The sequence below is a fragment of the Carettochelys insculpta genome, unplaced genomic scaffold (assembly GCF_033958435.1).
Source record: "Carettochelys insculpta isolate YL-2023 unplaced genomic scaffold, ASM3395843v1 scaffold_0035, whole genome shotgun sequence".
In the NCBI taxonomy this organism is placed as follows: domain Eukaryota; kingdom Metazoa; phylum Chordata; order Testudines; family Carettochelyidae; genus Carettochelys; species Carettochelys insculpta.
Genome location: NW_027439072.1, coordinates 479,047 through 544,852, shown reverse-complemented (window position 1 = coordinate 544,852; position 65,806 = coordinate 479,047). Strand labels below are relative to the sequence as shown.

At 52.1% G+C, this 65,806-nt stretch overlaps 9 non-coding genes across 9 annotated transcripts; 3 read left to right on the top strand and 6 right to left on the bottom strand.

Moving 5' to 3' along the window:
• The first annotated feature begins 5,906 nt into the window (after positions 1–5,906).
• TRNAA-UGC (transfer RNA alanine (anticodon UGC)) lies at positions 5,907–5,979 on the top strand. The gene has a single exon. It is a non-coding gene; the product is annotated as a tRNA-Ala (tRNA).
• A 10,087-nt stretch (positions 5,980–16,066) lies between these two features.
• On the bottom strand, positions 16,067–16,139 carry TRNAF-GAA (transfer RNA phenylalanine (anticodon GAA)). The gene has a single exon. It is a non-coding gene; the product is annotated as a tRNA-Phe (tRNA).
• Positions 16,140–25,583: 9,444 nt separating this feature from the next.
• On the bottom strand, positions 25,584–25,655 carry TRNAG-UCC (transfer RNA glycine (anticodon UCC)). Its single transcript has one exon. It is a non-coding gene; the product is annotated as a tRNA-Gly (tRNA).
• A 7,109-nt stretch (positions 25,656–32,764) lies between these two features.
• TRNAL-CAA (transfer RNA leucine (anticodon CAA)) lies at positions 32,765–32,873 on the bottom strand. The gene is made up of 2 exons: positions 32,836–32,873; positions 32,765–32,810 (listed from the first exon to the last, which is right to left on the bottom strand). It is a non-coding gene; the product is annotated as a tRNA-Leu (tRNA).
• Positions 32,874–42,483: 9,610 nt separating this feature from the next.
• Positions 42,484–42,557, bottom strand: TRNAK-CUU (transfer RNA lysine (anticodon CUU)). The gene has a single exon. It is a non-coding gene; the product is annotated as a tRNA-Lys (tRNA).
• Positions 42,558–48,308: 5,751 nt separating this feature from the next.
• On the top strand, positions 48,309–48,380 carry TRNAG-UCC (transfer RNA glycine (anticodon UCC)). The gene has a single exon. It is a non-coding gene; the product is annotated as a tRNA-Gly (tRNA).
• A 5,677-nt stretch (positions 48,381–54,057) lies between these two features.
• TRNAS-UGA (transfer RNA serine (anticodon UGA)) lies at positions 54,058–54,139 on the bottom strand. Its single transcript has one exon. It is a non-coding gene; the product is annotated as a tRNA-Ser (tRNA).
• Positions 54,140–56,687: 2,548 nt separating this feature from the next.
• Positions 56,688–56,760, top strand: TRNAV-AAC (transfer RNA valine (anticodon AAC)). The gene has a single exon. It is a non-coding gene; the product is annotated as a tRNA-Val (tRNA).
• A 3,099-nt stretch (positions 56,761–59,859) lies between these two features.
• TRNAK-CUU (transfer RNA lysine (anticodon CUU)) lies at positions 59,860–59,932 on the bottom strand. The gene has a single exon. It is a non-coding gene; the product is annotated as a tRNA-Lys (tRNA).
• Positions 59,933–65,806: the final 5,874 nt, after the last annotated feature.

The following is a 65,806-nucleotide window of genomic DNA, read 5'->3' as shown; positions in this document are numbered from 1 at the left end:
AAAGGCTGTTAAGAAATAACATAAGAACATAGCTGCCCTTACCCAGTCGATAAGGTGAACATAAGAACGGCCATACTGAGTCAGAGCAAAGGTCCATGTAGCCCAGTATCCTGTCTGCTAACAGTAGCCAGTGCCAGCTGCCCCAGAGGAGGTGAACCGAAGACAACGGTCAAGCAATTTGTCCCTTGCCATCCGTCTCCCGCCTTCCACAAAAGGCTCAGCACCATCCCTTACCCCTTGCTGACAGCCATCTATGGACCTCACCTCCAAATATTTATCAAGCTCTTTTTTAAACTCTGTTCGAGTCCTGGCCTTCACAGCCTCCTCTGGAAAGGAGTTCCACAGGTTGACTGTGCCCTGTGTGAAGAAAAACTTTCTTTTATTAGTTTTGAACCTGCTACCCATTAATTTCATTTGATGTCCTCTACTTCTTTTAGTATGGGAACAAGTAAATAACTTTTCTGTGTCCACTTTCTCCACTCCATTCATGATTGTATCTACCTCTATCATATCGCCCCTCACTCTCCTCTTTTCTAGACTAAAAAGTCCCAGTCTCTGTCGCCTCTCCTCATGTGGGACCCCTTCCAAACCCTTAATCATTTTAGTTGCCCTTTTCTGAACTTTTTCTAACGCCAATATATCTTTTCTGAGGTGAGGAGACCACATCTGCACACAGTACTCAAGATGTGGGGATACCATAGCTTTATAAAGGGGAAGTATGATAGTCTTATTTCACCCACTGCCATTTTCTCCCTCCCCTGCGTACAACACCACTTCCAGCTGTGGAAGGTCACAGCTTTCGATCCGAGTTCCCATCCGGTGAGGAACTTTCTGTTGTGCCTGTCTCCCGCCAGAGAAATCCCCATGCAGTGATGGGCCGGGTGCAGCTCAGCGCCAGTCGAGCCAGTGTTAGCTCAGGGAAGGGTCACTGAGGAGCTGTTAATTCTACCCCTTTCTAAGGGTGGGCATACCCCATTTACAGACCATCCCCAGTTCAACTGAAGGGGGGCCAGATCCTCACTGCGTCTGGAAAAGTTATGGGAAAACCAAAAGGAGCATCAATGTCACATTTCCACTTTTCCCTAACCAACCAGACCCTGCATAACCGAGAGCAGCCTCAGCACGGCTCTCAGGTGTGCTCACCTGTCACAGCTCACTGGAGGCCTCAGCATCAGTGGCTTATCAAAGGGCAGCTATACCCGCATCTCTGTGGGTTGCTGTCATCATTGAGAGCATGAGAGAGTGCAGCCCACAGGAGTGTTTTGTTCTCACGAGTGCTTCCCAGAAGCTGAGTGCTGGAGTGGCCATCCAGGAGAAATTCAAATGCTGCCCAGCTGATAAGCAGAGCACCCACAGCCGGCAGCATCTGTTTTTCTCCACCCAGAGTCCTCATGTACCCAAAAGCCCAACTCTCAGCCGTGACCCTGGACCCCTTCTACACCCCACTCCCTACCCAGAGCCTAAACCCACTCCAGCACCCCAGCTCAGAGACTGGACCCCCATCCTCACACCCACCCCAGTCCTGAGCATCTTCCACACCCAGAGCTCCCTTCCGGCAGCCCAAATCCCTAATGTCCGGCACCTCCCTAAAGCCCAAACTCCCAACCAGAGCCCTTAAACTTCTGTACCCCAACCCTCTGTCCCAGCCCGGAGCCCATCCCCCACTCAGACCCCTTGGCCGCTCTCCCACCACATGAATTGTGTTATGTGCACCAGGGTGAAGGGGAGGAGTCACACGTCAGCTGCGTGTTGCACCCCCTCACCTCGACACACATGAGAAAATTCATGCCACTCGGGTGTGGGACAATTCAAGGGAATGCCAGCTGGACCCTGCCTGTGGGCCCCTGGTGTCCTGAGTCAGTCCCAGGGCAGGCTCCCCCCTAACTCTGCTTCCCCCCGCAGGCTCTACTGACGGCGGAGGCGAGTGTCCGAGGGATGCTGCACGTGCTCTCCACGCTCTGCGAGAAGGACAATGGGGCCTTTGGGAACTGGGAAGGGGAAGTTCTTCCCTGGTGAGACGTTCCCAGCCCTGCACCAGGAGCTCTGGGCCAGGCTGTTCCAGTGACCCTGCTGTCAGCTGTGCCTGTGTCCTCAATAAACCCACTGAGCTAACGCAGCAGCACTGCCTGAGCCGGGCCTGCTCTGTCCTGTCCTGGGAGACACAGGCTGCGCCTGGGTGGAGCTGCCATGTGACCATTGGTTCCTCCCCGCACAGCCAAGGCGCAGAGCTGGCCTGTGAAGGAGGAGCTTTGGGTGGGTGGCTGTCTGGGAGGGGGTGGCTGAGGGTGGCAGCCGGGGTGAGGAGGACACCCAGGACCTCACTGTTGCAGAGAAGAGGGCCCATGGAGAGCCCACGTGCAATGATACCACCTTTCCTGGACTCATGCAGTGTGTTGAATTCGCTGTGCCGAGATATCCCAGCCGACCCTACCTAACCTGGGCCGAGAAGCACCTGTCCCCAAGGCAGGCAGGGGTCACTGGGATAGGGTGGCCAGGAACCTCTCCATACACTGGATCTCTCTCTCTCTTCATGTGTCTGGAAGACAGGAGGATACTCTGGGCACAGCTGAGAGAGCCTAACCAGGGCAAATTGCTTCAAACTGGGTGTAGAGGTTGGGTCAGGCCTGTGCACCCCCTCTGGGGTGGAGCAGGCCACAAGACCTCTCCAAACCAAGGCACTGCCTGGTTCTGGGCAGACAACAGTCTCCATGGGCCCCAGTCCCATTTAACAGGGCTGCAGGTGGGCAGTCAAGGTAGAAGCCCCAGCCCTAGGGCAGTCCATTAGTCAGACTCAGCCTCTACACAACCAGTCTGTGCAGAAGCCCTGGGCCTGGGGCAGGGCTGGGCGGCGTTTAATCAGCCTCAGCAGCTTGTTCGCAGGCGGGGCAGTCCAAACAATATAAGAGCCCTGGGCCAGGGGCAGGGCGGAGCGGTTCAAACAGTTTGCCAGTGGGTTTTCCCTGAGGCAGGGTACAGCCCCAAGCACACCACCAAGGCACTCAGGGTTGGGAGAGGCAAAGGAGATGGGGAGGGGGCACAGGCACACCAGCTCTGGTCAGTGGGGATCCCCCAAAACACATCGACATGGGCTCTGATGGGCCGTTCCCCCGGCTGCTTCCGACCTCCACCTCCCTTGTCTCAAGGTCCCACTCCGTGTTATCTGGGAGGTTGGGCAGTTCTATGTCTTCTGGGTAAGTCGCCGCCATCAGGTCTGGAAAGTCGGGCATGCCTACGTCATTGGGCTAGTGCAGTGACAGCAGAGCTGTAGGCTCAGGCCGGTACTGGACCCCTGGGTAGGTCTGGGATGCACAGGTAGCTGGCAGCCAGCAGATCAGGACCTTCCCTGGAGTGACTTCATAGAGGGGCAGAGAGCTCAGGTCAGTCCAGGACCTCTGAGTAGCAGGTAAGCAGGAGGGTCATCTCCACCTCTGGGGTCATGTCAAAGCAGCAGGTGGGCCCTTCTGGCCAATCAGCCACCTGGGTGTATGGTCTTTGTCTCCTGATTCCACGACCTCAGCCAGGCTCCTCTGCTTGGCGTAGAGGCCACCCTTTTAATGAGCCCTGGGTCCTGCCATGAGCATGTCCTGTCTCCTGTGTCAGTCTCTGTGGGGCTGGGCACAGGTGTTCTGGGCTCACCCACTGAGGCCTCCAGCAGGCGTCCCCTTCTTCTGGGGATGGGGGTGCAACACCCCTTTGCTACACAGGGCTGCTTACAGCTCAGCACTGGGTGTTCTCCCCACATGGCACCAAACCAGTCACAAAGAGCACATCTGTTGCCAGCCTGGCCAGCAAGAAGTCACACAAGCAGTTTTCTTGCACACCCCAACTTCCCTTGTGCCACAGCCCGTATCCTCCTCACACAGACGTAAACCAATCTCACCAAATCCACCCAGGTTCTTCCAGTTCCAAACGACCTGCCACAGCCCCAGGTCATGGTACCCAGAAGGTCTTACCCAAAAGAGCCCACTGGGCCAATCCTTTTGTGTTTATTAATAAGAAGAAAGACGAGGATGAGGGTAAAATTGCCAAAACAATCAAATAGTTACAAAGTTTTTGACTCAGACTTGCAGCAGAAGTGGGGCAGGCTGGGATCTTCCAAGTCTCTACAGCTGGCAGAGAACCATTTTCATCCCTTGACCACTGGGTTATGGGCACAGCACACTTCTGCTACTCCACACCACTCAGCTGTGAAGGCTTTACCCAGCATGCAGTCTGGTGAGTATCCTGCACTGAGACTGGCAGAGGGCGAGTGTCCTACTGGCCAGTGGCTTTGCAGCCATGTGCTAATCCTGTAGCTATTAACCGGAAAGATGGTGATTCAAGCCCACACAGGGACGGTGCTGTTAAGAGTCTGCTACTGACTACCTTTGTGTGAGTTTCCTTATTACTGGAAGCAGCCTTCCCTCTCAGCTTCTTACCCAAAAGGGCAGACTGTGCCAATACTGTATAATCTAAATTCGAAAGCTTTCTTCAGAAATAAGAAAGGGAGAAAATGTTGACAGTCAAATGGTGAGAGCCATCAAATTACAGAGCCCAATTGCAAAGATTTGGTGCAGGCTTGAAGAGCTGTAGAGTAAACTGCCAGCTGGCTAAAACAAGACTCTAACCACCTCCTCCTCTCTGAGCGTGGCTCAGAAGGCCTTTTAGGCTCACTTCTTAGCAGAGAGGTTCCACAAGAGAGGAGTTGGAATGAAGACCAAAGTGGAGGCGCCCACCTGCACTCTGGGGGCTCTTGTTCCCACAGGGGAGTGCATCAGGCTGAATAAATCAGTTTCCCAAACTTGGCCAGAAAAATCACATGAATATCTGAGAGGTGTCAAGCAAAAGGAGTAGCATTGTCCCCTTCAGTGGCGTAACATCAAACAGTCCACACCTTCCTCCCCCCATTCAATGCCAGGGCAGGGAGGAAAAGGTTTCTGCAGAACTATCCAGAATAACAGCTTCTGTACTGCATCCGTCCAGTGGTCTGGCCACTGGGGGAGGGCAGCAGCCCACGAGCCTCAACCTCTGCAGCCCTCATCCCTTCCTTTGTCAGCCACCAGAGAACCAAGGCCACATCCGTGTTCCCTCGGACATTGCCCATCCTCGGGCTGGTGGAATTTCCTTTGGGGCGGAAAGAATTTTTTATGGGTAACACCAATGCTGGGCTCACGTGTAGATTTGCCTCATAGGTACAGATAAACATCCTTGCCATAAATACATATATGGAACAGCTCATAGGTAGGGAAGAGAATCAGATTTAAGCAGCTGATAACTGACAAGGAGCAATGCTTCTGATGATTATTTCATATGACGTCATTCTAAAAAGAATATTAACTCCCCATTTCAGAACCTCTATTTGATCACCCATTCTAACAGCTCCAGCTGTTAAACACACCCAGATGGGACACTCTGAAAATGGCTTGAGAAATAAATCACAGACATGGTTATTCAGTAAAAGCTTAAAAATATGCCCCAGTGGAAACCCCTCCTCCCACAGACCACTAACTCTCCACTGCAGCTGCTCTCAGAAATGAAGCATCTGCCAAAGCACCGCATGCTACAGACCCCTGCAGTTCACAGAGTCACCCGTTACATGTACCTCACCTGCCCAGGGAGCTTAATCAAGCTGAGCCCAGGGAGGGGACACAGCCCCCAGAACATGTGCAGAGGACACCAGGCACGACAAAGCCTCAGGAACCTCCCTGTCCAGAGCAGCCAGGCCACTAAGTCAAGATGCCCCAAGGGCTCACCTAGAGCTGGAAACCGTCATTTTGGCATTATTAGCAGCACTGTCTGAACAGCTCAGCCAGCCAGCTGGTAGGAACGGGTCTTACAAGTGTCGTCTTAGGAAAGGAGCCAGGGAGCTGCAGGGACATAGGGACTCAACAGTGAGGGGGCTGGGGCACAAACTGTGCTCACAATCAGGGGAATTAGCTCAAATGGTAGAGCGCTTGCTTTGCATGCAAGAGGTAGTGGGATCAATACCCACATTCTTCAATGACTATTTCCTTCTCCACACTTTTCTTCCAAGGCAATGTGAGAGCAGTGCCCCCTTTCTCCTCCTTCTCGGTTACCCCCCAGAAAGCTCTCAATGTACAGGGGGGATCTGTAGCTCGCTGAGCTGAGCTGTGTGCAAGGGCTCAAGGGAGCACTTTGAGCATCTCCTCTGCCACCTGGTGGGAACAGACACACGTTTGATGTGGAGGCTGGATATGAAAGAGGAGGCCGTGGCCATGGACTGCCTCGGCTGAGAGAAAGTGGTGATGCGCACGTGAGCCATTTACCTCATAGGGAGATACCCCTGCAGCAGGTAGGAACGAGTTGCAGGTGAGTCATTTGGTGGGCAGGCTTAGTGCTGCATACACAGAGGTTCTGGGGTTGGGGTGACAGCTGTGGGCTCTGCTCCTGTGGGCTCTGTGTCTGTGGGTAGGAGAGCAGCCAGGGCAGCTGCTGGTCTAGGGCCCTGTGCTCTGGGAGAGCTGGGAGCAGCTGAGCTCAGCAGCAGGCAGCAGGCTGGGGTCCCTCCAGAGGAAGCACGTTGCAGCAGGTGGTGATGCTGTGACCCCTCTGGAAGGGAACATGGGCCTTGTTAATGTTGTTCTCAGGGCAGTGGGAGTTGGGATAGGCAGGGTCTGAGGCAACACCCGGCAGGGGCCTAGGACAGGGGGTGAGGGGCAGCAGGGTTTGAGGGAATTCCTAGCCAGGGCTCAGGGCAGTGGGAAATGGGAGACACAGACTGGGCTGGGGGCGGGGGGGAGCCAGGTTGGGGCTCAGGATGGTGGGGGAGGGGGTTTGGGAATGCGCAGGTGGGATGCTGAGCTGTGGGGGAGGGACAGCGATCTCACTGCAGATGTAATACTGTCCTTGCAACCGCCAGTTGCTCCTTTCTGAAAGCACCTCGGAGAAGCCTGGTCCTCTGTGGGTTGGCTGGCTTTTTTGGTTAACACTAAGCCCTTTGCTACCTCGGAGACAGCTTCAGGGTGCTGGTCTGTTCCCCTTTGCTTGACTGCTAGAGACAGCAAGGTCCAAAGATCAAGGAAAGAGGTTGAGTGGCTTGTAGGGAGCAGGCCAGAGTCCTGCTGAGAGGAGGTGGCAGGATGCAGATGCTTTGCTGGGTGTGGGGGAGGCTCTGCCCTGTATCCCCTCACTCAGTTACCATTCCAGATCCCCTGTCCCTGGGATGCTGGTGAGTGACAACCTGACTTGAAGTGCTGGGTGTCTTCTGAGCAGCTGCTGCTCTGCCTGTCACAGCCCTGGGTTCATAAGGGGGTTCTACACAGCAAAGCTATTTCAAAATAACTATCCCAGCGTCAACACAAGGCAACCGCTGCTTTGAAATAATTCAGAAATAAATTGGGGTTGGCTTTTTTTGAAAGACGTAAACCTCCTTGTACGAGTAAGAGCAGCTCTTGGGAACAGGGGCTGCTAAGACAGGGACTGGAGCCTATTTTGAAATCAGCCGTAGTACGTCCAATGGCTGCATCTGAAATAGGCTTCCTGTGTGTAGAGACTGTATTTGGAAATCTTGATCTTGCCACTCACTGGTGCTGCAGCTGTCCCCAACACTTCCTACACCTCCCGCAATATCGACACAACAAATTAAGGCTGACAAAATTGACCTCAGCGCGGAGCCAGTGCAGTCGGTAGAACAGGTCTCTTTTTCATGTACAGCTGCACTGCACATTACAAGAGACTTTTCTGTGGCAGATGGCCTGGTAGCCCTGCACCAGAGAAAAAGGCATTAGTGGCTCCCAGACCGTTGCGCTTTCCAGCTCTGGGCCAAGGGAGCTGGAAGGAGAATCCTGATTCATTTACTGTGCGGTTCCATTGGGGATTTCAGAGCCTTAAGCTGTTGTTTTCCTCCCTTCGATTTGCCCAGCAGCAGCTGGATCAGACTCGACCTTCCCCACAGGGACGTCTGCCATCCAGCGCAGTTAGTGGTGGGGAAGGAGAACACGTCAAAGAGGCTTCTCCTCACGCTCATCTTCCTCACCCTGAATTCTCTCCCCAGACTCCAGGGCAGAGCTCTCAAGAAAAAGACTCCCTGCAGCAAAGCCCTGGGGGGACTCTGAGAAGGCCCCTGTCCTGCAGCCTGTCCCACCTGGCCATTGTTCTGTACTGTCTGTGAGGTCACCACTTCCCACCTCCTTTAACCAATCAGTGACTGCTCTGCAAAAGGCCCTTGTGATGTCACTGCCGCACCCACCCCTGCTCTGCAGGGCTCATGTCCTGACCCCGGCAGCCCCTTGGGTGAACACACCCGAAGGCTCTGGAACAAAACAGACCACATAAAAAAGAACCCAAATAATCTGTCTGTCTCTGTCCGTCTGTCTGACTGTCCGTCTGTGTCTCTCTTCTAAATGTTCTGCCCTGCAGGGATCTTTCTCATAGTTCTGGAATTGTTTCCTTGAATTCTGGGGCCCAGAGGTGTGTCACTGTGGAGTGAAGGGCACAACTCTGTCCCAGTACATAAAGGGAGAGGGACATGGATGGTTCTTAGCCAGGAGAGTCAGAGAGGGGAGCTCATACGCTGGGTGCCCCTAGTCTCTGTGTGCCAGAGGTGTGTGGTGCAATGGAAAACGTTCTGGCCTTCTAAGCTGTCATGATCACCTTGATCTGAAGCTTATCACCAAATTGATTGTCTTGTTAGTCTTTAAAGTGCTGCATTTGTGCAGCTTTGTGTTGTTTGGTTACCTTGAGTTAAGGCCAGTCATTCAAAGGGTGTGAGTTCAAATGCTGCCAGACTCACTTTGCTGTGCATTGCCCGTTGGGAGGGCTGGTGAGGATGGCAGATCAGGGACTTCAAACAGCCGGGATCTACGCTTCAGAGACCTCAGCTCTGTTCTCTCTTGTCTTACGCCACAACTGAGTGAGGCAGCTTCTGCTGCAGGGAATCTCCTCCATGGGACAGCTGCCCCTTTCCCCAGCATGGCAGCCCCACTGCCAGGAACCCCTGCTGTGGGGTGGCTGCTGCATTTCCTGACCCCCGCCCCCGGTGAGAGCTTTCACAGCCCCTTTTCTCAGCACACACCCCCACCAGGAGATTCTGGGGCTCCCTCTCCTTTGCTGCCCCTCATCGCTGCTGTTGCACCTCCACCTCTGGTGCCTCCCCACGGGGCACAGCCCCCCATCACCACGGAGCCCAGACACAGGAGAGCAGCTCCCCTATATCCGGAGACTGGTGTCCGGTATTTGCCACAGAGCATTGTGGTCACTCTCGACTTCCTTTTCTACATTGTCCCAGTTTCCCTGTGCTACAGCTCTGGGGACTCCATACCGCCCACCATTAGATGCAACGCACTTCTGCTTAACACCAACTTCCACATCCTGAGACCTTGAATCTCTCTCAAGGTCACATCCCTTAGCGCCAGGTTGCAACCCTCTCACACCAGGGTGGAAGCACCTGCTCCTGATGAGAGGCTCCATGTCACAGCACTACTACTTTGGGGTTTCCCAGAGACTTCTTCCACCCAACTCCTAAAGATCTCAGTTCAGCTCCAGTCGTGTCATTGACATGTCTTTATTTGCCAACGTTCACACAGGCCTGTGTTTCCCAGCTGGTGTTGCGCAAAGAGAAAGTAAGAGCTCCCCTCCCAGGGGTCAGCAACGAGTCGCTCCAGAGCTGAATGCGGAGTCATTTGCATCTTCGGATTCTTCCACCACTGACTCCTCTGCCGTTCCCTGCCCTGCTGCTGGTGTGTGACTCTTCTGTGGATCCCTGCTCTGCTGCCGCTGTGTGACTCTTCTGTGGGTCCCTGCCCTGCTGCTGCTGTGTGACTCTTCTGTGGATCCCTGCTCTGCTGCCGCTGTGTGACTCTTCTGTGGCTCCCTGCCCTGCTGCCGCTGTGTGACTCTTCTGTGGATCCCTGCCCTGCTGCCACTGTGTGACTCTTCTGTGGATCCCTGCCCTGCTGCTGCTGTGTGACTCCTCTGCCGTTCCCTGCCCTGCTGCTGCTGTGTGACTCTTCTGTGGATCCCTGCCCTGCTGCTGCTGGAAGGGAAGTCAGAGGGGTCCTGCATTGTTCTATATCAGCCCTTCCCCAGCTGAGTAGGAGACGCAGAGGTTTATTCATGGGTTATGCTGGGTGAGGTATTCGGGAGGGTTTCTGTTTGAGAGGGGTTGAGCCTGGGGATCAGGGTGGTGAGTGTGGGGCTGAGAGGGGTTAAAGGGTTATTACGGGTTCTGAACATTTCTTTTTAAGTTTAAAAGGTTTCCCTGGATAAATAAAATTGGGAAACACTGACAGGCAATCACACACAGCCGGCCTCCTTTGCCTGCCCTGCCAGCTCCCCTGCCCTCACCAAGGGAGTGCGGCGCATCCCTTCCAGGCTGGGGGACCCAGGGAATAATACTGGCTCCCATTATCCAAAGTTTGTTCACCTCGCGTAAACCATCAGAACAGTTCTTATGGATCACAGAAAAGGTTCATCAAGGCACGTAGCCTCATTGTGGCCCGTGGCAGGAACAGCAAAACCCAACACCCAGGTACAATGGGGAGTGGAACCTAGGATCTCCTGTTTACAAAATGTGCATTAACCAGCTAAGCCACAGAGCCCATCACCATTGCTAAAACCCAGGCACGAATGGGACCTCGGCTCCTCTGTTTCCAAGACATGCACTTTAACCTGCTATTCCAGCTTGTAGATTATCATCCCGTGCAGCTCTTCCTTCTACTTTTTCTATAATCTTGTCCATCGCTCTCTCTAGGTGCTTGATGAAGTTACTTGTTATAAACCAAGTTCCCATCCCTCCTCACATTCTCACCACTGCCTTAGCGTTGTTGTTGATACCTATCAACAACCGATCAGTCTGCTATCCACTCCCTGTCACTCCAAGAGCGCCCAAGTCACTTTCTGATCTATCCTGTCAAATGTCTTTTGAAAGTCAACAAACAGACTGTCGATGTTTTGTGCTTTCATCGAGCTATCTCTGCTGTCAGTCTCAGTGCCAATATCTGCTACATGGTATTTCTACCTTTCCTGAATCCCACCTGCTTGTCCATGAGATGTGCTTCTTTCTGTGATCTCAGTCTCTCTGTCAGTAGTATCACCAGCACCTTGCCTAGATCACTGGTTAGGGCAATCATTCTGTGGTTCTTGCACTCCAATGCGTTTCCTTTCTTGTGTACTGGCACTAGCATAGATGTTGTCCAGTCCTTAGGTGCCCTCCCTTCTTTCCATGCTGTGTTACACAGTGGGTGTATTTCCTGACTCAGACTCTCTCTGCCATTTTTGATCATCTCTCCCATGATCTTACCATTTTCAGGACTTTTGTTGTTCTTTAGTTGTCTCACTGCTCTTTCTACTTCCTCCTTTGAAATATGGGATGAAGCTCTGCTATCTGCCCACACCTGAGTCCCTGCCAGCCCCAACACCTGGGCCTGCCCAGCTTTGCTGATGTTTGGATCTTGTAAAGCACTGCAGCAAGCTCAACTTGTGCTGGGTGGAATCACACAACTCAGGCAGCCCTGGGAGGGAGTGAGCTCAGCAGCATCAGCCCTTGTTCCCAGGTTTTGAATCTCATTGCAGGCAGGAGGGAGCGTGGGGAAGTTCTTAGTCAAGGTGAAGTCATGTGTGGGGGGCTCTTTGGTTTTGCTTTTCTTTTAAATTTGGAGAAGTGATGATTGCTTTTCCCCCACAGCTGGGTTTGTTTTGCAAGGCTGAGTGCTGCTCAGGGCACAAGAAGTCCTGAGTTGAACTCTGTGATGCTCCCCTCAAACAGTGTGTTTCCTGCACTCCCTGACTTTGTGTTCCCCGTGTTTTTCTCCCACACAGTGTGGTTTGTGAACTCTTCCGAGTGTGAAGTTTCTTTCTTTGCTCAGGGCTGTGAAGAGAGCTTGGAAATGACCTTTGAAAGGTGAGCTGAGGCACAGCACTTCTCAGAGCACTGGCTGTTTAGTCAAAGCCGGTTCTGGAGCATGCTCAGTGCCTTCTTTTCTACTGTGGCTGGTTGGTCTTGGGGGATGATTCTCCCTTGGGTGGAGGGGAGAGTTCCTGGGTTCAAATCCAACACAAGCCCTTCTTCTTCCTCTGTCCTTGCCAGACTGTTGGGGGGCTCATGTGCTTGTGCACATACTTTACTCTCTTCCTTTGCTCAGTGTGATGGAGCAGCCACTTGCCACTTGATGGCTCAGCTGAGGCATTAGCTCTGTCAAGATGAGGCCCTGCCAGTGACTACTCCCCTCCTGTTCACTGTGGCAGCACCTCTTTCTGGGAGAAGCTGCAACTGTCCAGCTGCTGACTCAGCCTTTGCCTCCATAACTTGGCATTTCCTTCCTCCTGAGCAACTGTCCTGCAATTCTCTGTCACGCCCACAGTGACCCATGGAGTGAGCTTGTTCTCTGCCACAGGCCCCATCTATGCCACACCCTCAGTGGCTGTTGGTGGAACCCAGGCGCACCCTCCCTCTGGTTCCAGCCTGGCTGGGACTCTGCACCCAGCAGTTCTGAGCTTTCCCGTCCCAGGTCTCAATGCTCTTTCCCTGGACTGCTTCCTGCACCTCCCTCTTCATTTGGCTTTACTGGCCAATGGCAGCCATACAAGTGACTCCCCTTTCCCAGTAGCCTCTGTGTTACCAGCTTCCATCGCTGACTCATAGATCCGTCTGCTCCTGCTAGCAACGAATCTCTCCTCCCTGCCTCTTCCTGCAGGTACAGCCAGAGCAGTGGTGGGCGGATACCCTGGCACAGTCACCTTTCGGTTCCATTCATTCTGAGGATTCTAACTTGTTCCGGTCGCTGAATGTGTTTTGAGGCTCTGAGTGTTCAGCTCTTGATCTAGGATCTTTTTCGTGGCCAATCTGAGCAGCCGGGGACATGACAGGCCTCAGTTCGAGGTAAGAAACCCCTCATCCTCCAGACTCTGGCCTCTCTGGGAGCCCCAAGCTTAACTCGTAAATGAGCCTTTTGGGGCAGAAGTCACTCCAGGGACCTCTCATCCTTTCATTCTCAAGGCAAGTTGTTGTGATCATGAGGGTCAGCCAGCAGCCTGGGAGTAAAAGGGTTAACCTCCTGAGCCAGGTGGGGTTGGCCTTTAGGAACATAGGTAAGAATTAAATTTTGGTTCCTCCCTCTTCTCTTCTCTGTCTTTTTCCTTCTTCTTCTTTCCAGCCATGAGGGAGAGAGACACAGAATATCTCCCTCCAAGAACAGGCCCTCCAATCTTCTGGAAGTCAGGTAAAGTTTAGATAGATCCGTTAGGCTTTAATGTTTTATGGTTTGGGAAGTGGGATCTGATGTCTGTGCACTTTTTAGAAAATTTCTTTTTACTCTCCTTATAACTAAGTTCTAGGCCCATGGTGGAGACTCCCCATGTGTTTTACTTTGTGACTCTTCCATCTAGTCATGAGCCTTGCAACACAAATATTGTTTTAAAAATAAAAGTTCTTTCTTTTTTCTTTTTATTAACCTGGTATTGGTTAATGTTTGTGTCCTGGTTTTTACTTTTGGGGCTAAGATTTCCCAAGTAGTCTCTCCCTGGTTTCCTTATTCTTACTTGGGTAGTGGCAGCGAATTTTATCCCCAAAATCTAAGGTTTTTAGGATTTTTGTGGGGAAGTTTATACCATTTATCTGCATTCTGCATTTCTCTTGCTAGCATGGGGAAGGAGCCATGGCACAAGTTTTTAACCCCTGGCTGTGGGGTTGGTGTTAGTGTGGCTCACTCATGTCTTACTTTGGGGCCTTTGGGCCAATGCATTGGGCTCTGCAGCTGGGAACTGTCAGTGACTTTTCTGAGATGTGTTGGTCCTTTCTGCAGCTCCCACTGTGGGAGGGCTTTGCCTGGTCCTGGGCTGGGTTCTTTTCTGGGGTTTCCGGCACCTCTGCCCCTGCCATTTGAATGTTTCTTGGTCAGAGACACAGGCTTCTTCCTGTGCCTGGGGTGGGCCCTGACGCTGCTGGATGAGTGTTATGAAGCCAAAGGGCTGTGAGCTCAGTCTGAACCAAGTGGCCTTTGTGTGTTAGATTCCTGAGCCCCCTGGCTTTGGGCCTGGTTCTCCTGCCCAGCACAGGCCACTGTGTGCAGGGCCCTGCATATCTGTGATGTACAGTACCCTTGTGTGTTCAATGGGAACAGAACCCTGAGCTTTGCAGGCAGGGAACTGATCTCATCTGAAGGATAGTTTTGCTCAGTGCTGGTACATTGGCAGAGGAAAATGATAAGTGTTTAAATCTATTTCAAAAATCCAGGGAAAACCCCAAATGGACTGGAGATGAAGATCTATTTCCCTTAAGACAACCATCTGTGAAGGAGCACCTGGGACTTTTTCAGCTGCAGTCAAATGCTCCACCACGAAGCTGTACTCTATACCAGTGGAAAATGGTGAAAGTTTGGTTATGCTGTAGAGGCAAGTGTGATGGAGTGGGAGGAGTGCATGTGTGAGACTCAGGCTGGATGTGTGTGAGAGAAGCAGAGCAACTCCCAGCAGCTAAGGATGACCCTGGGGCTATAACCTAGGCTGGTAGGTAACACCTCTGCCCTGAACAAAGAGGAGGGAGGAGCTGATCTGGCTTTGAATCGGAGGGGGCAGTTAGAAGCTGGAGGGGAGAGGGAGCTTGAAGCCAGCCAGCCGGGCAAGGGGGAAGCTACACCTCAGAGAGGAACACCTCAGGCTTCTTTCCCCAGGACGAGATGGAATGACTTTCTCTGATTGCTGCACTGACTCTTCTGTGAGAAACTGGACCTCTGTCACCTAATAAACTTCCTACTCTACCTGCTGAGTGAGAGTCACTCCTGCCTACGGCCAGGGTGCAGTGCATGGGGACCCCTGAACCCCACCACAGCAATTCTATCTTTCTCAGAAGGAATGCATGTATGCCAGTATCAATAGCCAAGGTAAGCAGGGTGCCAACCTCCAAAGAATCACAGGTGCCCAGAAATTGTTTATCTGCAGGTCCCATGGCGTAATGGCAGTGTTCAGAGCTCTGCATTCTGCAATCTGATTTCAAATCTGTGGGGTTTGCTATAAATCTCTGTCTCTCCAAGGCCTTTCTTCTCCACAGGTACACCTGAGTTGGGGCTTTTTCCTCCTAGTGGATGAGTGAGGCCCTCTGGAGCTCCATCAACAGTATTTTAACTTTAGGGGAACCTCCCAGAAAATGGCCTACGTTCCCTAACTGCTTCAAAGCCCTCCCTGTGGACCAAGCACAAATCTGGTGCTGCATTTTGTTGGCTGGAAAGATATGCAAGGGGTTATGGACTTTGTTGTCACTCCACCATTTCCTGTTTGTCAGACCTCCTTCCCTTTTTCAGCCACCCACTTGCCTGGCCACTCTTTCCTCATCCAGCAGCTTTAAGCTGGAAACCAAGAAAAGAGAGTCCTTAAAGGCTTCTCGGCCCACCACCTCAAAGGGTGTATCAAGTGGGGAGAGGCAATCTCACATCTCAGGGAAGATGGGTGAGCTCAGCACCTTCTGAGTTGGCTGCTTCTTATTGCTTCAAAGAGAAGAAATCAACAGCATACAGGCACCTAAGCGCAGCAAAGGGAACAACTACTGTTGGTGGATGTTTTTTGTTTCACTAATTACAAAAGTGTTCCCATGTCTCATTGAAAGGTACCGCAGGCTGTCTGATTGCTGGCAGTCACAGGGGCAGGGAATGCCAGGCTGCAGGCCAGCCATAGAAGCAGGAACACATGCCAGGACACAAATGACATACTGTGTTTTTTGCTGATTTCAGCTTGGAGAGTTCTGTGATTACCAGTGCACCACAGAATCTCGGCTGTGTTCCTCTGACCCTCCCCTGCAATGCCATCCACCAGTGTGGCATTTGCTGTGACACCTGGATGGGCCAACCTGGAGAAAGTGGTGGTGAGAGGGCCTCAGAGCTGCCTTTCACTCGCTCGGCGGGTTGAGCAGTGGACTTTTGGGAACACTCAGCAAGATCTGTGAAGTTGGCTGGATCATACTGGGCAAAATGGGGTCTTTTTCCCTCCCCTTGCTGCGGAAGAGCAAGAGAAGAAAGGAAGAGCACGCTAGCGCCTTGGCGTCCCAGAAGGGCTGACAACATCCTTTCCAGGAGCATTTGCCAGCAGTAAGGCACCAAACAGTCGCTAATTGCTCTCTGGCCAAAGTTCAGAAAAGCTCTGCTGAAGCTTGGGATTGAACCAAGGACCTTTAGATCTTCAGTCTAACTCTCTCCCAACTGAGCTACTTCAGGAGCTGTTTTTGGGGTTTTCAGGTCATCACCTCAATATTAGAGATGTTTTTCTCAGCTATTGCTGTGATAGCAAGTGTCCTTGGGAGGCAGGAGGAACGTTGGCAGCTTCCTGAGTCAGAAGATTCTGCAGGTGTTTGTCTCTGTCGGAGGGGTTGGAGCAAATGCGGTTATATCTTAATGCTGGGCTGTAGACAATGGATCGTGTGGTGCGTCTGGGATGGAAGCTGGAGGTATGAAGGTAGGCGTATTGGAGATGTTTTTCTCCAATCACAAGGCCTTTTACAGAAGATACTTTACCTACAGCCTGAGTCTCACACATGCACCCACACGCCCCCCCCCCCACACTATCACAATCTGTTTCATTTTTTCACTCCCCATGTGTTACCTGTGGGGGCGGTGAGTGGGTGGTGGGGGGGGCAATGTGTGTGTGTGATGGGAGGCAAGGTCAGGACCATGGACTTGAAGGCTTTGCCCTCACTGATGTCACTGGCTGGGAATCACAGAGCTATCTTTGCCCCTCAGCCAAAAGAAGCTGTGCCAGGCAAGTGCCCCTGCCCTATCCCACATGTTCAGTCCCAGCCAGACCCAGCCAAAGCCTGCTCCTGAACCTGCCTCCCATCGGCCCCTCACAGACTGACCTGGCAGAGAAGGGGCCAATCCAGCTGGAGCTGCTGTGCTAACGGAGCAGCTGGAAAGGAGCAGAGCGTGACAGGAGGAGACACAAAGGCTGCAGACCCTGCCCATGGCCCTGCTCTGGACCCACCCAGCAGGGACACATGGGCTGAGCTGTGCTGCTCCCAGGGCAGGGCACTACAGTCCCCTGCTCACCCCAGGAAGCAGCTCTGCAGGGGACATGAGTGATCACAGCCCTGTTAGGCCAAACCTGCCCTTCCCATGTCCCCAGCCAGCCAGTGAGTGGCAGAAAGTTTCCTGGCAGGGTTGAAGTTGGGACATATGAAAAAGTTCCAGGCACGTTGGGTGAGGTGCCGAGTGGTGAAGGGGATGGACGGCTAATCCATTGTGCTCTGCAGGGCTTGAATCCCATCCTCACTGAACCTTTATAGGCACCATCCTGCTGAGCTTTGTTGAGTTCCAGTCCTATTGTGTGATGCTACTTCTAGCACAGCTGAGCCTGCTGCCTCCCAGCGCCTGTGCTGGGCAGACTCCAAGCACAGGCCAACTCTGTCCCTCACTAGTGTGGAGGGTGTCTCTGCAGAGGCAGGTCTGGGGCAGGAGAGGGCCAGGAGACAATACACACTGTGAATGGGATTCCCCAGTGCTCAGTGGCCCAGGACCTAATGCTGAGCCCTTGGCTGCATAGACCTGCTGGTGAATAACAAGAATCAAGGGCATCACCTCCCTGCCTTAGTAACAGACAAAGGGCTTTTAGGTTCCTCCCATGCTGCCCACACCCACTCTGCAGCAACCTCAGCTGTCCACCTGTCAGTGGTTGTTCTTCCTCCAGAAGGACGGCAGCCGCCACCTGCAGCTCTCTGAACTCTCCAGCACAGCCCAGAGGTGCTGCAAAGCAGGTGAGAGGCAGCCAGAAAGATTTGTCCAGTCACCACTGGGTGCTGCTTTCCTAATCTCCGAACTCTTTTGTCAGTGACAAACAAAGGGATGTGAGAGGAGAGTAACTCTCCCTCTCCTGCCCAGCCCCACCTGCAGAGATTGCTCTGTTACCTTCAGGGCACAGGCAGTGCCAGAGACCCATAGTGCTGGGAGGATCAGTCTCTGTTCTTGTAGCCAGAGGAGCCACCTTCCCAACACCAGTTTCAGCTGCCTTTGCCTGAGATCTTGTCTGTGACTGGATTCTTCCCAATGCTCCTCTCCCATCAGCCTTTGCCTTCCCCATCAATGACTGGGCTTGTCGAGGGAGGGCTCTTTGGTCCCCAGACACATGTAGGAAAACATTGCTCATGACGTACAACAAGGCACCCCTGGGAGTTGAACCAAGGATGCCTGGTTCATAAGGTAGGTGCTTTAACTAGTTAAGCCACGGTGCCCCCTTTGCTTGAGTCGTGGGTCCTGGCAGAGAAGTATCTGTATTAGTCTGTGTCTTCAGCCAAAAAGCCGTCCTGTAGCACTTTAAAGACAACCAACCCAATTTATCAAGTGACGAGCTTTTGTGGGGCCGAGCCACTGTGATGGGCTGCCCACAACAACCCCTTCCCATTGCCCAGCACAGACATTGTGCCCGACGGAACCTGGAGTTGTCGCCAAGAGGACATTGAGGGTGAGAGGAACAAAAAACCCCCTTTAACTTCCTGTCCTGTCTGCAGTGTGCGGATCAGACTCCACCAATCTACCCTCCTCCCACCCCACCTGCCCCAGTGCCAGGATCCCACCAGCAGAGCCTGGAGTCCTGCCCCCCTTTGCTCCCTCAGCCTGAGGCCCGGCCTCACTTTCACTCTGTGCTCCCCACAACCTCCTTTCTCCCTCTTCACACCCCAGGGGTGGAATGAGGAACGGCCCAGCTGTGGGGCACAGTTATCTCCTGTCTCTCACGGAGTGGGGGATGGGCTGTGCTGCCCCGGCTGGAGCTTTTCAGGGTGAGCATTTGCTGCAGTGTAACTAGAAGAACATTTTGCCTTTCTGTCTCCTTCTGTCCTTCAGTCCCACTTGTGATTCTCTACACAACCCCTTTGGTTTATTACCAGCCCAGTGCAAGTCACTGTGACCTGGGGGCGGGGCTGACTTCCCAGCTTTCCCTGTGTGAAACCTTTGAGCAGGGCCGGGGGCTTGGCAGACAATCAATGGCCTCCCTTGGGCTCTTGGCTTGTTGCTGAAGACTCCCTATTGTCCTCTGTTCTACCAGCTGAGCTATTGAAATGCAGCACTTAGACCTCTGCCCACTCCTGTAGCTAGTTCAACCCACCCACGTGTTATGACAAGTGCCACCCAGGTGATGGCATTTCAGGAGAGAGGAAGAAGAATCCAGCTGAGATTCTGTGGGACACTGGATATCACACAAGTTCCCCCATTGAACTCAACAACAAACACAGCACCTCATTTCTATCCTGGCAGGGATTTCTGCGTCTATGGCTAGTCTGTGACTGAGCATTCCCTGCTCCTATGAGTTCCTGAAAGTGAGAACCTGCGATACCTTTTAGCAAGACAGGGAACAGTTTTGCAATTAATGAACCAAAAACATCAGCCAACAGCCTTGGCCAGGTTGACTGTGCTCTCTGCACTGGCTGCAACGGATAGAGAGGCTCAAAGAGAAACAGACCAAATGGCTTGCAGGGAGCAAACTAAAGCTCTGATAGAAGGTAACTCCAGCATGTGACAGGGAACACAGCCAGAGACACAGAATCCCACCCAGCCCAGACCTGCTTTGGGTCACCCCAGGGCACAAGGGCTCATTCCCTGGGATACACTGAGTGCGGGAGCCAACTGGTGGGAGGGACCTGATGACCTTACATCTGTAGGGCAGGTTAACCACATGTCCCTGAGCGCAGCCCATGCTGGAGGCAGCCAGGCAGCTTTAACAGAACACAGTGTCAAATGAGGAGCAGATACTTGTATTTGGGGAAGGGATCCTGAGTGCTGCATCCCAGTCATGTGGTTTGTCCATGGTCCTGACTTCCTCACAAATCCAGCCTCCAGGTCAGAGCTGTTCCCGTTCCTTCCCGGGGGAGGGGACATGTTCAAGGTGCTCTCTTGTGCCATTGCACATGGCTGAGAACAGTATCCATGATAACAAAACAGGAAAAGGCTCAGAGATGTGATGACCAAGTGGTTAAGGTGTTGGACTTGAAATCCTCTAGGGTTTCTGTGCACAAGTTCAAATCCTGCTCACAGCAAAGCCTGCCCTTTACCCCCACCCAGGGCAATTCAGCCCCACACACACTGGCACACCCTGTGTGCGTGGCAAATGCAAGAGGCTGGGTCCCTAATCCTGCTGCACAAAGGCTGGCTCTTTTGAGGGAGAAATGCCACGGTTGTGATGTGGTCGGTGCTCCAGACACAAGCTGGCTGCTGCCACCTGCTGTGAGCAAAGCTCCAGACAAGTAGGTGTCTCTCCCATGCCCTACTCGGCTCTGCTTCTGCAATGCTGTCCTGCTCTGCTCTGTCTCTGCCTGCACCCATCTGCCTCATCCCCCAGTGTCTGCTGGTGTCTGCCTCCACCAGTCCCTGCCCCACCTTCTCCCCTGGGGTCACCTCGTGCTCCGCTCACACAGGAAATAGTGGCAAGGGCCTGGCCTATGGTCCTCATAGCCCCACTGACAGTGTAGGACTTGGGGGGAGCCTGAAGTGGGGCAGAGGAACCTCTTGGGGAGAGCCTGACAGCAGGGAGAGGCAGGTGCAAAGTGGACAGAGGGGGTTGTGGGGTGAAGAGGGTAAAAGCTGGGGTGTGGTTGGCTGACCCATCTAAGATGGTGTCTTCTGGTCACAGCCGTCTCTGGAGATGGGAGTTCAAGATGCTGGATGGGGAGGGGCGTGGGCCAGGCCAGTGAGTGGCTGAGGCAGGGGCAGGCCAGCCCAGTGGAAAATATTGGGGTAACAAGGAGGTTCATAGTTGACTAAAGTTTTCCATCCCACTTGGTGCAGTGCCGGGGTTGGGGGCTGCTGGTGTGGGAAGGTAGCACAGATTAGAAGGACCCCCCCCACCTTTATTAACACAGCCTCTCCACTCCCATACCAGGTCAGACTTGCCTTTCAGGGTCTGGCACAGTGAGGTGTGAGGGCAGGAAGGTTTCAGCCACAGCAGTGGCCTCCCTCAGAGCAGCTGAGGTGAACACAACAGCAGGGCCCCTTCGGGTTTGGTCCATGGGAGGGCTGTGTACCAGTGGGGGATGCAGGCTGATTTCTGGGAGGTTCCTCTAATGCTGAGACTCCGTCCCCACCACTTACTGATGGGAGCCCAGAGAGTCTCTGCTCATTGCAAAACGGCATAAGAAGCACAACATCTGCCTGCCAGAAAGGAGGGCTCAGGCGCCGCTTTTCTGTGTGGCCAGTTGGACACAGTGTTGGACTTCAGATGAGACCATTGGTGGTCTGAGTTCCTATGTGGTCCTACTTGCTCTACACTCACTCTGTGCAGCCTTTGCCCACAGACTGCAACCTTCTCCTTGGCTGCTCTGAGCAATGGCTTGGCTCCAACTGGACTCTGGGAAGCAGTCGCTGGGCAGGCATGAGCCTTGGCTGCTCCCACTGAGCCATGACCTTTCTGGACTTGCCAAAGAAGGTGGGGGGGTAAATCAGGCTTGTGTGTTGGGCAGTTTCCCTCTTCCAAATGGTGCTCATCCTTGTGCTGCAGGGAGCTCATTTACTAGCCCCTTTGCAGCCCTGGGGTTTCTCTGCTTCTCATTCGAAGGTGAGAAACCTCTTGAGGCCACATCTCCTGCTCCGCTGCCAAACTGAGTCCCATAAGCGGGAGCGGTGACGGAGCTGCTGAGGAGCTGGCTCTGCTTCCTGCCATCTCCTGACACTGGGAGCAGAGAGTCCGCAGCTGGCCCCATGCTGGTTGAGGGGAGGCTTTCAGTCAGTTTCTGGCCTGCCAGAGTCACAAGAAGAGCCTGGCTGGGGGTGTCTGTGGCTCTCCGTGGGCCAGGTGTGATGGTGAATCCTTGAACAGTGTGTGACACACGTGATTTTTGGGAGAAAGATTGTGCACATGCTGGGGGAGGAGCAGAGCCGTCCCAGAAGCAGGCAGCTTGTAACCCACGACCTTTAGACAGGCTTACAACTGGGTTCAGCAGTGAAGGGGTAACAAGCCTGCACTGTGGTGGGGCAGGGGAAACTGAGGCACTGCACCTCATGACCTTGGTGGCTAAATGCCAAGCAATATATCCACTCCCAGACACTGCTACCTGCATTCTAGGGGCTCTTGTTCCCACAGGGGAGTGCACCAGACAGAATGAATCAGTTTCCCAAATATGGCCAGAAAAATCAGATGAATAATCAGAGAGGTGTCAAGGAAAATGATTAGCATTGTCCCCTCAGTGGTGTAACATGGAAGAGTCCGCACCTCCCTCGGCCCCACTCAATTCCAGGGCCGGGAGGAAACATTTTCTGCAAAACTATCCAGAATTATAGCTTCTGCTCTGCATCCTTCCAGTGGTCTGACCATTGTGGGAGGGCAGCAGCCCACAAGGGTCACCAGCTGCAGCACTCACACCATCCTCTTTCAGCCACCAGAGGACAAAGGCCACATCCGTGTTCCCTCGGACATTGCCCATCCTCGGCCTGGTGGAATTTCCTTTGAGGTGGGATGAATTTTTTAGGGGCAACACCAATGCTGGGGTCATGTGCAGATTTGCATCATGGGTACAGATTAACATCCTTACCTATAAATACATGTTTGGAACAGATCAAAGGTACGGAAGACAAACACATCTAACCGGGGGATAACTCACAAGGAGCAATGCTTCTAATAGTTATTTCATGTGACGTCATATTAAAAAGAATATTAATGCCCCATTTCGGTACCTCTATTTGATCACCCTTTCTTACAGCTCCAGCTGTTAAACACACCCAGATGGAGCACTGTGAAAATGGCCCTATAAATAAATCACAGACATGGCCATTCAGTGAAACATAAAAATCCACCCCAGAGCCCCAATGGAAACACCTCCTCCCACAGACCACGAACTCTCCACAATCTCCACTGCAGCTGCTCTCAGAAATGAAGTAGCTGCCTAAGCACCGCAAGCTACAGACCTCTGCAGTTCACAGAGCCACCCGTTACATGGATATCACCTGCCCACGGAGCTCAATGAAGCTGAGTCCAGGGAGTTGACACAGCCAGTAGAACCTGTTCAGAGGACATCAGGCGCTGCAAAGCCACAGGAACCTCCCTGTCCAGAGCAGCCAGGCCACTTAGTCAAGATGCCCCAAGGACTCACCTTGAGCTGGAAACTGTCATTTTGGCGTGATTAGCAGCACTGTCTGAACAGCTCAGCCAGCCAGCTGGTAGGAACGGGTCTTACAAGTGTTAGGAAAGGAGCTGGGGAGCTGCAGGGACATATGGACTCAACAGTGAGGTGGCTGGGGCAGGGCTTTATCTCATACCCTGGGGAATTAGCTCAAAAGGTAGAGCTAATTGTATTGCTTTTCATGCAACAGGCAGTGGGATCGACGCCTACGTTCCCCAATAAGAATTGTATTCTCCAGCCTTTTCTTCCAACGCAAAGTGAGACCAGAGCCCCTTCCTCTTACAGCTGGGTTCCCCCCACCAAACCTCTCAATGTGGAGGCAGGATTTGGGGCCGTCTGCGCTTAGCTGTGTGCAAGGGTGCAAGAGAGCTCTTTGAACAGCTCCTCTCCCACCTGCTGGGAACTCACACACGTTTGCTCTGGAGGCAGTATTTGAAAGAGGAAGTCAGGACCATGGACTACCTCAGGTGAGAGAAAGTGGTGATGCACATGTGAGCCGTGTACCTAATACAGTAATACACTTGGAGCGGGTAGGAGTGAGTTGCATGTGGGTCACTTTGGTGGGCAGGTTTAGTGCTGCATTCGCAGAAGGTTCTGGAGTTGGGGTGACAGCTGTGGGGTCTGCTCCTGCGGGCTCTGTGTCTGTGGGTAGGAGAGCAGGCAGGAGAGCAGCTGCTCCAAGGCCATGTGTGCTGGGTGAGCTGGGAGCAGCTGAGCTCAAGAGCAGGCAGCAGACTGGGCTCCCTCCGCTGGAAGCACGTTGCAGCAGGTGGTGATGGTGTTACCCCTCTGTCAGGGAACATGGGCCGTGTTAATATTGTGCTTAGGGTAGCAGAGAGAGGGGACAGGCAGGGTTTGAGGGGACACCCGGCGGGGGCCTAGCGCAACGGGTGAGGGGCAGCAGGGTCTGAAGCAATTCCTAGCCAGGGCTCAGGGCTGTGGGGAATGGGAGACAGAGCCTGAGGGTGGGTGGATGCCAGGTCATGCATTCATCAGCTAAGCCACAGAGCCCATCGCCATTGCTAAAACCCAGGCACTACTGGGAATGGGACCCAGGCTCCTCTGCTTCTAAGACATGCGCTTCAACCAGCTAATCCACAGACCCTCAAGGACCAGTGGCTCAGTGCTCACTGGTGGCCAATGACTCCCATACAATTTCCTTCATTCTTTCCCTGTCCAGGGTGGAACAGCTTAGTTTCTGTAGACAAACTCCACACCCATCAAGTGCACCATCTCCCCATTCTCTGTGGGCTCTGCCTTTCCTGTTTGAACCATTCATAATGTTAAATACCAGGGTCTTGATTTTTTTTTCCTCCTACATTCTGCAGATAGACTCAAATTCCTGTAACTTCCATTGCATAACCTGCTGCAGTAGGTTTTCTTTCAGTTGCTTCTTTCTGTAGAATTCCTCATAGGTGATCTTCAGCATCTCTCCCATTATCAGGATCTTTTTATAACAGCTCCTCTCAAATGCCAATATCCTTCTCTTTGAATCTTTCCTGATCACCCATGTCTCACAACCGCACATCATGCTGCTGAATACACACGTGTTCGAGACACTCAGCTTTGCTCCTAACATAATTGCTTTGTTTCTTCAGTTCTCATCCATTGCCTTCAGACATGCACTTGCTTTCACAATTCAAGTCGCTATTTCCTTCTCACAGCCCAGAGCATATGTGATGTTGCTTCCCACATATGTGATCTTCTCTACTTCGATCCCATCTGCACTGATCTCCCTTCTAATTTTCTAATCTACATATATCGTTGTTTTTGTATAACAATATTCATAATCCATCTTTACCACTTCCCTTCCTCATTTAGCACCTGCACCATTCTTGTTTCCTTCTTTTCATCATCTTCAATGAGAACTATATTATCCACAAACCTCAGCTTGTAGATTATCATCCCGAGCAGCTACTCCGTCTACTTTTTCCTCCATCTTGTCAAGATGCATGATGAAGATACTTGTTATAACCAAATGCCCATCCCTCCACACATTCTTACCACTGCCTGAGCATTGTTGTTGATACCTGTCAACAACCGATCAGTCTTCTATTCACTCCCTGTGACTCCAACAGCACCCAAGTCACTTTCTGATCTATCCTGTCAAATGCCTTTTGAAAATCAACAAAGCTACTGCAGATGCTGGAGTACCTCTCCAGGCACGAGCCTGGGCAATTTTGTGGGACCCTGGGCTGCCCAGACTTCAGTGTCCCCCTCTCGACTTTACTGACATCATCCAAAGGAGAGGATAACCTCTACGTCTGGTACCAGCTCAGCTGCAGAGACTGCCAGGTCAATGCCAGAAGTTGGCACAGAAATGTCAAAGGACTCCCCTCCGGAGTTTCTGTCTGGGTTTACTCCCTCAGCCTTGCACCTTACCAGGATAACCCACAAGGTAGTGGGGCGGGTTGCACAGAAGCTATCCACAACCTTTAGCTGACAGAACTTGGCTGACCCCAAGCATGATAGCTTAAAAAGCCAAGACACTTCCCATTTCACCAAGGAGCAGGTCATCTCCTCTCTCCTCTTACAATGAGAAATTAAAAGCAAAAAGTTAACCTGTGTTGACTGGGAATTGAACCCAGACCGACTGCTTGGAAAGCAGCCATGCTCACCACTACACCACCAACACCTCCGTGAAGGCCATGTGCTAAAATCAGGAATATAAAGGACAGAGCATGTGTCTTAAACCATAGGTTTTGCTTTGATATATTGATATTGTAGAAGCTCGATTCTCTATCACTCACAGGGCACCCGGGGGGCTAGATAATCAAATGTGCCAGATAGAAGACTTACCTACCCTGAATGCAAACCCAGCCACACCTCACAGATCGGCTCATGTCCTTCAGCGCATTTTCTCTGACTTCTACTAAACAGTCTCCAAGCAGATAGAAGAACACTGTCCCACACACAAAGGAAATCTGCCTCCCTGAGTGATGGTAGCTCTGTGAGTGGGAGAACCTAGGTCAGTGGGGAAGCTGTGGTGTGCGCGTGAGGAGAGAAAGTTTAATCAACACCCATTTGAAAAACTACTCTGGGCTGGGACAGAAAAAGGAGCCTGGGGAAGAAGAGTTTGTCTTACAGGGATCTGAAGATTAGCGATTCAAGCAAGAGTGAAATATGGATGTCAGCCAGTGATAGAGTATTTGATTCCAGGTAAAGTGATCTTCTTTCTAATCCATGCTCCCCTTTTCAAAGGCAGCCACTTGTATGACAATAGTTGTATCACCTTTCCCAACATGCTCTGGATTTCTATCGTATGGGGATGCTGAAAATGGAAATGAACCCTTAACATTTGTCAGTGCCAATGCAGATAAACCTAGCAAACCCCTCCCTTTGTTGAAATCTGGCGACACAGCGAAACTGACAGTTGAGACTGACATGAAGAATTTTGGGTCTTATTTCCATAAAGAGGTGCTCATTCAGAGTCTATCAAATACATCACTTCCAGCAGGAAAGGTCTCTGCACACTTTGTAAATGTGTGTGTCGAGAGGATGTCAATTATTCTGGGAATTCACATCCAAGGCCTTTATGTCCTCCCTCAGCTAGATATTCATACACACGCACCAGCAAGCTCCCCAGTCTCTTCATTTCTGTTAATTCCCTGCAGGCTGGTAATTGTAAAAGAAATATTAACCCTTTTCACCTTTTGGGGGCTTCTAAGAAATGTTGCCTTACAACCAGGTGGAGCTGGCAGCAAGATGGGCTGGGCTTAATGTCTAGGGGAGAAGAGTGGTAGAAATGGGGCAGGAAGGAGTGTCCTGAGAGGTGAAACAGCTGGAGGGTGGCATAGAGTGCAGGGTGCCAGCCTGTCAAGAGTCACAGGTGCTCCAAGGAGTTACATTTGGTTGGTCCTGAGGTGTAAAAAGCAGTACTCAGGAGTCTGATCTCTGCAATCTGAGTTCAAATCTCAGTGGATGGCTGGTTGGTTGTGTTGTTGCTGTAAATCTTTGTCTCTCCAAAGCTTGGGCTTTTTTATTCACTGGTGCACCTGACGAAGTGTTTTTTTCCTCCTGCTGGATGAGTGAGGCCCACTGGAGTTAGATAGGACTCTGGCTGGGCTGAGTCACCAACATGGCTGCAATAGGTCGAGGCCCTGCAACTTACCAGTCTGTGAAGAGATACCTGAGGCGTGAGGTTGTGTTTTTCACAGCTTCTCCTGATTGCCACCCAATTGTTGCCAGCACCTGGAGCTGCCAGGCAATTCCTATTGCACACTTGGCATTTAAAGGAAGGACCATCCAGAGCAGGCTAAGAAAGTCAGGGGACAGCAGGTGAGAGGAAGAGTTCCAGGCTAGAGCCCAACTCATCTGTCCCCCTCTGGGCCCTTGGAGCAGGGGCTGCTAGTTCTGACACCTCCATGGGATGCTCTAATGCTCCAGAGCACCCAAGGCCAGCACAAGAGGAGGGGAGGGCCATGACTGCATTGGCCAGAGGACTTCCCTAAAGATCACAGAAGCTGGCTGTTCCCACCTGCAAAGCAGCATGTGCTCTGCAGCCAGCATCAAAATGGGATAGAAAATCAGCTCTCCCCAAAAGGGGCCTCTTAACTGTGGGGCTCCTTTCAGCTGTGGGGCAGGAGATAAGTCCCAAAGAGGCTTCTCCCCAGCTGCTGAGAAGCACAGAAGAACTCAGGGCCTGCACAGGGTGGCACAGTTGAAAGGAGACCTGCCTCATGCCCTGTGACTTGGGCTGTAGATGGAGCTATTACTGTCCATGGCAGAGCATCATTCATTCCCCCTGCTCAAGTATCTGCTCCTTTCCCACATGTGCACTGCCCAGCCCAGGAGCTAGGAGAGACCAGAGCACCATATGAAGCCTTGGGGAGGTGCCCTTCCCCTGTCACTGGCTGCACCTGAGCAGGACTCCCCTCTTTACCAGAGCACTGCACCACTGGTTGTTTTGGGGCCCTGCTGAGGTCCTGGCAGCAGCACTGCAGGGGACTGAGATGAGCACAGCACTGTTGGGCTGACATTGGAGACAAGCTGGGCCCTGTCAGGCAAATGAAATCATCCCACCCCCACCTCTGGCAGCCAGAGCTCAGCTCAGCCTCCCAGAGTTGGTCTGTGCTTTTCCTGTGGCCAGCAGAGAAGCTGGGAGGCAGCAGGCTGAGGGAGGGGGCGTGTAGGAAGCAACATCACACACACAGGCTGGAACTCAACAAACCTCAGCAGGCTGGTGACTATAAAGATTCAATGATAATGGGATTTGAACCTCTGTGTAGGGAATGTGGCAGCAGGAACACAAGGTTACTGAGCCTGGGAGGAATGTGTCCCCCAGAGGTCATTTGCATGAGAATGCAAAGGTGTGCATGTGTGATACCTTTCAGGCAAAGCCTAATGGGTCGCAAGTCAGCCATGAGATTTGGTCTACACGTTGTTGTAAAATCACAATTTAAGCTGACACTCAGTGTGGGAGTTGTGAGATCTCACCAATGCTCTGGGTTGTTGTAGTGGACAGAGCAGTTGCCACAGCTGCAAAAGACATTGATAATGAAGGGCTCCCTGATTTAAAGCATTGTAAACATCTGAGGGGCAGTACTAATTAGGTTAGTTGGCCTGCTTGCTGATTTGGTCTTGTCTGTTGGTCGCTTGTAAAGCTGTAGGTCTGGTTTGGTCTGGCTGTTACTACCTGTGGCAACAAAGAGTTGGGTGCTAGGGTGTTCATGAAGCCCTTCTGGAGGTATTAAGAGCTGAAGTTGCAAAGTAGCAGCTAAGATCACATGGAGCTGAAATCACAGGTTTCTACTTCAGGGCAATCCCCAGCAGTGTGATGGGTGAGGGAGGGACAATGCTGACTGGCAGGTGGCTGGCTGGTAGGAGTAGTGGTGGATGGCATGTAGGAAGAGTGCGGATGACCGCAACCGGTGGGTGGGTGGCTGGCCTGTAGGAGGGGCAGCCAGTGGGATGCTGCAGACAAGTGGGCAGCTCGTACTGCCCCTGTGACGTATCTATGGGCTCTGGGTTCGGGATGCACCGCAGGAGGTACACCCTGAAACTGTGTGTGGGGTAAAGGGCCAAGAGCCCCAGCAAGAGACTTGCTTCTATAGTGTATGGGGATGGGATCTGGGTAAAGGGGTTTGTCTCTTCTTTGCTTAGACACACGGCATCTGTCACTGTATCCTTGGGGTACGTTATGGTCATTGCTATTAAATAAGCTGTTTCTATCTCAGACTCTGTGCTGGTGCAGGGGGCGGGGAGGAGAACTGCCTTACAGGCACCCAGCCAGTGGGCTGAAATTGTCCCAGGCCACTGGGTGGGGGCTTGAGCTGATTGGTTGTGTCCTTGACAAGAAACCCCCCAGGAGTTGAACCCGGCTGTTCTGGCAAGCACCTGCCATTAATAGAAGGGTTGCATAATATGCAGGGCACAAGGGATTTGTAGTCTATCACCTTCACCACTCAGCCACCTCACCTGGTACCTCTATGAGCCTTTTATATTCACCAAAGTGAATGCTGCCAGGAACCTTTCTGCCACTGGCTGGTCAGCCGGGGACACAGGACATCAAGTTTGGCCCCGCAGTGCTACTCTCACTCCTGTCCCCTGCAGTGCGGCTTCCTGGGGTGAGCACGGCCCCAAACACAGCTGGGGTGCAGTGCCCCAGCCACACATGGGGATGAGGTGGGGGCAGCCCTGGCTCAGCTGCAGCCACTCACATGGGCAGCTGCCTGTGAGGGAAGGGCCTGTCCCCAGTGCTGGCTCAGGGGCTTTGGTCTCTCCCAGGTGCTGGGATGGGCTGGGCTGGGAAAGGGGCAGACACTTGCCTGTAGAGATGAATGTCACACTCCCCTCTCTCTGACACTGAGAGCAATAGATCAGTCTGCAGCACCAGCCACAGGGCCTGAGGCAGGTGTCCACGTGACTGTCCCACCCTGGAGCCCCTGGGGTCCCTGCTCAGCAGTGCCCAGAGAAAGGCTGTTGAAAGTGCCATTTGCTCCTGCTGCCCTGGGAGCTGGGCACTTCCCCACCGGCACAACAGCCCAGGCAGAATATGGCCCCTGGCTGCACTAAATGCTGTGTGGGGAGCTCCTGAGAAAGTGCCAGTGGGGAGCACATGGGGCTGTGCACAGGGAGTGAGGGGACAAACCCCAAGGGTGGGAGAAAGTCCTGAGGGCGCAGAGACACACACAGGGCCTGGAGCCCAAACCTTGTTCCCACTGGCACGTGGGGCAGGTGCAGGAAAGGGGTAAAGCCAGAGGCGAGGGCAGGGCTTGGGGCGGAGGGGAGCTGTTTCAACCCTTCCCAAGTTGCCACCGACCCCACTGCACCCAGAGCCTCTGTGCAGTGGAAAGGAAAACCCTGATGGAAGGACCTTGGGCGAGGCCCAGACCAAAGCTCCCTCTTCCCCTGCTTCCACTGAGAACAAAACCCCAGCTGCAGTGCCCTGCCCTGGGAGCAGCACAGTGCCCGGACATGGGCAGGCTCCGCTCTGGGGCTGGGTCCTGCACCAGCTCTGTCCATGTGTCCCTGCTGGACGGGTACAGACAGGGGCTATGGGCGGCCCTGGGCAGGGTTTGCAGCTCTTGTGTCTCCCCGGACACTCTCTGCTCCTTTGCAGCTGCTCCGTTAGCGCAGCGTTTGCAAAATGGGCCTTCTCCTGGCCTGCTGCTCACACAGCTCCCCTGTCCTTGCAGCCTCCGCTGACTCCCACTTCTCACCTCCTCAAACACAGGCTGCAGCTCCGCACTCACCTGGCCCTTCGTGAGCGACCGCCCCGCGCTACTGCTACCCCCATTCAGGTCCCACCTCCTGTCAGCCTCACCCCAGCCTCCATCGCCTCTTGGATCAGCCACACACACGTTTCCTGCTCTCTCCCTCGCAGGCCCTCCCACCTGGGACCAGCTTTCCACAGAGATACTCAAAGCTCCCAGCCGCCTCCTTCAAACCTGTCTGCACCTCGGTCCTCCAGCAAGCGTTACGGCAGAGAGGCTCCCCCAAACAGCAGCAGCCAGTGTGTGTCTGGAGCAGCAACTGCATCACAGCTTCAGCATTTGCCCCAGGCACAGACACCTTTGTGTGGCAAGCTCAGGCTGTGCTCAGAGTGCCTGTCTGCATTGCCAGGGTAGGAGTGTGGCTAACACAGGCCTCGCTGTGAGCGGGATTGGAACCTGCCCAGGGAAAACCCTATTGGAGGTTTAGTCCAACACCTTAACCACTCAACCATCACAGCTGAACGGCCCTGCCAGCTGTTAAGCCAGAGACATGTAAATAGTCACAGGGCCCAGGCCTGACGTCTTCAGCAACACAGAATTCAAACAACCACCCGGCTCCCAGCGCACGGGACTGGTGGGGATCTGGGGCTCTCTGTGCTCAGCCATATGCAATGGCACAGGAGAGCACCTTGACCATCTCCCCTCTCCGTGGAGGGAACGGGAACAGCTCTGACCGGGAGGCTGGATTATAAGAGGAAGTCAGGGCCATGGCTGACGCACGCGGCTGGGAAGCAGCACTCAGGACCCTCCCCCCATCTGACACTGTGTTCTGCTTAAGCTGTCCGGCTGCCTCCAGCACGGGCTGAGCTCAGGGGCAGGTGGGTGACCTGCCCTGCAGCTGTGAGGGCATCGGACCCCTCCCGCCAGTCGGCTGCCTCACTCAGTGCATGCCAGGGAGCTGAGCCCCTGTGCCCAGCAGTGAGGCAAACCAGGGCAGGGCTGGGTGTGGTGCTGTGGCTGTGGCTGGGTTCCCTGTTATCTGTGCCCTTGTGTGACTGCTCGGAGAGACTCGAGTGTTGCCCAGCTGATTAGCAGAGCGCTCACCACTGAGGCTTTTGTTTCTGTTGGTGGTGCACATTGGTGCGTAGTTCAGAGCATACAAAATTTATTGCACACATGGGTGGAAAAGGCTGGAGGGAACAATGTCTGTGGGTGTCCAGCCAGGCCAAGGCAGGGCTGTTCATTGTGTGCTGGGCCTCGCTGGGAGTTTGGGGGCGGCCAGCTGGGGATGCTGAGCTGGGTGTGCGGCCGGGTTGGTTGGGTCACGTCACAGCCGTTTTCTTTTCTGAGGTGCTGTGGAAGCCATCTTAGATAGACGCCGTTTCTTGTTTCTTATTTCTGCATGTGCACAAGAGCTTGAACTTTTCCTCACCTGTTTGGGCCTGGCAGGGAGGGTGAGCTCAGTGGAATGCCTCACTGAACTCCTTGCATTTGGGGCTCTTGCTCCCTAGTGCCTCTTCCTCCTTGCTGAGAACGGTTTTCTCTCTGAAAATAACTGATGTTTCTCGAACTAATTGTTTCTGGCCCTGGACTTGTTTGTGTGAGGGTATAAAATACTCGAGTTAGCTGCATCAAGCAGCCTTGCTGGACCTGGCCTTACTGGTGTCCAGTTCGGCTCATCTGTTGCCTTATTGAATTCAATAAAGCTGAATGTCAGCCGCCTAAACACAGAGAAGTCTTTTCCTTCACCAGTGTGGTGCTTTTTGTGGGGGTAACTCTTATCCCTATGACACACCTCCTGCAGGGGCCATTGCTCTTTGTGCCCAGGCACATGGCTGGGATAAGGACTCAGGATCCTTTCCCAAATAGACATATTCCTCCCACAGCAACTTCCAAGTGTCAAACTGACACTGCAGGTTCACCATCACTTGCCCACCAAGTTCATGTCTGAGTTATGCCTGTCTTGGTACTGCTCTAACAGAAATCCAAAGCAAGGCTTGGCAGGCTCCAGCCAGGGGAAGTATGCTGACAGGTCAGTTCTTTCCAGGAGCCTCTGGAGGCCAGTTTGGCATGTAGAAAATGGAAGTGATGTCAGGAATGGGATTTGAACCCAAGCCTCCTTCAGGAGACCAGAACCCCCAGGTGAAGGAAAGACAGTACCTTGAGTCTGGCGCCTTAGACCACTCGGCCATCCTGACACAGCTGAAAGGGCCCCTCTCTTTATGCTAGTTTTGCTTAATATTTGATGAGCCAGGCAGGCTCAATTCATTCTGTACTCATCTGTAGCACAAATCTTTCAACAGCAAAGAGCCATTCTCCTGCTCAGCTGGCTTTCATACGTAATCACCCCGATATGATCTAATGCTGGGAGGTACTTTGCCATTAGCTGAAAAGAAATGGATGAAGGAGGAACTGCCAGTTTGCCATGCTGAGGCTATGGGTACTCCACAGAGATCCTTTGAAAGAAGCCCTCCAGAAGATCTCATCCAAAAGAACTTCTTTCAAAGAGTGCGTCCACACACAAAGAAGACTATCAAAAGAGTGATCTGCTCTTTCAAAAGCGAGCATCCGCCCAGCCCCCGCTCTTTCGAAAGAATGGACCAGGGATCCTAAATGAAGACAGATCTTTCAAAAGAAGGGCCCTGCAAAGCGTTTATGCACATTTTGTTTCAAAAGAAGCTTTGGAAAGGAGGTGCTGTTCCTGAAATAGGAAAGGAAGACTGATTGCAGAAGGAGCAACACATTCTTTCAATTTCCTTTCAAAAGAATGGTTTTTGAGTGGAGACAATCCGTGGGCTCTTTCGAAAAAGCCCCCTTCATTCAAAAAATCTTTCAGAAGAACTCGCTTACTTTGACACAGTCTGAGGATTGGAATTCTTCCATGCTCATATTTGTTAAATACGTGGCAATCAAGCGCTCAAGTGACGGGACCTCTTTTTGGCTCTTATTCCCCACTATCCCTCAAGTGTTAAAGTTTCATGAAAGGAAAAAGAGCAATGAGGAAGAAAACAGAGCTGTTCAGGATTCTTTCAGAAATTAGCTGATCCCACAGAAGAAACAACAAGAGAAAGGAGGAAGGTTTCTGTCTGGTTTTGAACAAGTGACGACTTATTTGTTAAGCAAACGTGATAAGTGTCAAGCTGCAGAAAATACCTCCTGAGACATTTTGGATACTTTTCTAAAGTTTTCTCAGAAGCCAGTGCATCAGCCACTTTCCCTTTGAAGAACGGGAAAGCAAAGGGCACCAGGAACTTTTAAAAACTTCATCAATAGCAATGGTGCAATAGCTTCCCCAGTTTGCACTTCTCCTGAGGAGACAAAACACAGCCAAACCTTCCAACCAACAATGTTCACATCCACTCAACATTTCCTTCTTACCAACTGGGACCCCTTCAGCAAAACAGGAAACCATTCTGCAAGACCAGGAATGGATTCTCTGCGTGCCAGAGGTTGTTCCCACAGCACTTAGGAGAGGCACAAACAGGGCCTGTCTCCACTGCCCCCTCCTTTCAAAAGGGGAAAGGTAATAAGGGGTTTTTGCAGATGCGAATGAGGTGCTGCCATGAACGTGCAGCTCCCCGTTAGCATAGAGGTGTCCACGAGTGATTCAAAAGTGCCGCATTCACAACACACCCTGCCCATGTAAACAGGGGCCTTTCAAAAGGACCCACAGATTTCAAAGGCCCCTTCTTCCCAAATGGCTGGTGCCAAGGTGGGAAGGTCCCGAGAAGTGGAGGCTTCATGTGAGCACTTGGAGCTCTGTAGAAGTATGGGGGAGGCACTGGTTTGCTCACTGTGCCCATATCCCCTCCAGATACATTGCTCAGCCTCCTCCCTCTGAGGTCCCACCTGTGCTCTCCCCTCACTCCCAGCTCACCTCTTCCCATCCCTGCTCTGCCTCTTCCGCTGCAGTCTGCCTCCTGCTCTCACCTCTCCTCCCACCAGCCTGCCGTTCTGCTGTTCTCTCCTGTATTCCCCCCAGGCCTGCCCACCTGCTGCTCATGGCTCTCCGCCCCCTACTCCAGTGACTGCCACTGCCCAGCTAAGCCCCAAACTTACATGGCTTGGGACCAGAGTTTAGCATCTCCCTTAGCCTGAGCTGGTGACAATTACACCTCCCTCTGTGGCATGAGCTGCAAAAGCTGCCCTGTTAGGGAGCATTTGGGTGGACACTGCAGGCACGAAGAATTACAGGCACCAGGTCAACCCTTGGGGAAAAAGGGTCAAACAGAGAACTCTCAGACCCTTCTGCGCCTCACTCACTGTCCTAGACCACTGCCGGGTGTCCCCTCATACCCTCTCTATCCCCCTACCTCCACTGCCCTGAGCACGACATTAACACGGCTCATGTTCCCTGGAATAGGGGGAACACAATCACCACCTGCTGCAATATGCTTTTGATGGAGAGACCCCAGCCTGCTGCGTGCTCCTGAGCTCATCTGCTCCCAGCTCATATGGTCATGGACCAGCAACTGCCCTTTCTGCTCTCCTACCCACAGATACAGAGCCCACAGGAACAGACCCCTCTGCTGTCACCCCAACTCCAGAACCTTGTGCCTGTGCAGTGCTAAACCTGCCCAGGAAGGCTTCGTGCTCAGGAGGAAGATGAGAATCTTGGTACGAAACAGGGAATGAATTTCTTCTTCCTCTCGCCTCATTTTTTTGCAAGGGACGGTTTACACCTGGGTTAATAGGCTTGGACTCCTCACTGTGCTGAGCCAGAATACCTGCCGCTACATCCAGCATCAATGGAAGCAGACATTAGCTGGAGAATCAGCAATTCAATCACTAATACTGTCATTCCATGAGTTCTCATTCAGTTTCCAAGTCAACAGCTAATTGAGATGAATGAGCATGTTCACCCCTCTCTGAAAACTCAGACACTGCTGCATCATTTATACTAGTTTCATATTCTGGAGGTTATTTTCGATTCAATAAGGATGAGAGGCCTTTGAACACTGAGATAGAGGAACAGAATTTCTCTACCACTGAAATGACCCACCTGCAACTGTCTCCCTATTAGGTACATAGCTCACATGGGCATCACCACTTTCTCTCAGCTAAGGCAGTCCCTGGCCCTGACTTCCTCTTTCAAATGCAGCCTCCTAGGCACAGCTGTTCCCTTTCCCACCAGGTGGCAGAGGAAACGGTCAATGGGCATCCTCAGAGCAACCCTGGACCAGCCTGGCAGCCCTGTTTACCCTGATTCATGTTAGACAGTCACAGGGTCAAGTTACCACCTGTAGCTCTTTCTGAGCCCCTTGAGGCTATTGCCACTCCCACCACAGTTCCCATCCCCTGTGTGAGCGGTGTGGAGCAGGACTGAGCATCTTTCCCTTTCTCCCACTCAGGTACCACAAGCACCACAGACAGGTGTGGGGCTCCCTCCCCCTTGCATAGAATTGTTCTGGCCACAGGCCGAGACCAAACAGCTATCCCAGGACACAACCGTAAGGTGGGCAAGTGACCCACTGGGGCAAAATCTCCTTTGGTGTATTACAAACCTGGCATTAGTGTAGTTCTCAGAGCAGAAAATAGGTGCCCGGTACAGGTGCTGGCTACATGACTGCGTGCCTGCAGTGCAGAAATGAGAGGATCTCCATCACTTTTCGTTGAAGTTCGTGTCTGAATTGTGCCTCAGTCGTGACACTCATTAACAGAAACCCATAGCAAGGGCTGGTGAAATGTTAGCAGAGACATTGAAATGAGGCCAGCAGAGCGTGCAGAGAATAGAATTGATGCTAAGAGTGGGATTTCAACCCACTTTCAACTCCCTTTCAATCCACACCTCCTATATCGGAATCAACAACTGTGGAACACCTCTTCTGGAATCGCGTATTCAGGAAGAACACTGCTGTGCAAACACAGCCTTTGCATCCCTTAGCTGCAGCCATGGGCGGCCACAGGGATGTTTTGGCCTTTGGAATAAGATCGGTGAGTCAGAAATTATGCACAGACACAGGGGAATTTGCTGAATTGGTAGATCACTCACTAAGCGTGTGAGAGACTTTGGGAGAAATGCCCACATTCTCCAACAGAAGTGGTGTCTTTTTTCCTTCTTTTCCAAGGCAGTGTCAAGCCAGGAGCGAAGCTTCTCCAGTGCCCCCTTCCATTTCCTACATTTTGCCCCCTGCAAAGAAACAGCCCATTTGGGTTCGAAAGCTGCTGCACCCCGGCCTCCTTGCCCTTAAAGATTTCTGTTTAAAACAAAGGTTAACCTGCGTCATGGGCTGTGATTACGTAATCTTTCAGATGTCGCCAGTTCCCCATTTCTAGGGAGCTTCCAGCACTGACCACAGTCTCCCCACTACAGCAGTCACAGGACACCTGTCCTCTGGGTCTTCACTGGCCAAGGACCTTCCCCAACCAATGTGGACCATACAAGCCCTGTGGTTGCCATGACAATCTGTGCACTGGAGTAGGTCTGTTTTCTTCCGGAGGTGGGGGACAGTTTCTTATACCCCTGAGTGACACCACCTAACTCTTGAGCACAGACCTATGGAAAGAGTCACCCCCCTTGGGAGTTAAACTTCCCCAGCTCCTCTGTCTGACAGGATCTAAACTCCAGCAGAGCGAAGCAGGCCCAGGTGGGGCTGGTGGGAGTCAGGTGTGGGCAGACAGGAGAGCTTAGTTGGAAGCAGGCACCATGGCTCAGCTGGTTAAAGCACCTGGCTTGTAAGTAGGGGATCCTGGATTCAAATCCCGGTGGTGTCTTGTTGCTGATCCTCCCTGGGGCACCTGGTGGGGGCCACTGTTTGTGCACAGGATGTGGCCTTGTGCATGTTAACTATGCACCCACAAAGTATGTATTGATCATTTCCATTATGTTGGGAGGGCTGCGAAAAGGTCAGTGCGACTGGTTTCTCTGTGTGGAATGGCAGAGCCTCATCAGCATTTCCCTTTCAAAAGTGAAGCCATGGCCCAAGTAAATAGCTCTTATTAGAACCTTTTGATAGACATTTCAGTGTTCTGAGAATTACTTTTTCTAAGCAAGTGTGAGGAGAGAGAATAAAACTGGTGTTGAAACATTTGTATCTTCTGTAGTTGTTAAAAGAATTCTCGTGGTCTGTTACGCACACACACATTTCTTTGTTATAAGCTGTTGCAAATGTTTCGGCTGGAGCCTGGCTCTGCTTTTCTACTTTTTTCCCCATGGCTATGTCTGCACCAGAGAGCGTTTTCTCAAAAAAGCCACAGCTCTTTCAAAAAGTCCTGTTGAGCATCTACAAAGGAAGGCTGTGGCCCTTTTGGAAGTGGCATGGTAATGTGGCCAATAAGAAATGCAAATGAAGTGCAGACTAAAATATTTCATGTCTCATTTGCATAACCACTTGGGACCTCAGTTCTGGAAGAGCTGATATTGAAAGTCCCAGTTGTGAGTGCAGCTGCTTCCCTCTCCTCGAGCAGCTGTGCCGGTAAAGGACTCCCCTCAATTTCTATGAGGTCCCCCATCCACAAATGGCAGGGCAAGCAGTGGCTTGAGGATGCAATTCAGGGGCGGGCAAGAGAGGCAAAGCTGTGAAGTAGAGCTTCTGTAGTGTAGTGGTTATCACGTTTGTCTAACACACAAACGGTCCCTGGTTCAGAAGCATGAGCGCTCTGTTTTTCTTGCTTTCCGCGTGGCAGAAGAAGTTGAACCAGACCCTGTTGTCCAGGAGGGGAGCCCAGCAGATGCATTGCTGCTGGTGCACAGAAGCTCTCTCCTGGCGGGTACTTGAAGGGTTTTCCCTCACTGATTTCACTGGCTGGGAACCACAGAACTATCTTTGCCCCTCCTCCAACCGAAGCTGTGCCAGGCAAGTGCCCCTGCCCTATCCCACGTGTTCCCTCCCAGCCACAGCCTGCTCCTGAACCTGCCTCCCATCAGCTCCCTACCTCACAGACAGGCCTGGCAGAGAAGGGGGCAATAAAGCTGGAGCTGCTGTGCTAACAGAGCAGCTGGAAAGGAGCAGAGCATGTCAGGAGGAGACACAAAGGCTGCAGACCCTGCCCATGGCCCTGCTCTGTACCCACCCAGCAGGGACACATGCACAGAGCTGGGGCAGGGCCCAGCCCCAGAGTAGAGAATGGTCATGGCCGGGCTGTGCTGCTCCCAGGCCAGGGCACCACAGGGCCCTGCTCGCCCCAGGAAGCAGCACTGCAGGGGACAGGAGTGAGCGTAGCCCTGTTGGACCAAACCTGCCCATCCTGTGTCCCCGGCCAGACTTCCTGGCAGGGCTGAAGTTGGGACATATGAAAAAGTTCCAGGCACGTTGGGTGAGGTGCCGAGTGGTGAAGGGGATGGACGGCTAATCCATTGTGCTCTGCAGGGTTTGAATCCCATCCTCACTGAGCCTTTATAGGCACCATCCTGCTGAGCTTTGTTGAGTTCCAGTCGTATTGTGTGATGCTACTTCTAGCACAGCTGAGCCGGCTGCCTCCCAGCTCCTGTGCTGGGCAGAGTCCAAGCACAGGCCAACTCTGTGAGGCTGAGCTGAGCTCTGGCTCCCGGGGATGAGATAATCTCATTTGCCTGACAGGGCCCAGCCCATCTCCAGTGTCAGACCAACAGTGCCACACTCACCTCAGTCCCCTGCAGCCAGAGTGCAGTGGTGCAGTGCCCCAGCCAGACATGGGGTCAAGGTGGGGGCAGCCCTGGCTCAGCTGCAGCCAGTGTCATGGGCAGCTGCCTCTGAGGAAGGGTGTTTTCCCCAGGCTGTATCAGGTGCTCTGGTCTCTCCCAGCTCCTGGGCTGGGCAGTGCACAGCTGGGAAAAGAGCAGATACTTGCCCACGGGGAATGAATATTTCATTGCCCCGACTTCAAGAGATTCTTTCACAACACCAGCTAGAGGCCCTGAGGCAGGTCTCCATTCGACTGTGCCACCCTGGGCAAGACTTGAGTTCTTTTGTACTTCTCAAAAGCTGGGGAATGCCTCTTTGGGACATATCTCCTGCCCTACAGCTAAAAGAAGCCCCACTGTGAAGAGGCCCCACTTGGGGATTGCCCAATTTTGTACCACCTTGTGATGCTGACCTCAGCATGCCTGCTGCTTTGAGGGGGGTGGGTTTGGTGGCGGGGAGAAGCCAGGCGGTGGGTGGAGGTTCTTTATGGAAGTCCTCTGGCCACATGTGTTCATGGTCCTCTCTTCTTCTTAAGCTGTGCTGAGGTGCTCTGTGGCATTAGAGCCATCCCATGGATGTGTCAGTACCAGCAGCTGCACCTCCGGGTGTCCGAAGGAGCACAGGTGAGCTGGGCTGCTGCCCGTAGCCTTCACGCCCCCAGAGAATGGGTCCATGTCTGGGAGGCCCTATGGGAGTACTTTGATTGGGGGATCAAGGGAGTACCACCCAGGTGCACACCCTGCACACTCCCACCACCACCTGCAAACCTCCCCCACCACCACTCACTCACTGCCTCCATCACCCGCACTCCAGCCCCACCACACACACACACATTGCCCCCACCACCAGCTCACTGGCCCCACACGTAACTCATGGGGGATGTGTGAAAAATGAAACTGATTCCTTGTTAAACAACCTATATTCTCGCTTCTGAGCATGGAACATAACAAACACCATCAGAACTAACTATGTACAATTGGGGGAGATAACTATATACGCTAACTATTTACTAATGGGGGACATGGGGCTGGCCGAGGGTGAGGGTGCTGGTGGCTGTGGCCTTATCCATGGGCTGCGGTGTACCCGGGCCCTGGCACATGGGGGTCATGCCCTGGGGGCGTGTGCCCTGTGGGGGATGTGCCTGACAGTCCACTGCCATGGTCTGGGAATGGCCATCGGGCAGATGTCTGGCTGGAGCTGCAGGAGGGGATGTCCAGCAGAAGCTCAACCTCCGTACTGGATCACTTGGATGGTGGGGCGGATGGTCCCTGCTCTGGCGCTGGAGGTGTGGGGCTGGGCTCTGGTCCAGACTCAGGCTTCACATCCTGCTGGGGCTCCTCGGTGTTAGCCGATGGCCAAGGATGTTTGGTGAGGTGCCAGCTATGCACGTTTTATACCATCCGTGACTTTAACCGCTAGGATGCACTGTCCCTTCGCGGCGGGCAGCCCGGGCTAGGCTGACGGATGCCCCAAGGTCCTAAACACCCGTGACTTTAACTGCTAGAGCTCAGAGCCCCTTCGCAGCGGGCAGTCAGGATTGACTGACAGGCGCCCCAAGAGTTTGCCCCGTGGAGGCGGCACAACTCAACGCTAGGCTCTTAGTACTCTCACCTAATGGCCAGGCTTTATAGCCAAAACGGCTGAGGTTCTTTAATTGTGTTGGCTGCTTTACAGTAAACCAGAGAAACAAGTCAGGCTTATGCACAAACGGTTACCAAAATTTATGAAACTAGATTCTAATCATGTGGTTACAAAATTGCTAGTGCCTACTTGTTTAAATGTATAGATGTTACACACACAAACAAGTTACAAAACTGAAGCCACGATCCCAAAGAAAGAAAACAAAGTATAGAGTCTATTTCAAAATATGTGTACACTAAAGATAGGAGATCAGGTGTGGGCGCTTCTTACCCTCCTTGCATCTCTCGATTCCAGCGGTGCCAAGCCAGGATCGGTCACTCAATTCCACGGAAAGACGAATAAGGGACAAGGCTTAGGGACCCTTTTATCTGCAGAAGCCTTGGGAGGCTGTCACTTATCTGGCCAGCAGATAGATAGTGAAAAGCACTCAAAAATCATGGTGCTGTAGGTCCCATACTTATACCTCTGAACTCCTTTATTCTCTTTCTCCTTTCTTATGCCAAATTGGGACTGGTCTGTCTGGGCGACACCAGCTCTAGCAAGAGTAGTTTACACTTGCAAGGGAGAGAAACAATAAGTTTCGACTACTGGACATTTCTTTTATTAGGGTAAATATTTTCCCACCTAGGATGTTGGTGTGTGTGCATCACATTATTTAGTAGGGGCTAAGAGCCAGGTCTGTCACAGCTTCTCTGTCTGCTGTGAGCCTAATCATTGTATATGTTCCCAGAGGCACATTGTAGCAGCACCTGTGCTTCTCACAGCTTCAAAGGCTGTGCTGGAATTTATGTTAAGTGCCCTGTTGTTTTGGCTCCCTTGTGTTCCCAGCAATGCTGGTCTGAGAGGGGGCTGGCTGCCTGGCTACACTCGGCCATGGTGTCAAGGAAGACCAGGAGAGAGTAGGTGGGTGTCCCTGGGGCCCAGGATGGCTTTGAGGTCCCGGTAATAGGGGCAAAAGGTGGGGACAGCCCCCAGACCAGATGGGCAAGTCCTGAACACAGGTGTAACCCTGCTGCAGCTCCTTGACCTTACTCCTGATATGGTGAGGTGGGCAGGAAAGGTTGACCCCAGGGGGTCAGGCCCTTGGCCAGCTGGGTGAACACTTCTGCATTCCATTGTTTGCTTCCCATTACATGGAGCACCTCCTCCTCACTCCAGAGGTCACAGAGCTCAGACTCAGTGCAGGAAGGTCCCCACTTCCTGTTCCAATGGCTGGAGGCCTGAGAGCCATGGGGGCACTCAGGGGTCTGGCTGACATCTGGTCTCTGTAGGAGGACCTCATGGTGTGGCTGCTGTCTGCATGGTCTCAGTTTCCTGCTTCAGGGTTTCCAGGTCCTTGCAGCTTTAAGACCTGATTGCTGCCCTTGCAGGGCCCATTACTTCAAAGGAGAGGACTTGCGGAACCTCTACACAACTCCTACTTGTACTATCTTTGTTTGTACTAGAGCCAAGGACAAGAACACACATTTCCTGCCTGAGGCCAGGACAACAGTGAAAGCTTTTTGAGAACTCTTAGGCAGCCTGAGAATGTTTGTGCAAGGAAGTAAGGAAGCAAGCAAGCAAGTGCCCAGCAGGGGGCTTGAACCCATGATACTGAGATTAAGAGTCTTATGCTTTACCAACTGAGCTAGCCAGGGCACAGCAGGAAAGCTCCCCATAGCCTATCACAGAGTAGAAAGAGTCAAATGTGCGCGTCAGCTGCATAAAAGTCAAATGTGTGTGGCAAAGTGCTCACAAGGGCCGGACTCCAGTCTTTGTTATCTGGGCTACAGGAGGAGAGATGCAAAGAAAACAGACTGTTGGAGTGAATCTTGGCCAAGCCTCTCACTGGTGCCGCGAGCTCTCCCGAACACCTCACACACCTACGGCAATTTCTGCCCAACAAATTAATGTTGACACCATTGATCTCAGTGCAGAGCCGGTGCAGTCAGTAGAACACGTTTCTTTTTCATAAAGAGTTAACACACATTTGCAGGGAGTTTTCAGTGGTAAATTGCCTCTTCGTGACTCTCCAGAGAAAGGGAAATTAGTGGCTCACAGACTGTTGTGCTTTACAACAATGGGCGATGGGATAAGAAAGGAGGACATACAGGCATAAAGGGTAACAAGAAGACCTTTTACAAATATATTAGAAACAAGAGGAAGACCAAGGACAGGGTAGGGCCATTGCTCAGTGAGAAGGGAGAAACAGTAACTGGGAACTTGGAAATGGCAGAGATGCTTAATGACTTCTTTGTTTCGGTCTTCACAGAGAAGTCTGAAGGAATGCCTGACATAGTGAATGCTGGTGGAAAAGGGGTAGAGTTAGTTTTTGAAATAAAAAAAGAACAAGTTAAAAACCATTTGGAAAAATTAGATGTCTGCAAGTCACCAGGGCCTGATGAAATGCATCCTAGAATCCTCATGGAGCTGATAGAAGAGGTAGCTGAGCCGTTAGCTCTCATTTTTGGAAAGTCATGGGAGACAGGAGAGATTCCAGAAGACTGGAAGAGGGCAAATATAGTGCCCATCTACAAAAAGGGGAATAAGAACAACTCAGGAAATTACAGGCCAGTCAGCTTAACTTCTGTGCCAGGAAAGGTAATGGAGCAGGTAGTTAAGGAAGTCATCTGCAAGCACTTGGAAGGTAGTAAAGTGATAGGGAACAGCCAGCATGGTTTTGTAAAAAACAAATCATGTCAAACCAACCTGATAGCTTTTTTTGAGACGATTACGAGACTCGTAGATAAGGGAGAAGCAGTGGATGTGGTATACCTAGACTTTAGTAAAGCATTTGATACGGTCTCGCATAATATTCTTATCAACAAACTAGGCAAGTCCAACTTAAATGGGGCTGCAATAAGGTGGGTGCATAACTGGCTGGCCAATCACACCCAGAGAGTAGTTGTTAATGGTGCTCAATCCTGCTGGAAAAGCATAACAAGTGGGGTTCCGCAGGGGTCTGTTTTGGGACCAGTTCTGTTCAATATCTTCATTAATGATTTGGATAGTGACATAGAAAGTACGCTTATTAAGTTTGCAGATGATACCAAGCTGGGAGGGTTGCAACTACCTTGGAGGATAGGGTCATAATTCAGAATGATCTAGATAAAATGGAGAAATGGTCTGAAGTAAACAGGATGAAGTTTAATAAAGATAAATGAAAGGTGCTGCACTTAGGAAGGAATAATCTGTTTCACACATACAGAATGGGAAAAGACTGTCTAGGAAGGAGTACAGCAGGAAGGGACCTAGGGGTTCTAGTAGATCACAAGTTAAATATGAGTCAACAGTGTGACGCTGTTGCAAAAAAAGCAAACATGATTCTGGGATGCCTTTGCTGGTGTGTTGTGAACAAGACACGAGAAATCATTCTACCGCTCTACTCTGCGCTGGTTAGGCCTCAGCTGGAATGTTGTGTCCAGTTCTGGGCACCCCAATTCAAGAAAGATGTGGAGAAATTAGAGAAGGTCCAGAGAAGAGCAACTAGAATGATAAAAGGTCTGGAGAACATGACTTATGAAGAAAGGCTGAAAGAATTGGGCTTGTTTAGCTTGGAGAAAAGAAGATTGAGGGGGGACATGATAGCGGTTTTCAGATATCTTAAAGGGTGTCATAAGGAGGAGGGAGAAAACTTGTTCTTTTTGGCCTCTGAGGAGAGAACAAGAGGCAATGGACTTAAGCTGCAGCAAGGGAAGTTTAGGTTGGACATTAGGAAAAAGTTCCTAACTGTCAGGGTGGTCAAGTACTGGAATAAGTTGCCAAGGGAGGTTGTGGAATCTCCCTCGCTGGAGATATTTAAGAACAGATTAGATAGATGTCTATCAGGGATGGTGTAGATAGTGGTCGGTCCTGCCGTCGGGGCAGGGAACTGCACTTGATGCCTCTCGAGGCCCCTTCCAGTCCTAGTGTTCTATGATTCTATGATTCTATGACCCTGATTCATTCACTCTTCAGTTCCACTGGGGAGGGCAGCACCTTAACCGAGTGTTTTCCCTGCCTTCAATTTGCCCAGCATCAGCTGGATCAGGCTCTGACCTGCCCCAGGTGAACATCGGTCGTCCAGCGCAGTTAGTCAAGAGGGAAGGAGAACGGGACAAAGAGGCTCCTTCTCATGCTCATTTTCCTCACCCTGATTCCTCTCCAGCCTCATGGGCAGAGCTGAGGAAGGAGACTCCCTGTGGGGAAGCCCCGGGGGTGTCTGAGATGGCCCCAGCCCTGCAGCCTGTCCCACATGGCTGGTGTCAGGGACTCTCTATGAGGTCATCACCTTCCAACTTCTTTTAACCAATCGGCTGAGGTGCTGTAAAAGGCCCTTGTGATGTCACTCCCACACCTGCCCCTGGCCAGCAGGGCTCATGTCCTGCCCCTGGCAGCCCCTTTGCATGGCTGAGCTGCTACCCCTGTGTCACCCCCACTCACTCAGGGACATTCTGGGGCTCTAGCCGGCTGCACATGGGAACACCAGAGGCTGCTCTGTGCCACAGGCTCTTTGCAGAGATCATCTCATCTGACGCCCCTGCAGATCACAGGTCTCCTGTATGGTGCAGTTGGGAGTGTGGCACCAAAGCGCACACCAGACAGGCACTTGGTCTGCACTGGAAGGCGCCCAGGGCTAGAGAAAGCCCCACACCCCTGGGTGTTTGGAGGACATTAATGCAGTGACTGGAAGGGAAAGGACCCAAAGTCCACACTTGTGGGTTTGTATCATAATTCACATGAGCTGTGTCTACACGTGCACGCTACTTCGAAGTAGCGGCACTAACTTCGAAATAGCGCCCGTCGCGGCTACACGCGTCGGGCGCTATTTCGAAGTTAACTTCGATGTTAGGCGGTGAGACGTCGAAGTCGCTAACCTCATGAGGGGATCGGAATAGCGCCCTACTTCGACGTTCGACGTCGAAGTAGGGACCGTGTAGACGATCCGCATCCCGCAACGTCGAAATTGCTGGGTCCTCCATGGCGGCCATCAGCTGGGGGGTTGAGAGATGTTCTCTCTCCAGCCCCTGCGGGGCTCTATGGTCACCGTGGGCAGCAGCCCTTAGCCCAGGGCTTCTGGCTGCTGCTGCGGCAGCTGGGGATCCATGCTGCAGGCACAGGGTCTGCAACCAGTTGTCAGCTCTGTGTATCTTGTGTTGTTTAGTGCAACTGTGTCTGGGAGGGGCCCTTTAAGGGAGCGGCTGGCTGTTGAGTCCTCCCTGTGACCCTGTCTGCAGCTGTGCCTGGCACCCTTATTTCGATGTGTGCTACTTTGGCGTGTAGATGTGCCCTCGCAGCGCCTATTTCGATGTGGTGCCGCGCAACGTTGAAGTTGAACATCGACGTTGCCAGCCCTGGAGGACGTGTAGACGTTATTCATCGAAATAGCCTATTTCAATGTTGCTACATCGAAATAAGCTATTTCGATGTTGGCTTCACGTGTAGACGTAGCCTTTGGGACTTATCTCCTGCCCCACAGCTGAAAGGAGCCCCACAGTTAAGAGGCCCCTTTTGGGGAGAGCTGATTTTCTATCCCATTTTGATGCTGGCTGCAGCGCACATGCTGCTTTGCGGGTGGGAACAGCCAGGCTCTGTGATCTTTAGGGAAGTCCTCTGGCCAATGCAGTCATGGCCCTCCCCTCCTCTTGTGCTGGCCTTGGGTGCTCTGGAGCATTAGAGCATCCCATGGAGGCGTCAGAACTAGCAGCCCCTGCTCCAAGGGCCCAGAGGGGGACAGATGAGTTGGGCTCTAGCCTGGAACTCTTCCTCTCACCTGCTGTCCCCTGACTTTCTTAGCCTGCTCTGGATGGTCCTTCCTTTAAATGCCATGTGTGCAATAGGAATAGCCTGACAGCTCCAGGTACTGGCAACAATTGTGTGGCAATCAGGAGAAGCTGTGAAAAACACAACCTCACTCCTCAGGTATCTCTTCACAGACTGGTAAGTTGCAGGGCCTCGACCTATTGCAGCCATGTTGGTGACTCAGCCCAGCCAGAGTCCTATCTAGCTCCAGTGGGCCTCAGTCATCCAGCAGGAGGAAAAAAAAACTTCCTCAGGTGCACCAGTGAATAAAGAAGCCCAAGCTTTGGAGAGACAAAGATTTACAGCAACAACACAACCAACCAGCCATCCACTGAGATTTGAACTCAGATTGCAGAGATCAGACTCCTGAGTACTGCTTTTACACCCCAGGACCAACCAAATGTTACTCCTGGGGGCACCTGTGACTCTTGACAGGCTGGCACCCTGCACTTCATGCCACCCTCCAGCTGTTTCACCTCTCAGGACACTCCTTCCTGCCCCATTTCTACCACTCTTCTCCCCTAGACATTGAGCCCAACCCGTCTTGCTGCCACCTCCACCTGGCTGTAAGGCAACATTTCTTAGAAGCCCCCAAAAGGTGAAAAGGGTTAATTTTTCTTTTACAAGAAATAATAATAAACAGCCTGCAGAGAATTAACAGAAATGCAGAGACTGGGGAGCTTGGTGATAAGTGTGTATGAATATCTAGCTGAGGGAGGACTTAAAGGCCTTGGCTGTGAATTCCCAGAATAAATGACATCCTCTCGACACACACATTTACAAAGTGTGCAGAGACCTTTCCTGCTGGAAGTGATGTATGTGATAGACTCTGAATGAGCACCTCTTTATGGAAATAAGACCCAAAATTCCTCATGTCAGTCTCAACTGTCAGTTTCGCTGTGTAGCCAGATTTCAACAAAGGGAGGGGTTTGCTAGGTTTATCTGCATTGGCACTGACAAATGTTAAGGGTTCATTTCCATTTTCAGGATCCCCATACGATAGAAATCCAGAGCATGTTGGGAAAGGTGATACAACTATTGTCATACAAGTGGCTGCCTTTGAAAAGGGGAGCATGGATTAGAAAGAAGATCACTTTACCTGAAATCAAACACTCTATCACTGGCTGACATCCATATTTCACTCTTGCTTGAATCGCTAATCTTCAGATCCCTGTTAGACAAACTCTTCTTTCCCAGGCTTCTTTTTCTGTCCCAGCCCAGAGTAGTTTTTCAAATGGGTGTTGATTAAACTTTCTCTCCTCAGGTGCACACCACATCTTCCCCACTGACCTACCTTCTCCCACTCACATAGCGACCATCACTCAGGGAGGCAGATTTCCTTTGTGTGTGGGACAGTGTTCTTCTATATGCTTGGAGACTGTTCAGTAAAAGTCAGAGAAAATGTACTGAAGGACATGAGCCGGAGCTGATCTGTGAGGTGTGGCTGGGTTTGCATTCAGGGTAGGTAAGTCTTCTATCTGGCACATTTGATTATCTAGCCCCCCTGGTGCCCTGTGAATGATAGAGAATAGAGCTTCTACAATATCAATATATGAAAACAGAACATGGGGTTGAAGACACATGCTCTTGCATTCATATGCCTGATTTTAGCACAGGCCCATCAAGGAAGTGTTGGTGGTGTAGTGGTTAGCATGGCTGCCTTCCAAGCAGTTGAGCTGGGTTCAATTCCCAGTCAACACAGGTTAATTCCTTCCTTCCTTCCTTTTAATTTCTCTGTTGGAAGCGGAGAGAGGAGATGACCTGCTCCTTGGTGAACTGGGAAGTGTCTTGGCTTTTTAAGCTATCATGCTTGGTGTGAGCCAAGTTCTGTCAGCTCAAGGTTGTGGACAGCTTCTGTGCAACCCGCCCCACTGCCTTCTGGGTTATCCTGGTAAGGCGCAAGGCTGAGGGAGTAAACCCAGACAGAAACTCCGGAGGGGAGTCCTTAGGCAGTTCTGTGCCAACTTCTGGCATTGACCTGGCAGTCTCTGCAGCTGAGCTGGTACCAGACGTAGAGGTTATCCTCTCCTTTGGATGATGTCAGTGAAGTCGAGAGGGGGACACTGGAGTCTGGGCAGCCCAGGGTCCCACAAAATTGCCCAGGCTCGCGCCTGGAGAGGTACTCCAGCATCTGCAGTAGCTTTGTTGATTTTCAAAAGGCATTTGACAGGATAGATCAGAAAGTGACTTGGGCGCTGTTGGAGTCACAGGGAGGGAATAGCAGACTGATCGGTTGTTGACAGGTATCAACAACAATGCTCAGGCAGTGGTAAGAATGTGTGGAGGGATGGGCATTTGGTTATAAGTAGTATCTTCATCATGCATCTTGACAAGATGGAGGAAAAAGTAGACGGAGTAGCTGCTCGGGATGATAATCTACAAGCTGAGGTTTGTGGATAATATAGTTCTCATTGAAGATGATGAAAAGAAGGAAACAAGAATGGTGCAGGTGCTAAATGAGGAAGGGAAGTGGTAAAGAGGGATTATGAACATTGTTATACAAAAACAATGATATATGTAGATTAGAAAATTAGAAGGGTGATCAGTGTAGATGGGATCGAAGTAGAGAAGATCACATATGTGAGAAGCAACATAACATATGCTCTGGGCTGTAAGAAGGAAATAGCGACTTGAATTGTGAAAGCAAGTGCGTGTCTGAAGGCAATGGATGAGAACTGAAGAAACAAAGCAATTATCTTAGGAGCAAAGCTGAGTGTCTCGAACACGTGTGTATTCAGCAGCATGATGTGCGTTTGTGAGACATGGGTGATAAGGAAAGATTCAAAGAGAAGGATATTGGCATTTGAGAGGAGCTGTTATAGAAAGATCCTGATAATGGGATAGATGCTGAAGATCACCTACGAGGAATTCTACATAAAGAAGCAACTGAAAGAAAACCTACTGCAGAAGGTTATGCAATGGAAGTTACAGGAATTTGAGTATATCTGCAGAATGCAGGAGGAAAGAAAAATCAAGACCCTGGTATTTAACATTATGAATGGTTCAAACAGGAGAGGCAGAGCCCACAGAGAATGGGTAGATGGTGCACTAGATGGGTGTGGAGTTTGTCTACAGAAACTAAGCTGTTCCACACTGGACAGGGAAAGAATGAAGGAAATTGTATGGGAGTCATTGGCCACCAGTGAGCACTGAGCCACTGGTCCTTGAGGGTCTGTGGATTAGCTGGTTGAAGCGCGTGTCTTAGAAGCAGAGGAGCCTGGGTCCCATTCCCAGTAGTGCCTGGGTTTTAGCAATGGCGATGGGCTCTGTGGCTTAGCTGATGAATGCATGACCTGGCATCCACCCACCCTCAGGCTCTGTCTCCCATTCCCCACAGCCCTGAGCCTTGGCTAGGAATTGCTTCAGACCCTGCTGCCCCTCACCCGTTGCGCTAGGCCCCCGCCGGGTGTCCCCTCAAACCCTGCCTGTCCCCTCTCTCTGCTACCCTAAGCACAATATTAACATGGCCCATGTTCCCTGACAGAGGGGTAACACCATCACCACCTGCTGCAACGTGCTTCCTCTGGAGGGACCTGCTCCCAGCTCACCCAGCACACATGGCCTTGGAGCAGCTGCTCTCCTGCCTGCTCTCCTACCCACAGACACAGAGCCCGCAGGAGCAGACCCCACAGCTGTCACCCCAACTCCAGAAATTTCTGCGAATGCAGCACTAAACCTGCCCACCAAAATGACCCACATGCAACTCACTCCTACCCGCTCCAAGTGTATCACCATATTAGGTACACGGCTCACATGTGCATCACCACTTTCTCTCCCCTGAGGTAGTCCATGGTCCTGACTTCCTCTTTCAAATACTGCCTCCAGAGCAAACGTGTGTGAGTTCCCAGCAGGTGGGAGAGGAGATGTTCAAAGAGCTCTCTTGTACCCTTGCACACAGCTAAGCACAGACAGCCCCAAATCCTGCCTCCACATTGAGAGGTTTGGTGGGGGGAACCCAGTTGTCAGAGGAAGGGGCTCTGGTCTCACGTTGCATTGGAAGAAAAGGCTGGAGAATGCAATTCTTACTGGAGAACGTGGGCATCGATCCCACTGCCTGTTGCATGCAAAGCAATGCAATTAGCTCTACCTTTTGAGCTAATTCCCCAGGGTATGAGATAAAGCCCTGCCCCAGCCGCCTCACTGTTGAGTCCATATGTCCCTGCAGCTCCCCGGCTCCTTTCCTAAGACGACACTTGTAAGACCCGTTGCTACCAGCTGGCTGGCTGAGCTGTTCAGACAATGCTGCTAGTAACGCCAAAATGACAGTTTCCAGCTCAAGGTGAGCCCTTGGGGCATCTTGACTAAGTGGCCTGGCTGCTCTGGACAGGGAGGTTCCTGTGGCTTTGCAGTGCCTGATGTCCTTTGAACAGGTTCTACTGGCTGCGTCAACTCCCTGGACTCAGCTTCATTGAGCTCCGTGGGCAGGTGATATCCATGTAACGGGTGGCTCTGTGAACTGCAGAGGTCTGTAGCATGCGGTGCTTTGGCAGATACTTCATTTCTGAGAGCAGCTGCGGTGGAGATTGTGGAGAGTTAGTGGTCTGTGGGAGGAGGTGTTTCCATTGGGGCTCTGGGATGGATTTTTATGGTTCACTGAATGGCCATGTCTGTGATTTATTTATAGAGCCATTTTCAGAGTGCTCCATCTGGGTGTCTTTAACAGCTGGAGCTGTAAGAAAGGGTGATCAAATAGAGGTACCGAAATGGGGCGTTAATATTCTTTTTAATATGACGTCACATGAAATAACTGTTAGAAGCATTGCACCTTGTGAGTTATCCCCCAGTTAGATGTGTTTGTCTTCCATACCTTTGATCTGTTCCAAACATGTATTTATAGGTAAGGATGTTTATCTGTACCCATGATGCAAATCTGCACATGACCCCAGCATTGGTGTTGCCCCTAAGAAATTCATCCCACCTCAAAGGAAATTCCACCAGCCCGAGGATGGGCAATGTCAGAGAGAACACGGAGGTGGCCTTTGTCCTCTGGTGGCTGAAGAGGATGGTGTGAGTGCTGCAGCTGGTGAACCTTGTGGGCTGCTGCCCTCCCACAATGGTCAGACCACTGGACGGATGCAGAGCAGAAGCTATAATTCTGGATAGTTTTGCAGAAAATGTTTCCTCCCGGCCCTGGAATTGACTGGGGCTGAGGGAGGTGCGGACTCTTCCCTGTTACACCACTGAGGGGACAATGCTACTCCTTTTGCTTGACACCTCTCAGATTAGTCATCTGATTTTTCTGGCCATATTTGGGAAACTGATTCATTCTGTCTGGTGCACTCCCCTGTGGGAACAAGAGCCCCCAGAATGCAGGGAGCAGTGTCTGGGAGTGGATATATTGCTTGGCATTTAGCCACCAAGGTCATGAGGTGCAGTGCCTCAGTTTCCCCTTCCCCACCGCAATGCAGGCTTGTTACCCCTTTCCTGCTCTACCCAGTTGTAAGCCTGTCTAAAGGTCGTGGCTTACAAGCTGCCTCCTTCTGGGACTGCTCTGCTCCTCCCCAGGCATGTGCACAATCTTTTTCTCAAAATCACGTGTGTCACACACTGTTAAAGGATTCACCATCATACCTGGCCCGTGGAGAGCCACAGACACCCCCAGCCAGGCTGCTCCCCACCCCCTGGAAGGCTCAACACTGACCAAAGGCCTCTCACAGATCAGCCTGCGACCAGATTGGCAAAGATGCCCCCAGCCAGGCTGTTCCCCTGACTCTGGCAGGCCACACAGTGACTGAAAGCCTCCCCTCAACCAGCATGGGGCCAGCTGCGGACAGTCCGCTCCCAGTGTCAGGAGACGGCAGGAAGCAGAGCAGCTCCTCAGCAGCTCTGTCACCGCTCCCGCTTATGGGACTCAGTTTGGCAGTGGGGCAGGAGATGTGGCCTCAAGAGGTTTCTCCCCTTCTAGTGAGAAGCAGAGAAACCCCCAGGGCTGCAAAGGGGCAATTAAATCAGCCCCCTCCCACACAAGGACAGGCGCCATTTGGAAGAGGGAAACTGCTCCACACACAAACCTGATCTGCCCCACCTCTTCTTTGGCAAGTCCAGAAAGGTCATGGCTCAGTGGGAGCAGCCAGGGCTCATGCCTGACCAGCGACTGCTTCCCAGAGCCCAGTTGGAGCCAGACCCTTTCTCAGAGCAGCCAAGGAGAAGGTTGCAGTCTGTGGGCAAAGGCTGCATAGAGCGAGTAGGACCATATCGGCACTTGAACTATCTATGGCCTCATCCGAAGTCCAACACTGTATCCAACTGGCCACACAGAAAAGAGGCGCCTGAGCCCTCCCTTCCGGCAGGCAGATGTTCTGCTTCTTATGCCGTTTTGCAATGAGCAGAGACTCTCTGGGCTCCCATCAGTAAGTGGTGGGGACGGAGTCTCGGCGTTAGAGGAACCTCCCAGAAATCAGCCTGTATCCCCCACTGGTACACACCCCTCCCATGGACCAAACCCAAAGGGGCCTTGCTGTTGTGTTCACCTCAGCTGCCCTGAGGGAGGCCACTGCTGTGGCTCAAACCTTCCTGCTCTCACATCCCACCGAGCCAGACCCGGAAAGGCCTGTCTGACCTGGCATGGGAGTGGACAGGCTGTTTCAATAAAGGGGAGGGGGTCCTCCAAATCTGTGCTACGTTCCCCCACTTGCCGTTCCCCCAACCCTGGCTCTGCACTACGTGGGACTGAAAAATGTAGTCAGCTGTGAACCTCCTTGTTACCCCAATGTTTTTCACTGGGCCTGGCCTGCCCTGCCTCAGTTGCTCACTGGCCTGGCCCACACCCCTCCCCATCCAGCAGTTTAGATTCCCATCGCTAGAGAAGATTGTGACCAGAATACACCACTGAAGACAGTTGAGCCAACCACATCCCAGCTTTTACCCTGTTCACCCCACAACCCCCTCTGTCCACTTTGCACCTGCCACTCACTGCTGTCAGGCTCTCCCCTAGAGGTTCCTCTGCCCCACTTCAGGCTCCCCCCAGCCCTACGATGTCAGTGGAGCTACTCGGGCCATGGGCCAGGCACTTGCCACTATTTCCTGTGTGAGCGGAGCAGGAGGTGGCCCCGGGGGAGAAGGTGGGGCAGGGACTGGTGGAGGCAGACACCAGCAGACACTGGGGGATGAAGCAGAAGGGTGCGGGCAGAGACAGAGCAGAGCAGGACAGCATTGCAGAAGCAGAGCAGAGTGGGGCATGGGAGGGACGCCTACTTCCCTGGAGCTTTGCTCCCATCAGGTAGCAGCAGCCAGCTTCTGTCTGGAGCACTGACCACATCACAACTGCTGCATTTCTCCCCGGAAACAGCCAGGCGTTGTGAAACAGGATTAGGGACCCAACCTCTTGCATGTGCCACACCAGTGTGTCTTGCCCTGGGTGGGGGTAAAACACAGACTTCGCTGTGAGCAGGATTTGAACCTGCGCAGAGAAACCCTATTGGATTTCAAGTCCAACACCTTAACCACTCGGTCATCACAGCTCTGAGTTTGTCAGTGTTTTGTTATTATGGATACTGGACAATAATGAGACAATGTCATTGGCAATACAGAATTCAAACAGCAACCTGGCTCCCAGCATTGAGGGGATTTGGGGATCTCTGTGCTCAGCCAGGTGCAATGGCACAAGAGAGCACCTTGAGCATCTCCCCTCCCCCTGGAAGGAACGGGAACAGCTCTGACCTGGAGGCTGGATTTGTGAGGAAGTCAGGACCATGGACAAAGCACATGGCTGGGATGCAGCGCTCAGGATCCCTTCCCCAATAACACGTATCTACTCCCATCTGACACTGTGTTCTGCTTAAGCTGCCCAGCTGCCTCCAGCATGGGCTGAGCTCAGGGACATGTAGTTAACCTGCCCTGCAGATGTGAGGTCATCAGCTCCCTCCCACCATTTGGCTCCCGCACTCAGTGAGTCAATAGGGAGTCTTCAGCAAGCTCTCCTCAGTTGTTTACTTCATGTCCGGTGCAAGTGGGCTCTTCGTTTTCCTCCCCTTGCTGAGGAAGACAAAGAGAAGAAAGGAGCAGGATGCTGCCACCTAGACACCATGCACAGGCTGACAACGTTCTTCTCAGGAGCATTCAACAGTGTCAGAGAAAGCAGGGATGGTGTGTAATAGGACAGGAGCCATGGGCACATGTAGAGAAACCAGCCCAGGCTACCTTTGCTCAAAACCCAGGCTACTTACAACCCCAGGCTGGGATTTCCTCCTTTCTAAGGGAAATCCCAACAACCACTCTTCCACCCCCACTGGCCAGCCAGATCTCCCACCAGCAAACCCACAGACTTGTCAGCTGCTATTCCACCCCAGACCAAAAACCCCAAATTCAGGTGATTTGGGGGAAGAAAGGCAAAGGTGAAACCACACACACCCAAGTGTTGTCTGCCAGTACACTGGGCCCTTGAACACATGGCTTGAGTAGTGTTAGAACCACCTGCAAACCAAGTGTGCTAACCAGCCAACAGGACAGTAGCAAACAAGGGATCCTTCTGGACAAAACCAAAGGCAACTGCTGGGCTGTTGTGGTCTCTGGAATGGGACTGCTGCATGTATGCACCCCTCGGAGGACAAGGGTTTAAGTCAAGTCACTTTTGACAAGGAGGTGCTGGCAGGCAGAGCCTGTGTGGTGCACTGGAATGAATGCTGATCATCTTACTTGTGGTTATTATATGCCCCCCAGGCATTTAAATGCCACCAATACAGGCACCGACTCCTGCAGCTCCGCCATGCTGCTGCTGAAATAATGGAACAATATTTAACAGGTTTAAAGGTGAGAAGGGCCAGACTCCAGAACAAGGCCCCCAGACCTGTCAGAATTCAGATGGGGCAACGTGGTTGGGTGCCCCCAAGGAGCATGTGCCCTGGTTCATAATAGCAGCAGGTCTTTGGAAATCACTTGGACTGCTGATTCACTTCCCAGATTTTTTCCTATGTTATAATGGGATTTCAAAGTTGGTGGGGTCCTTTCAAAAAGGATCCCTGTCTGGACGAGCCACGCAGGAGCGAAACGAGGAAATTTCAAAGCGCTGCATCTGGAGGCATGCAAATGAGGCGCTGAATATGCATTTCAGTGCCTCATTCGTATTCTTCTGAATGGCCATTTGCCAGGCTATTTCAAAGATTTCTCTCAGTGTAGACGTAGCCCTTCTGAAAGAGTGGGCTGGGTCAGTCTTTCATCTGTGTTCCTAAAGGAGAAAGAGTTTCCTTCCCATTCCCCTGGAGATACCATCATGGTTTCAGCTTAGGGACTTGTCCCACTCGGTGTTTTCCCCAGACGGAATAGTTTATAAGAGCAGAAGAGCACGAAGGTTTGAGTCACACTGGTAGCATTTAAAACTACAAGGCAGCCCCAGAACATCTCCTCTAAACCCCTGCACATCCCAGGCCACCGCACCCCACCCAGTTACCCCTGCAAAGAGCCCAGGCACTTGGATTAGACCACCTGGCAACTCCCCTCTTGGGCCGTGTCTACACGTGCCCCAAACTTCGAAATGGCCATGCAAATAAGACTTATTAAACATTTGTATGTTCTGTAGTTGTTAAAGAAATTCTAGTCTTCTGTTATGCACACACACATTTCTTTGTTATAAGCTGTTGCAAATGTTCAGGCTGGAGCCTGGCTCTGCTCTTCTACATTTTCCCCACAGCTATGTCTGCACTGGAGAGTTTTTTTCAAAAAAGCCGCAGCTCTTTCAAAAAGTCCTGTGGAGCATCTACACAGGGAGGCTGTGGCTCCACTGCCCAGCCCTTTTGGAAGTGGCATGGAAATGTGGCCAATAAGAAATGCAAATGAGGTGCAGACTTAAATATTGCATGTCTCATTTGCATAACCACTTGGGACCTCAATTCTGGAAGAGCTGCTATTGAAAGTCCCAGTTGTGAGTGCAGCTGCTTCCCTCTCCTCCAGCAGCTGAGCCAGTAAAGGACTCCCCTCAGTTTCTCTTAGGTCCCCCATCCACATATGGAGGGGAAGCAGTGGCTTGAGGATGCAATTTAGGGGAGGGCAAGATACACCTACTGGGCAAGTTGAGCTTCTGTAGTGTAGTGGTTATCACGTTTGCCTAACACACAAAAGGTCCCTGGGTCAAAGCCAGGCAGAAGCACGAGTGTCTCTGTTTGTCTCACTCTCTCTTATGCCCCTGAGGGCTCATCTCTTTCTGCTGCAGCCTCTCTCTCTGACAAGCCCAACACCCATGTGACAGAAGAAGTTGAACCAGACCCTGTTGTCCAGGAGGGGAGCCCAGCAGATGCATTGCTGCTGTTGCACAGAAGCTCTCTCCTGGCACGTACTTGAAGGGTTTTCCCTCACTGATTTCACTGGCTGGGAACCACAGAACTATCTTTGCCCCTCCTCCAACAGAAGCTGTGCCAGGCAAGTGCCCCTGCCCTATCCCACGTGTTCCCTCCCAGCCACAGCCTGCTCCTGAACCTGCCTCCCATCAGCTCCCTACCTCACAGACAGGCCTGGCACAGAAGGGGGCAATAAAGCCGGAGCTGCTGTGCTAACAGAGCAGCTGGAAAGGAGCAGAGCATGTCAGGAGGAGACACAAAGGCTGCAGACCCTGCCCATGGCCCTGGTCTGTACCCACCCAGCAGGGACACATGCACAGAGCTGGGGCAGGGCCCAGCCCCAGAGTAGAGAATGGTCATGGCCGGGCTGTGCTGCTCCCAGGCCAGGGCACCACAGGGCCCTGCTCGCCCCAGGAAGCAGCACTGCAGGGGACAGGAGTGAGCGGAGCCCTGTTGGGCCAAACCTGCCCATCCCGTGTCCCCGGCCAGACTTCCTGGCAGGGCTGAAGTTGGGACATATGAAAAAGTTCCAGGCACGTTGGGTGAGGCGGCCGAGTGGTGAAGGGGATGGACGGCTAATCCATTGTGCTCTGCAGGGTTTGAATCCCATCTTCCTTGAACCTTTATAGGCACCAACCTGCTGAGCTTTGTTGAGTTCCAGTCCTCTTGTGTGATGCTACTTCTACAACGGCTGAGCCGGCTGCCCCCCAGCTCCTGTGCTGGGCAGACTCCAAGCACAGGCCAACTCTGTGAGACCGAGCTGAGGTCTGGCTGCCACAGGTGGGGGGGGGTGAGGTGGGATGATTTCATTTGCCTGACAGGGCCCAGCCCATCTCCAGTGTCAGAACAACAGCGCTACACTCACCTCAGTCCCCTGTCGCCAGGGTGCAGGGGTTCAGTGCCCTAGCCAGACAGCGTGGCAAGGTGGGGGCACCCCTGGCTGAGCTGCACCCAGTGACATGGGCAGCTGTCTCTAAGGAAAGTCCTGTTCCCAAGGCTGAATCAGGGGCTCTGGTCCCTCCCAGCTCCTGGGCTGGGCAGTGCACAGCTGGGAAAAGAGCAGATACTTGCCAGAGGGGAATGAATGTTTCTCTGTCCCGACTGCAATAGATTCTTCCACAGCACCAGCTACAGGCCCTGAGGCAGGTCTCCATTCGACTGTGCCACCCTGGACAAGACTGGAGTTCTTCTGTGCTTCTCAGCAGCTGGGGAATGCGTCTTTGGGCCACAGCTCCTGTCCCACAGCTAAAAGGAGCCCCACAGTTAAGAGGCCCCACTTGGGGATTGCCCAGTTTTGTACCACCATGTGATGCTGGCCTCAGCATGCCTGCTGCTTTGGGGGTGGGTTTGGTGGAGGGGAGAAGCCAGGCCGGGGCGGGGGGAGCGGGGGAGGCTCTTTATGGGAGTCATCTGGCCACATGTAGTCATGGTCCTCCCTATTTCTTAAGCTGTGCTGAGGTGCTCTGTGGCATTAGAGCCATCCCATGGATGTGTCAGTACCAGCAGCTGCACCTCCGGGTGCCCAAAGGAGGACAGGTGAGCTGGGCTGCTGCCCGTAGCCTTCATGCCCCCAAAGAATGGGTCCATTTCTGGGAGGCCCTATGGGAGTACTTTGATTGGGGGATCAAGTGAGCACCATCCAGGCCTCCCCTGCACATTCCCACCGCCACCAGCATACCACCCCCCCCACCACTCACTCACTGCCCCCATCGCCCACACACTACCCCCACCACCCGCTCACACATAGCACATGCGGGGGTTGTGAAAAATGAAAATGATTCCTCCTTAAACAACCTAAATTCTCGCCTCTGAGCATGGAACATAACAAACACCATCAGAACTAACTATGTACAATGGGGGGATAACTATATACACTCACTATTTACATGGGGGGAGACAGGGGGCACATGGGACTTTCCGAGGGTGAGGGTGCTGGTGGCCGTAGCCTTATCCATGGGCTGCGGTGTGCCCGGGCCCTAGCATGTGGGGGGGTCATGCCCTGGGAGTGTGTGCCCTGTGGGGTACGTGCCTGACAGTCCATCGCCATGGTCTGGGAATGACCATTGGGCAGATGTCTGGCTGGAGCTGTAGGAGGGGACGTCCAGCACAAGCTCAACCTCCTCGCTGGATCACTTGGATGGTGGGGCGGATGGTCCCTGCTCTGGCCCTGGGGGTTTGGAGCTGGGCTCTGGTCCCGACTCAGGCTTCACATCCTGCTGGGGCTCCTCGGCCATGGTGTCAAGGAAGACCAGGGGAGAGGAGGTGTCCCTGGGGCCCAGGATGGCTTTGAGCTCCTGGTAATAGGGGCAAGTGGTGGGGACAACCCCCAGACCAGATGGCTGAGTCCTGCACCCGGGCATAACCCTGCTGCAACTCCTTGACCTTACGCCTGATATGGTGAGGTGGGCAGGAAGGGTGACCCCAAGTGGTCAGGCCCTTGGCCAGCTGGTTGAACACTTCTGCACTCCATTGCTTGCTTCCCATTACGTGGAGCACCTCCTCCTCACTCCAGGGGTCACAGAGCTCAGACTCAGTGCAGGACGGGCCCCACTTCCTCTTCCAATGGCTGGAGGCCTGAGAGCCATGGGATGGCCTGGTGGGGGAGCCCTGGAAGCACTCAGGGGGCTGGCTGACATCTGGTCTCTGGAGGAGCACCTCATGATATGGCTGCTGCCTGCATGGTCTCAGCTTCCTGATTGAGGGTTTCCAGGTCCTTGCAGCTTTAAGAGCTGATTCCTGCCATGGCAGACCCCACTACTTCAAAGTAGAGGGCTGCAGAATGTCTACACAACTCCTCCTTGAACTGTCTGTGTTTGTACTAGAGCCAAGGAGAAGAACACATTTCCTGCCAGAGGCTGGGGCAACAGTGAAAACTATTCAGTAGGCTGAGAATATTAGTGCAAGCAAGGAAGCACCCAGCATGGGGCTTGAACCCATGACCCTGAGATTAAGAGTCTCATGCTCTGCCAACTGAGCTAGCCGGGCCACAAATAAAACACTCCATACAGCCTATCACAGAGTAGAAAGAGTCAAATGTGCCTGTCATCTGGGCAAAAGTGAAACGTGTGGGGCAAAGTGCTCACAAGGGCCGGACTCCAGTCTTTGTTATCTGGGCTGCAGGAGGTGAGATGCAAAGAAAACAGGCTGTTGGAGTGAATCTTGGCCAAGCCTCTCACTGGTGCTGCTACATCTCCCGAACACCTCACACACCTACGGCAATTTCTGCACAACAAATGAATGCTGACACCATTGATCTCAGTGCAGAGCCGGTGCAGTCAGGAGAACACGTGTCTTTTTCATAAACACTGAACACGCATTTGCAGAGAGTTTTCTGTGGGAAATTGCCTGTTAGTGACTCTCCAGAGAAAGGGGCATTCGTGGCTCACAGACTGTTGTGCTTCACAACAATGGGCGATGGGACGAGAAAGCAGGACCCTGATTCATTCACTCTTCAGTTCCACTGGGGAGGGCAGCACCTTAACCGAGTGTTTTCCCTGCCTTCAATTTGCCCAGCATCAGCTGGGTCAGGCTCTGTCCTGCCCCAGGTGAACGTCGGTCGTCCAGCGCAGTTAGTCAAGAGGGAAGGAGAACGGGACAAAGAGGCTCCTTCTCATGCTCATTTTTCTCACCCTGGTTCCTCTCCAGCCTCATGGGCAGAGCGGAGGAAGGAGACTCCCTGTGGGGAAGCCCCGGGGGTGTCTGAGATGGCCCCAGCCCTGCAGCCTGTCCCACATGGCTGGTGTCAGGGACCCTCTATGAGGTCATCACCTTCCAACTTCTTTTAACCAATCGGCTGAGGTGCTGTAAAAGGCCCTTGTGATGTCACTCCCACACCTGCCCCTGGCCAGCAGGGCTCATGTCCTGCCCCTGGCAGCCCCTTTGCATGGCTGAGCTGCTACCCCTGCGTCACCCCCACTCTCTCAGGGACATTCTGGGGCTCTAGCCGGCTGCACATGGGAACAGCAGAGGCTGCTCTGTGCCACAGGCTCTTTGCAGAGATCGTCTCATCTGACGCCCCTGCAGATCACAGGGCTCCTCTATGGTGCAGTCGGGAGTGTGGCACCAAAGCGCACACCAGACAGGCACTTGGTCTGCACTGGAAGGCGCCCAGGGCTACAGAAAGCCCCACGCCCCGGGGTGTTTGGAGGACATTAATGCAGTGACTGGAAGGGAAAGGACCCAAAGTCCACACTTGTGGGTCTGTATCATAATTCACATGCAGAACATCTCTGTGCTCAGGTCTGCACATTTCACCGTTTTATTTCTCTCTCAAGCTTAAATTTAATTCTTTGAGCAGTGAGTTCTCCAATCCCTAATCTGGCCAGAGTAATGACCAATAGATAGATAGATAGATAGACACCAAACGTCAATCAATCAATCTACCGAATTGGGAATACAGCTACAAATCATAAAATTCCTTCCCTTTAATTTTAGTTAAATTGAATTCCCCTTTAATTGCAGCAAGGGAGGTTGGAGATTAGGAAATATTTCCTGTCAGGGCAGTTAAGCACTGGAATAAATTGCCTCAGGTAACGGCAAAGTCTCCATCTTTGGAGATATTTTAGAATTTGGATAAATATAAAGAAGGAAACTTCTTACATTGGTCCCCACTTTTCTTCCCTGAAATTAGCAGCTCCCCCAGAACCTGTCTCATGTGATCAGAAGCTGCAGAAATTTCAGTGATGTTCATATATATAAAAATCCCATTTGGGCGCGTGGAAGAAAATAAGTCTGCAGAAAGGAAAAACTGAGAAGCAGTAACAGATTTCATCATTTTTAATGAGCTGGATGAGCCTGCGACCCAGCAGCTGACTGGGCTGTGCCCCCCTTATTTAGTTTCATAAGACTTAAGACTTTGGATCTTCTGTGCCCTGCTTCTTGGCCTTGGAGTCTCAACTATTCTCTTTAGTGGCCGACACATCCCCTGCAGCCCCTGGGGGAGGTAGTGAAGGGAGAAATCACATATGCAGGAATCATCCCTCTGTTTCCCATTGGCCAGGAAGGGGGAACCACAGCCAATAGGAAGTGGTGGGTGGTGTGTTCAAAATATCACAATGTGCATGGAGCCACTTTCACCTCGCCCCCAGGAGATGCTGCTAGTGGGAGGTGTACCTGCTTTACCGCACTGCACCACCCCATTGCTGCACCAGAGTTTGATATGCCCCCAATCTACGCTGCTGCACAAGGGATACTGCTGCTACCCAAAGCCCTGCAGCCCCTGGAGGATTTGCTGGAGGCACAGGACTGTCTATGCAGAATCTCTGAGCCTGTATATCAGTTCTGGCATCTCCAGGGCCTCTCTGTTCCCTGGCAGCCCGGCCCAAACAGCACAGAAGGAACACAGGGCTGGGACTGGGGACTCATCTGCCCAGCTCCCATTGCAATGAATGCAATGAACTGGGAAATGCTGAGGTGCCCTATGCAGCTGTGCAGTCAGCATATGGGTAAGGACGGCCCTGCCACTGTGTACTTCGCTGGCAGGGAGCAATCTAGAGCCCTGATGGGAAGAGATTCCAGCATGCACATGTGGTGAGGCTGGCCAGCCTGTTGGAAAGGGGCTTTGGCCATTTCCATCCCTCCTCTCGCTTGGCTACTTACTTCACCTGACTGAGAAGGACTTGGGCCCTGGACACAGCCTGGCCAGCCTTTACCCATCCCAGGAGATGTTCTTCATCACAGGGGTCTTGTCCTGTCCTCATTGTGTTGACCTGATGGCCAAAATCCTTACTGTCCATATACACCCAACCAGGGGCAGGGTCTCCAGCCCATGTGGCAGAAGAAGGCTTAATAGTCACTACCTTTACATAAGGGACAGGCTTCCTCATGGGTCTGGAAAAGGTGAGGCTGGGGCTTGCCTGGACCCAGCCTCCCAAAGCACAAAGCCAGCCCCACAGAAGCTTGCACTGCTCTACACACCTCCCACAGGAAGGTGCAGCAGGAGCACCATGCCAGTGGCACCTGCCCTCCACAGCAGTTCCAGTGGTTTTCTTTAATCTCCGTTTCCTCCCCAGTTCTGCTGGCCTCAAAGCTCCAGGAATCAGGGAACTGATAAACACAGGAGACCACTGCCCCAGCCAGCCATGCTCTCCAGCACTTCTGCAGAGGTTCTTGTGGAACTCTGGAAATCCTCTTCAGTGACATTCAAGTGTCTAAGTGTCTGGCTGAATCACTGCCCAGGCTGCACCTGCAGGAAGAGGCTGGCAGCGGAGATTGTCAGCAGGAGCAGATGGGACTAGAAATCAGGGATGGAAGCTGGTAAGACAGAGGCTTCAGGTAAAGGGCAGCCCCTTGTAAGGCTGAGGGTTCATAACCAGCACAGCCAAATGAAGGGATGTTGTAGGAAGCAGTCCAGGGAAGGAGAAGTGAAAGCTGAGGAGGGAAAGCGCAGAAGTGCCAGATGTGGAGTCCATGCTGAGCTGCAGCCAGAAGGAGGGATTCCCCCAACAGCCACTGAGGGTGTGGCATAGATGTGGCTTGTGGCAGGGAACAAGAGGAGTGCCTGGGTCACTGTGGGAGGGACAGGGAATTAAAGGACTGTAGCCTAGAAAGGGGGAAATGCCAAGTTATCCAGGAAAAAAGTAAAGCTGGAAGCTGGACATTTGCTGCTTCCACCAGCAAGTGGTGCTGCCCGAGTGACAAGGAGGGACATAAACACTGGGAGGACAACATCTTAACAGAGCTAATGCCTGAGCTGAGCCATCCAGTAGCAAAAGGCTGCTTCATTATACTGACCAATGAACAGAGGAAAAACATGTAAAGAGACATCAGTCCCCCCAAATGTCTGGGTAAGATATGAGAGAAAGGCAGAAGAAGGGCTTGTCTGGGACTTGAGCCCCGGAGCTCTCCCACCCCTTGAGCAACAAGCCACCATCAGAATGGAGGCACTGGGCATACTCCAGAACCAGTCTGGAACACACAGCCAGTGCTCTGAGAAGTACTGCACCTAACTTCACCTTTCCAAGGTCATTTCCAAGCTCTCTTCACAGTCCTGAAGGAAGAAACCAACTTCCCACTTGAAGAGGTCACAAACCACTCTGTCAAAACAAAAATCAGTAAAGTAGCGCTTTAAGGAGAAGCAAAAGAATTTAGGAGGCAAACTTTGATGGGACAGACCCACTTCTGCAGACCACAGCCATACCAGAATAGACTCGATATTAAAGGCACAGAGACCCTAAAACAGTAATCAAGGAGGACAATTCAGAAAAAAATGATCAAGGTGAGCAAATCACAGAGCAGAGGGGTGGAAGCCGGGGCAGGGGGAAGGTCAAGAATTAGATTAAGCCAAGTATGCAAATAAGCCCCTTTAGTGAATCAGAAAATCCCCATCCCAGTTCAAACGATGTGTTAATGTGCCGAAATTAAGTGTAAAAGACAGCTCAGCTGTTTCCCTTTGAATAGGGGTGGGAATTTTTTTTTTCAGTAACATGCATACTCTTAAGTCATTAATAGAATGGTCACTCCATTAAAATGTTGACAAACTGTTTTGTGGATCTGGAGTGTTTTGATGCTTGTTTTGTGCCCATTAACCCTTTGTTGAAGGGAATTAGAAGTCTGTCCAATACACAAAGCATCTGGGCATTGTTGGCGTATGATGGTAAGAGAAACGTAGGGAACACAAAGTCAGGGACAGCAGCAAACACACTCTGTGGCGGGAGCATCAGGGAGTTCAACTCAAGACTTCTTGCTCCCTGAGCAACACTCGGCCTTGCAAAACTCATCTTTGGAGGAAAAACAAACATTACATATCACAGTTTTAGAGAAAAGCAAAACCAACCCCCTCCCACCTCCCCTCAACATACACCAGCTGCACTTGACTTCTCCTTGCCAAAGCCTTCCCCACACTTCCTCCTGTCTGGAGGCAGATTCAGCTGGTGCTGCTGGGCTCAGTCATTCACAGCTCTGCCTGGTGAGTGTGACTCCACCCAGCACAAGTTGAGCTTCTTCTGGTGCCTTTTTTGATCCAAACACCGTCAAAGCTGGGCAGCCCCAAGTGTTGGCGCTGGCAGGGAGTCAGGCGTGGGCACATAGCAGAGCTTTATCTGATATTCTGAGGAAAGAAGTAGAAAGAATTGTGGTATGACTATAGAAAAACAAATGCTCGAGAAATGATAAGATCATGAGAGAGATGATCAAATACAGCAGAGAAAGTACATGTCAGGAAATACACCGACAATATAAGATTACATAGAAGGAAGGAAAGTCCACTGAGGAATGGACAACAACTGCGCTAGTGACAATACACAAGAAAGGCAGTGCACAGAAGGATTGCCCGAACAAGTCATCTAGGCAAGCTACTGCTGATGATACTGATAGAGAGATTGAGATCAAAAAGAAAAGAACATCTAACAGGCAAGCAAGTGGGATTTGGGAAAGATAAAAGGACCATACGGCAAATTTAGACACTAAGATTAATAGCAGAGAAAGCTCGCTGAAAGAGCAAGGACATCTGCAACTGCTTCATTGATTGGGAAGGAGGCTCTTGAAGAATTCCACCAGAATTTCAAGTTTCTACCCCACCACCAACCTTAGTCTGGACCAGTCCACAAAAGTGATCCACTTCCTGCACACTTCTACAACTGTGCAGATAAGCGATGGTCACTTAAATACCACCCTATACTGAAAAGCCACAGACCTCTTTGCTTATCTATACGCCTCCAGATTCCATCCAGAGGAGACTACATGATCCATTTTATACAGCAAGGCACTAAGGCACAACCATATTTGCTCTGCTCCATCAGAGACAAACATCGACAAGACCTTTACCAAGCTTTCCTCAAACTACAATATCCACTGAAGGAAGTGAGGAAACAGATTGACAGAGCCAGAAGGGTTCCCAGAAGGCACCTGCTGCAAGTGGTC